Source organism: Argopecten irradians, chromosome 3, assembly GCF_041381155.1.
Source record: "Argopecten irradians isolate NY chromosome 3, Ai_NY, whole genome shotgun sequence".
In the NCBI taxonomy this organism is placed as follows: Eukaryota; Metazoa; Mollusca; class Bivalvia; order Pectinida; family Pectinidae; genus Argopecten; species Argopecten irradians.
Genome location: NC_091136.1, coordinates 40,892,664 through 40,964,752, shown reverse-complemented (window position 1 = coordinate 40,964,752; position 72,089 = coordinate 40,892,664). Strand labels below are relative to the sequence as shown.

Sequence of the window (72,089 nt, the reverse complement as noted above, 5' to 3'; positions counted from 1 at the left end):
TCTCTAAAATAATCAAAACCACACAATTTATAGGATTACATGTACGTATAAAATAAACTAATTAACTAAAAGAAGTTGGTCCATCTTCCGGCCCCATCTCCCAACCTCATCATCCCTACCTGTATATAAAACAATTTCTCCAAAACCATAATATCTGGATCACCCTCAACACTTCAAAATATGGTATGTCTGAGACATAACTACAGTATTATAAGTATATTTTTATCTTTATATAAACTGTTTAACAACTAATAATTACAAATATAAATTAATGATGGTAATGCGATGCAGTGAAAATGACATCCACATAGTGAAGACAACTACAGTAAATATTTCTAGCTGTATAGAGAAATAAGCTTGTTTGCCTCAGTCGTGGTTGAGTTCCTATGTAATATAGGAAAACAAACAATTTATCTCTGTCTCTCAGTTGACAGCTTTGTGGCATTTTGCTTTCATAAGTTTCAGGGTCACATAAGTTTCAGGGTTACTTATCAAAGAATCTTTGAATTGGGACATGTACATGTATTATTTAAAAATTTGGTCAATTATGAAAAATGAATGAAAAAATCGTACAGTATAATTCATTACCACAGCCCTTCTGAATCATATACACATGTACCGTTATATGTTGTAACGTTGTATTAGAACATGACAGTACATGATCAAAATTTGGGTACCTACATGTGTATAGCTAGTTACTAATTTAACATGTTGATATCAGGTTTTTCTTTCCAAGGCCATTGCAATTTCTTTTATTATAAACCTTGGGAAAATCATATACATATGTACATGTATATATCATATTGTCTTGTTTGAAATATGGTAGGGTAAAGATGTATTCTGTGTTACTGTGACCTCATTCTGATTTTTGGAGGAAAAAACCAGCTTTATATTCCAACAAATAACTGTACGAAGAAACAAGTTCTACAATTTTAATGATATGAAGTACATGATGTATGCAATATCTCGATGTGTAATCAATTATTACGTTCATGAATATTACTATACGTAAGATGAAAATAATGTTACACATACACCAAACACTAAAACTACATTATAATCAAACATAGATCAAATCACTCATTCTTACTTACTCTCATGCACACATAATTATCCTAATTAGCAACATATCTTAAAACAACTAATAATATTGGCAAAAGGGGCAGACTCAGCTTACTATAACCTGATATTATTTACCTCTCGACTCGGTGTAGCATGATTGAGTGTATGCTTATGAATACTTGTACGTGTATAAGCCAGCTACAAGAGCCGGACGAGAGGTGAATAATATGACCTGTTCGATTCTATAACCCCCAACTCGGTGTAGGCGAGAACTACAAGAGCCGGAAGAGGGTTAGAACAAGAAGGTACTATATGCTTATGCTAAACCTTCAACTCGGTGTGCAGCAGTACTACAAGAGCCGGAAGAGGGTACCTGTGATAGCTAGGTGATGTACCTCAACTCGGTGTAGTTGTACACAAGAGCCGGAAGAAGGATATTGCAACGATTTGTATCTTCAACTCGGTGTAACTGTGGAGTACAAGAGCCGGAAGAAGATCTTGTATGATTAAAATGATAGAATATAACAATTTTGGGGTACAGGAATTAAGAATTCAAATGACTACACTTGAATAATTAATGAGTGATTGCCATAACTCAGATTATGATTGAAGAGAGTAAGCTGAGTGCCCCAAAATTAACAGAGTAGAGATTACCGTAATATATATGTATGTATTTATATAAGTAAATAGGAAAAAACACATTGTCCAGCTATATAGCTTAGTAGACTGGGGGTCAAGAAAGCCTAGAGCTGGGCTGTAATACATGCCATCTAGAACATCTGCCTGAGTTCACAGAAACAGTTATTGTTTCATATCACCAATGATATTTCCTGATGAAAAAAACAGGCTTTGACACCATTTTTACAACACGTTATACAAGGATGTGTCAACTAATTCTGACAGTCTGTTTAATGTGCTCTTGTGATCTGTGTAAAATCTAGATCATACTGTTCAGTTTTCATTAAGCTGTCATCACAATACGACAGAAAAATCCGATGGTATGAATGTTACAGACAGTCTGAGTCAGGTGTATTCAGTATGTTATTTACAAAATAAGAATGGTGACATGGTAGAACTTAGAGAAAACCCCATGGTTACAAAGAAGAACAACTATGAAAGAAATTGTTAATAAGTTTGTATTAGATGAAAGGAATTAAAACATTTTGAAAATAAAAAAATGTTGATTATCTGTCATAGGAGGTAATTAAAGCTTAGTGGTCATTGTGTGTTACACATTACCATTAACGCTCCACGTCTAAGTTACAAGCTGGAGGCAAATTTAGGGCATTGATCAGTTACTTACCATAGGGTAATTATTTTTCTTTGAGTACTCATACTTTCCTCCACCACCAAAACCTTGGGAATAAAACACTACCATTCCAGACTACCGGGTACCATATTCTAATGAAAATAAGCCCACCAACACTAGATTAAATGATAAAGGGAGAAGTCTCATTACCAAAATGTACTACCAAGTTTTCTTATACGCCTCCGACTGCCATACATCAGTGTTGTTTGAAACAAAGTAACAAGTGAACAGAATCAGAAAATAGAGAGGGGTGACCCTCGTTCTAAAAGACTTTATAACAGGGGAGGGGCGGGAGGGGGGCCTTATTGTCAAGTGGGGATTTAAAGTCAGTACAATATGTTAAACCAAATTAAATGTACAAAACGAAATACAGACTGACACAGACTCAGACTGTAACCTTAATAAAAATTAGTGACTTTGGAACATTGTCCAACTTTAGGTAACAACAACATGAACAAACAGAGAAATGTGTAGTGATTTGACTCTACATTGTGCTGTTATTTCAGTATAATAAATTTAAATGTTTCAGATTCCCTGAATGCAAACATCTGAATAAATGGGAGCAATTTGAGTTTTAATGAAAATAAAGAAACACTTACCGGTAGTTATCAGCTTATAAAAATAGACTTGATTTAAAACCAAAATAGCATATACAATGTACAGTTTATTATCAACTTGATTAATCAAACTGAGCTAGCCTGAATTGAAACACTTATTAAAAGATAATATAATATGATTTTTCTTCAAAATGTAGAAAACTGAAATCATTTACAATGTTAAAAAGGTTCACGCCCTAATATCATTACATATCACACACACATCAATCTGTTACATTCAGCAAGCAGTATCAAGAATTATCCCAACAATTTTAATTACTGTCAGAAGTTCACGTGTTTCCTTTAATATTTTGAAATAAAAGATTGTCTTGCTTTAAAACTGTCACCAGTACATCTTGTTTATAATTTAATTTACCCTTGAATCTATCATACTTATTTTCTAAGCGTTTCTCATGCTTCTACTCCAGTTGTTACAAAACAATATTTATAATGCAATATTTATATCTTATTTACTACATGTTTGATCTTTGCTCTTTTCCATTAATTTTCTTATTGGAAAATACACCCTGTTGCTCCCTACTCATGACAAATAAATGCTAGTTTTGGATGATGTTTATCAAGCAAACAATGTTCTTAAAATATTCATCATGAAGGTATGGTTCTTAGCTATGGAAGTACATTTACTTGAGAAATATGAATACATGTTGGTACTGCTATATTGAGCTGTTAGAAATTAGACAAAGGATAGCTTTACTGTATAGATAAACAGGCATTTAATTGTAATTCTAAACATAGTATATTTATATAATATCAGTTTACTTTTACTGTAATAGTTAGTAAACATACAAATCTCAGTTTAGTTGACTAATAGCATTGTGTGTTTAAATGGACGACATCTTATTTTAAACACCATTTATCTTGTGCCATATTTTACATATTCTCCAGTGAATCTGTATGTGATGTGTATATATAATACAGTTATGATTGATGGGGTATAGTGTCATAATGCAGTTTGTCTGTATGTTGACTGTATTAATGCTATTATACTACACAGACAGAGGAAAATAAGTAACTTTCAGCTCCTCCCAGTAAAATTAAATAGTATTTTAAAATCCTTTGTATTTCTATACTAGGACTAGCCTAAATATAATGTACTGTCTACATTATTATATAAACGTAGTATTTAAAACAATAGCTACATTTTCTCCTTCCATCCCTTTTTTATAATTTTTTTTTTAGCCCACCATCATCAGATGGTGGGCTATTCAAATCGCCTTTCGTCCGTGGTCCGTCGTCCGTCCGTCCTTCCGTACGTCCGTCCGTTAACAATTCTTGTTACCACTATTTCAGTCCGTCCGTCCGATAACAATTCTTGTTACCACTATTTCTCAGAAAGTACTGAAGGGATCTTTCTCAACTTTCATATGCCCCTAGGGCAATCCCTTTCTCAAATTTCATATATAGGTTCCCCTAGGGCTCTAGTTGTGCATATTGCATTTTGGGGCCGATCGGTCAACAAGATGGCCGACAGGCGGCCATCTTTGATTTTGATAGTTAAAGTTTGTTACCGCTATTTCTCAAAAAGTACTTGAGGGATCTTTCTCAAATTTCATATATAGGTTCCCCTAGGGCAATCCCTTTCTCAAATTTCATATATAGGTTCCCCTAGGGCTCTAGTTGTGCATATTGCATTTTGGGACCGATCGGTCAACAAGATGGCCGACAGGCGGCCATCTTGGATTTTGATAGTTAAAGTTTGTTACCGCTATTTCTCAAAAAGTACTGAAGGGATCTTTCTCAAATTTCATATATAGGTTCCCCTAGGGCCCTAGTTGTGCATATTGCATTTTGGGACTGATCGGGCAACAAGATGGCCGACAGGCAGCCATCTTGGATTTTGATAGTTAAAGTTTGTTACCACTATTTCTCAAAAAGTACTGAAGGGATCTTTCTCAAATTTCATATATAGGTTCCCCTAGGGCCCTAGTTGTGCATATTGCATTTTGGGACCGATCGGTCAACAAGATGGCCGACAGGTGGCCATCTTGGATTTTGATAGTTAAAGTTTGTTACTGCTATTTCTCAAAAAGTACTGAAGGGATCTTTCTCAAATTTTGTATATAGGTTCTCCTAGGGCCCTAGTTGTGCATATTGCATTTTGGGACCGATCGGTCAACAAGATGGCCAACAGGCGGCCATCTTGGATTTTGATAGTTAAAGTTTGTTACCGCTATTTCTCAAAAAGTACTGAAGGTATCGTTCACAAATTTCATATGAAGGTTCCCCAAGGACCCTAGTTGTGCATATTGTTATTTGTGACGGATCGGTATACAAGATGGCCGACCGACAGCCATATTGGATTTTGATTGGCTCACCCGGTCCGAAGGACCGAGGTGAGCTTATGGGATACCGCAGCGTCCGGCGTCCGGCTTCCGGCGTCCGTCAACAATCGACTTCTTCTCCATAACCGCTGGTCGGATTTCAACAAAATTTGACTGGTAGCATCCTTATGGGCTACTAACTGAAAATTGTACAAATGATGGGGCTGATCCCCCCGGGGGCCTGAGGGGCGGGGCCAAAAGGGGTCAATTTGGCTATTTCCATATAAACGACTTCTTCTCTGAAACCAAGCATGGGATAGCACTCATAATGCAATGGTAGTATCGTTATAGGGTGGGAATTCAAAATTGTACAACTGATGGGGCTGACCCCCGGGGGGCCTGAGGGGCGGGGTCAAAAGGGGTTAATTTGGCTATTTCCATATAAACGACTTCTTCTCTGAAACTAAGCATTGGGATAGCACCCATAATGCAATGGTAGCATCCTTATAGGGTGGGGATTCAAAATTGTACAAATGATGGGGCTGACCTCCCGGGGGCCTGAGGGGCGGGGTCAAAAGGGGCCAATTTGGCTATTTCCATATAAACGACTTCTTCTCTGAAACTAAGCATGGTATAGCACCCATAATGCAATGGTAGCATCCTTATAGGGTGGGGATTCAAAATTGTGCAAATGATAGGGCTGACCCCCCCGGGGGCTTGAGGGGCGGGGTCAAAAGGGGTCAATTTGGCTTTTTCCATATAAATGACTTCTTCTCTGCAACTAAGCGTGGTATAGCACCCATAATGCAATGGTAGCATCCTTATAGGGTGGGGATTCCAAATTGTGCAAATGATGGGGCTGACCCCCCGGGGGCCTGAGGGGCGGGGTCAAAAGGGGCCAATTTGGCTATTTCCATATAAACGACTTCTTCTCTGAAACTAAGCATGGTATAGCACCCATAATACAATGGTAGCATCCTTATAGTGTGGGGATTCAAAATTGTGCAAATGATAGGGCTGACCCCCCGGGGGCTTGAGGGGCGGGGTCAAAAGGGGTCAATTTGGCTATTTCCATATAAATGACTTCTTCTCTGCAACTAAGCATGGTATAGCACCCATAATGCAATGGTAGCATCCTTATAGGGTGGGGATTCCAAATTGTGCAAATGATAGGGCTGACCCCCGGGGGCCTGAGGGGTGGGGTCAAAAGTGGTCAATTTCCATATAAATGACTTTTTCTCTGCAACTAAGAATGGAAGAGCACTTATAATGCAATGGTAGCATCCTTATAGGGTTGGGATTTGAAATTGTACAAATGATAGGGCTGACCCCCGGGGCCATAGACGGCAATAGATGCGAGGTCAAAAAGGTCAATTAGACTACTACATGTACTTTCATATAAATTACTTTGTCTCTGAACCTATGTATTGGATAGCATATTTGTATGGTATTAATAGCATCATTGTATGGTTGTGATTCAAAATTAAACTTTGGGAGTCAATTTTGCTTATTTTTCTAATTGTCAGAGTCTTGTGGTAATTACTAACAAAAAACCAGGTGAGCGATACAGGCAAGTTTGAAAAGCAGGGAAAAGATCCCTCTTTCCATTGTCAGACATAGATCATTCTTTGGTGGGCGCCAAGATCCCTCTGGGATCTCTTGTTTAATCTAACATGCTTGTCTTTCAGAAAATTACAAAATACATGTTAGAAGGTATAAGGATCTATATTTTATTTTCTCTGTTCCAGATATGGCACGACTTAGAACCTTCATGAAAGAATATGAAAAATCTGCTGAATTTCTAGAAGTCTATGGTGTCAAATTTGGAGTGGTGAGTTCCTACACAATAAATGGTTATACACTTGAATATTCTTTTACCTTTGCAACAAGACCTTTTGATGTTAAGTATCCATTTAATACTACAAGTAATTTCACAAACATTAAAGTTTTGATTTGACTCAAATAATTTTTTAAAAGAAAACAATGAACATGTATGGAATATGACTACATGTCTATCGCTCCAATATTCAGGTATTCATACATTTGGTCCTGTTTTTCTGTTTAATTCCTGAGATCATGTTTTGTTTTCAGTACGACTGTCGTCATTCCCAGCCGTCGGATGATGATGATGTTTGTGGGATGGATATGGTGGAACACAACATCTACACCTACAGACAGGGGGCTACACTGCTACAGCTCGAACTCCAGACCATGTTTGATGTCAATTCTATCATGTCCAACATTCTACAGTAAGTTTACAAGACAATTCTACATTACTTGTAATGTTAGTCACATCCATTGTTACATATTTTTATTTGGAGGCCCTTGTTTGTTGATGTACATTTTTGATCACTTTTCATGATTGTAATATGTATACTTGTGACTTGAAATTTTGTCAAATGTAGTTGTGTTTGAGTCCATTACCCATTAATGATCTTCAGTGCAATGTTAAATGATTGCTTTGGCCTTAACACAAAGGTCAGAGATACAAATTAAGGGATTATTTTAAACCCCAGAGGTGTATTTCAAGGTGATGTAGCCATTCACTTTTAATTGTTACAAGGGGAGACAACTTCATTAAAAATTGTACTGTGATATATACTTATATTTTTTAGAAATTTTTTTAAAATGTCATTAATAGATTAGTGCTCTTGAGGGAAGTACCAATTCTACAGAGACGAGAGGAAAGAGAGGATTTTGAGTACAGAAACCGAGGTGTGAGAGACATCATATTTACATTCCAGAAAGCTATAGGAACATATGGTAAGTTCTATGTAGCTTTACTAAATTATTTTCTTAAATATCTTTATTTTAAAAATTTATAACCACTTTAAGTTCCATCAAATATTATTCAGTTACGCATCGGTATACAATTACACTACCTTTCATGACTGAACCACGCCAAAACAGAATTTCAACAGTCAAAGTTGTAACTCACTTCCTACCGTAATATAACAAGAGTAAGTCAAAAGTTTGAATTAAATATTATGGCTTAAAGACTTAGATAATAAACTGAAACCACCAATACCAGAAATAGTATAGAAAACATAGTTTATAAAAATAATAATAACAAGACATTCAAAATTATTTTGTTTCAGAACATCGGATATTTATGGAGGTAGCTTATGCTTATTCAGACAATTTCCAGTTTGCCCTGTCAACAAGTAAACAGTCCTTACAAAATTTTGAGTAAGTGTTTTCCTGTTTAAGGTTAGAAAAATGGAAGTGGCAGAAGCAGTACTGGTTAAAATGTGTCAAGCTTTTTACTACTAGCTAGTCCTGTACCTATGGCTTATGAGCTTATTGCCTAAATAGATATAGATACATCCTATTTACAGACAGGCTCATTTAAGGAAATGCCAATTTAGTTTAAAGCTACAAAAACCGGAGAGAATCCACTAACCTACAGACAGTACTAGGAAACTGTCCATGTAGGATTTCAAATAAAAACACAGAAGTAGCCTAAACATGTGTACATTGAATCAAGTGGTATTATCTCATGTTAGGAACATTATATTAACTTGAAAGATTAATAGAATCTTACATAGGTCTGTCAAGTTGACAGACCCATGTTTGATTCTTTTTCTCCCATACTTAGTAGATAAAAAGATGAAATTCCAGTTTGTTTCCCGTTTTTTCGTCACTCCATTATGCAGGAACGTCGTTATGTGTCAAAATTGACGACATTATCTACAATGCACATTGCAGTTACGCTGCATGTATTGATGATGTAACGTAACTGTCTAGCTTGTGTGAGCTGTCTTACACCCCCTGTGTAAGACAGAGTTATCTTTTTCCAATCAACCATGTGATATCCCTGAGAAGTATGGGAGAAAAGACAAGTAAGAATCGATCGATTAGAATTTACCATTTGTGTGTAAATCATGCAATATGATGCTGGAGTATTTTGTACAGAACTTGACTGTCTCTATTATAGTGATATGACAACAGACGACTCAGTGATCTGGGTACTACAATGTAAAGACAGTAAGAAAGTGGATCCCTGTCCCAAGATCCGTTATTATGGTTACATGGATCTCGCCTCACTAGCACAGTTTGTCAGGGCGCTCACGTTTCCTAAACAGGTGAGGAGTTATTTAGAATATCTAGTCCCTGTGGGGTTGATAAATAAACAATGACAAATTATAACATTTACTTTATATATTTACCTTTCACAGAGCAGACTTCTTTTTAATTCCTTGATTAGAGATGAGTAGGTATGGGGACATTTGCTTGTGTTTTTCCTCTGGTACTCAGGTTTCCTCCCACATTAAAAAAAATCAATTAAGAAACTGTCTCACTGGGATTCAGACTCATGACTATTAGAAGTGGAGGGTCTGTGGTAATATGTTGGGGCATTTTAATCACTTGGCCACTGCAGCCAAGTAGCTGAGGTAATGTGATCTCATCACTTTATCTAACAGAAGAAATAATTTATCCATCTTTTTATTATAGTTTGACATCCCATCAGAAGGAACAACCTCACCATACATGCAAACTGATAGCTTAAATGTCATCTATATGTACTATAAGGCTGATAGTAGGAGCAAGGTGATGGATATAGCTGGAAAACTGGCAAAGAAATACCGAGGCATATACGGAATAGTTACTGTTGATATGTAAGTATACTGAACGCTGATCCTCTAGACATGTACCCTCGATACATGTATTGTGTGGTGAACACAAATATATATTCTGTTTCTAACAGTTAAGTGCTTACAAATGTGAGATACATGTATGTAAAATTTTGTGTGTTGGATAATCTAAAACTATGAGTCCAATGTCATGGTCCTACTAACGAAGTTTTTATCCTGACTATTTTTAGATTGTGCTTTGTATTACTGCCCTGTATAAACCTGCCATTTTTATGAGATTGTCTATAGCATTCAAAGATGTAGATATGATTATGTTCCAAAGGAAACATTTCATTGACAACTCTCTCACTACATAAATATGTAGCAATAGCTAATGAATAGAAAATATATTATTTCACAGAGAGGCTGCTGAAGCTCCATATTCTTTTAATGGAGAGACACCTGCTGTGGGAATACTCATGGAAGGGGATGTAAGTTATCAGCAAGTTTCTGTTTTTTTAAGGGCTAAAAGACAGCAAAGTATTTTATCAGAAACTAGCTCTGCTATCATAGATTTTGTAGAAGTGGAAATAATTAACTGACAAGTTTGTATTTCATGATAGGGTTTAGCAAAAAGGGAGAAAATTTTATTGACAAATTGGTGCTTGAAAGAGGGGAGATAATCTGTTAACTCATTTTGGAAAAATCAGTATGAATTTTATCATCAATTAAATTTTGAACTGTATCTGTCTTACCACATTGCTTTGCTATTTTATATACATGTAATTAATTTGAGGAGAACATTTGAAATTTTTATTTTGCAGGCATCACCCCTTTTCCTTGAAGAGGAATTGACCGAAGCCAATATATTTAATTTTGTATCAAAAACAGCTGAGGAATTCAATAGTTTGGTAGCAGAAGATGCAGGTGAAGATCCCTCATTAGATGGCACAGAAGTTCAGTCTGCACCTGGGGGAGACTCAGCCAATAGTCCATTCGACGAATCAGAAATTTTGGCAGGTATGGTTAACCAAGAAATGGCACTTTGATTCCTTTAGAATCTTAAATGAGTTCTTTCATATCTTCATTTTATGAATTCTCTTCTCAGCAAAAATATTGTTCATAATTTTATTCTCAATTTTATCAGAATTTTAGTAAGCAAAAATTTAAACTTTAAAAGATGAATGAAGAGAATCCTTGTATTAGTATTAATTCTGCATTCACTTCCAATTCTTTTGTTCCTTTAAATATATAATGATTATATTGTGGATTGCAGTTTTATGGCATAATGCTGATGTGTTGTGTACTGCTCTTAGATCACTGTGACCCTGACCTTAATCATGTTTTTATTAGGTCACTGTGACCTTGACATATTATGTTTTTATTAGGTCACTGTGACTGTGACCTTAATTGCATTTTTATAAGGTCACTGAGACCTTGACATTAATTATATTTTATTAGGTCACTGTAACCTTGACGTTAATTATGTTTCTATTAGGTCACTGAGACTTTGACATTACTTATGTTTTTATTAGGTCACTGTAACCTTGACTTTAATTATTTTTCTATTAGGTCACTGAGACCTTGACATTACTTATTTTTTTATTAGGTCACTGAGACCTTGACATTACTTATGTTTTTATTAGGTCACTGTGGCCTTGACGTTAATTATGTTTGTATTTCCAGTGGAGACACAGGATGACCAAGTGTCAGAAGCCGTGTTTAATGCAAGGAGATCTGAGATGGATTTAACTTTGGTTCAAAAACTGACCGATAAAACTTTCTCTAACACTGTCCAGGATAAAGATCTATTGTTTATACTCTTCTACCTCCCCTGTAAGTACAACAGCATCTTATTGTCCTTCTTGTCCTATCAGAAGGATTAACAACACAAATGAGCTATTCTCAACTCAAACATGTTCAAGTACATTTGTATGCATCTTGCACTGAGAGAAGATTGCCTCTAAATTGTGGATAAAACAAAAGAAAACAATGTTGTCTAAATGTCATTTTATAACTTGCAACACAAGAGGAAATATAATGACATGTTTGAAAAACACATACTGTACTTGACTATACATGTATGTTCATCGATGAGAAACTCAATATAAAACAGAGGGTTCTGCTTCTGTTTCATTACGTCCAGTTTTAATTGCAACCGTACATATTGAGGCAGGGCAATTTATATCTTTAATACAGATTTCTAGCTTATTATACAATATTCCTCTAAAGTTACAGAATAGTAAATGGTACTCTACAGATATTGAGATATTTTAAAGTACTCATCACATTTGATACAGTTGATGATAAGAGTATGGCTTTCCTGCGTTTGTATGGAGCTGCCTCCAGACAGCTGGAATTTGACCCGAGGAATCCCCTGGCCCGAGTCGACTGTCACGATTGGACTGATGTATGCTCCAGAGAGAATGTAACGATTTTCCCCACATTGAGGATTTACAGAAATGGAGAGAAATTGAGGAACTACAAGGGAATGTTGGACACACAGAATGTTGTTAACACAGTCAAGCTGTGAGTTTGTCTATTGCATTGTTTCTTGATTGCAATTTAAATGAAAATGTTCACTGCTATTAATACCTTATAAAATATTAAGAAGATAATGCAGTGCTAATTCTTGGATAAACTGTCCTAAATATTAGGTAGTTCTTCCTTTCTGCGAGTGAGAGGGTATAGTACTATGAAGCATCATTACCAAATCAAGGAAGAATAAAAACCATTTCTACCATCAAAAGACCACAACTCTATACATGGTAATTATATGATGTTTTTTTCCTTTCAGTCTCAATCACACAGACATGACAGACTTACACAGTGTGTCTGATATACAATCATTCCTGCATGGTAAGCTGCCCAGTGGGGCGGACATTGCTAGTGAGTCTGTGGTACTGGGTCTGTTCGAGCCTCATCACAAGAAAGGTCAGTTAGATATATATCAAACTTGTAAACAAACCTACAGAGCATATGAATTAAGGGGAAAAACCATACATGTATCTAAAAAAATCATTTAACTGTTTCCTGTCTTTGTATGTAAAATTGAAAATGGTTTCAAAAATAAAAGATATTTTTCAGAAATGGATGTTTTTACAAAGGTTGGGGAAGAGATGGAGGATAGAATTATGTTTGGAATCAATAAGAATGGCCAAGGAGCTGCATTGTAAGTAAACAATCTATACTAAAAATTAATTCTGAGTAACATGTTGGAAAAGTACATGACAATTAATGATTATGTCCGACTAGACACATTATGTTAAGAAGGCTTGTTACAGCTACAATCAAGTAATTAATAAACCATATAGCTGATATTTTCACGATTTTGCAGTACATAAACATAATCGTGAAAAGATTTGTAAAATAATAAAAGACAAATTATGTGTACTGCTATAACTATATTGCAAAAGTTTGAATTTGTCAAAATTTAATTTCCTCATTCTGAAGTGAAAATTGTGAAATATTTTACCAACAAAATGTACTTGGTATATAGTATTGTCAAACCTTTTATAAATACCACTCAAGGGACCAAGAAATGGTAATTTTAGCCAAGTTGTCTTTGTACACAAGGCAAATTGTATTCAAATTGTTCAAATGTTCTTTATACAGAAGTGGTTGTTAACGCAGGTTTGACTGTATATAAATGCAAAATCAAATGATATTTCAGAGGTAAAGATGAATTTGGTGTGACATTGCCTGCGGTAATAGTGATGAGGAGAAAGGATATGGTGACCCCACATACTGTTTATAAGGGAGACTTTAACTACGCCCAGCTGGAGACATTTGTCATAGAGGCTCGCATCCCTAGAATGGTAAATACACTTATAATCCCAAAATAGTCAGATAATTTATAGATGTTAATGGAACTTGAAAGGTCAAGGTCAAAATATTAAAGGGTGATATTAATTATCTTTACAAATGTAACAAGTCTTACAGCGAGTGAACAGAAAGCGTGTACGCGTCATGTTCTTCAACAGTCTATCATCTACGACTCACCTGTACCGGTGTACTGTGTGTCAAATGTATACACATCCAGCCAGGGAGCTATTTATAGCACAACGCAGACCACCGTTATGGGTAGTCACATTTCTGATAAATTGCCGATATAATAATGAAATCATACAAGACAAAAATAATATTGTCATGATATTTCAATTTTTACATGAAAATGTATCTTAATTCATCGTCTTTCAGTCATTAAAAAAAATAAAGGTGATAGACCTACAGATTTCAGGTTAATCAAAACTAGAGCGCACATTTTCTAATTAACAAAATTTCAATCAGTTAACATAGAAAGTTAAGTCTTTGATTTCACATATCCACATAAGTTGTAATAATGCTGTAGATGGTGCATAGGAATGAAGATTTGTTTTTGACATTCTTAGGTAAACATTATACTTTTTTATCCATAGCCACAGCTGACCGTTAAGATGTTCCCAGACCTGTACAGACAGAAAAAACCTTTCGTCATTTCCTTCCTTGACGAAGAAGATCCATCTAAAAACATCAAGGTCACTATGTCCTCTATTGTAAAGAGTGAACAGTTCACGGAGGTTATCTTCTGCTGGATTAGGTAAAAATTGATTCTTTATACAAATCTTTGTTTTCAGTTGATGTGTTTGTATTTAGTAAATCTGATCATTTACATAGTTTATTGTAGGTGGAAATTTTATCATCTACCTATATCTGATTATTTATCAAAGAACCCAGAAACTGTTTCCGTATATAATCTTTAAAGGGACAATTCAGTCTAAGAGTACATTAAAATTTGTACATATATCGGAAAAAATCCAGTTCCAATGGAAATTAGATCAGTCGGTTCTACTGTGATATGCCAGAACAGCCCATGGTGGTGAAATGCGTGTGAAATGTTCAAACTCGCTCGCTGTCCGCCATTACACATTGTGGTCAAACATCTTGTATGCTGAACCCTGTCCCTTGCTCGTAGAGTAATGCAACTTTCGTCTAGAACTGCTCAAATCGCTCTGACAGTAGTGTATTTACCTTATTAGACGAATTATCTTGCCTCAAAATCATTTTATCACCTCCTCAGTGGTTATGTAGTTCATTTGTTTAACGTGCGTGACTTTGGCTCGGGTATGAGTACATCGTACATTTGTACCTGCTAAATCGTATTGATCAATGATTTGTATTTACGACGGTATCAATTAAAATACTAAACATTGACGTGGAATTTGTCAATATTTTATGTTATATGTTTCATAAGAAATGTAGAACAATACATTTATGCCATAGTTTGCTTCTTGATTATGTAAAAGTATTAACTTGAGCGAATTGTCTCTTTAATTCCAAAATATTTATAAAGTACCGATAATCTTTTTTAGTTGACAATAATTGACAAATTGATTAAATATAAAACTAGATGTGTAAACATGACTTAAGTTTGCTGACATTTGCTTGAATAAAAGCTTGTTAGGATTTTTATTATAACAGTAAATGTGATTTCATTGGAAAATGATTTACCTCTTATTCAGGTATACATACCTACATAAAAAATGGAGAGTGATACCCTGTGCTAAGTAAGGGCCACTTATTTATCTTTGTTGTGCACCCAGACTACTGTAGTTAATCATCCTTGATAAACATGAATGATTAAAAACGTTTATTTGTTGATATATGTATAATCAAATTTTATCTATTATTTGAATGTCTGTTGAAATGTTATAGGACGTCTGGAGATGGCTTTGGGACTAGAATTCTAAAGAAATACAATCCAGAAGCAAACATTCCTGCCATATCATTGGTGAACCTTCACATGGTGGGTTCTTTAGGTTTAATTCAGTTGTATTGGATTCCTTACATATGGTGATGATGGTCACTCTAACAATTTAACATAACTTCATTGCATTTACTTTTAATATTTGATCTTTTCTTTCCCCATTTAATTCTGCAAATGATTGAAATGTTTATTTATTATTATCTGGAGTATTGGGCATGTTAAATGACCTTGTCTGAAGTATTGTAAGTTATACACAAAAACTTAATATCATATGTTTGTTTGACCTTTTAGGGTGAGGTATTTAATTATGACAAAACAACCTTTGACCCTGAAGATGTGGTGAGCTGGCTTCAGGAATCCCTACAGGGAAAGTCTAATCCTAATAGTAAGTCAATCAATGTTCAACATTGAATTTTTAATTGAACTTTTAAAAAGAGTGATATGTCATATATCAAGGTTTATTCCTGAAAAGTCCAAGTTCGAGGGTATTGTTACCAAGCATCAGTTATTGGGAGGAAAGGCTTTTTTTTATGCATAAACTACTGATAGACACTACAAATACATACTTTTCCAGTTATTTTGTGATAAAAACTGGAGAATCAGTTTTAATATGAATAAAGAAATAGTTCTATTAGAGAAATCTCTGTTGAAAATCTTATAATCTAATTTTATCTGCAGATTTAAAATGTCATTACCAGCGTATATACTGAATGATCAGTTTTAATAATATGATTAAAGAAATAAATAGTTTTAAGAGAAATGTCTCTATTACATGGATCTTATCATTCTCTTCATTATGTTGTCACTACCTTTATAGCTGTACTGCCTAAAGGAGAGTGGAAACCATTAAAGGAAGGCTACAACTTCCTGGCCATGATGGACTGGGAAGCCAGGAACAAGAAGAAAGCCTATGGTACTGAGGATACTGTAGCAACCAATGAGGAGTATGGAATTGGTAGGTCAGATACTGTACAGTATTCTTACTATAAATTCATGGTTATAACATAGTACTTCTCATTTTCCATCCAGTTTCCTATAAGATATGTGTATAATATATATAACGAACCATGCTTATAACTATATACCGGTAGTTTTGTTGGTTCCGAGAGGTTCACAACAGTGTTCTATTATATCCAATAATTATTCTGGGGATATTTTTGTAAAAGTATGACATGTCCAAGTACTTTTGTCTGGTCAATGTATGGAGGTACACAATGTATATTTTCAATGTCTCTGTAGAAATGAGGAGAGGGACATAAAGGTGGAGGAGATACATAACCTTGCTATATTAGATGTAAAATGAACTTTGTCTAATTCTGGTCCATAGGATTTGATGAAGAAGGTAATGAGGTGAAGAGGTCAGAGGATGGCCAGGATGACATGTCCTCTGCAAGAATAAAGAGTGCCTACGAAGAGGACCAGGTAAAACATCTTCCTGATGGTCAATGTTATCAATGATATTATCAAAATTGGTAATCCATCCATTGTCAGACACCAACGCTTGATTGCAGTATACATTATAATAAGTGCATCAATATTGGGCCTCTTGACTATGGTATTAAACTAGGTATAAATATTGATGCAGAAGACTTGGCATAACTGTACAAAAGCCTTTCTGTTATCTTTCTTGCATGATCACTAGTAGAGTAGTAGCCATTCAGACTTATTGCAAAGATAAAGCGGAAAAAAGAAGTTTCGAAGGGCCAGTGAGATTATGTCATGGTGCGTCATCCGTCCGTCAACATTTCCTTTCAATAGCTACTAGTCATAGAGTTCTGCATTAACTGTTTCCAAATTTGGTCAAATTCTTTTGTTTTCATGATTCGTCATTAAATGCAGATAAACTTCTTTAGTTGCCTGATGTTTATAATGGTCCCCAGTTCAAAACATCAGACTTATCTATTCCGCTAATCCCCATATTTGTACAACAATGTTCAGTTCTAAAGTGATGCAAAACTTGAAGGATACCAGATAAACAAAGTGTCAATTGATCTCACAGGGTATATGAATTAAGGAATATGCTGGTCAGAAAAAAAATCTTAGACTGAACTTAGTTTGAATTATTCTGCCTTTCTAACATCTTTTCATATACGTAGACCTTTGAGTCAATGCACAAACACATTCAGTTAAACAAATGTACAGTTTTCTCAATGTACTTTATTAGTTATTCAGTGAACAAAAATATTATCTTATCATCTGTTTAGGTGCGTCATGAATTATTGGCCTTAAAGAAATCCAGACTTTATCATCATTCTGGAGGTCGCAGAAAAATGCATGACGAGGAAGGAGCGAGTCAACCGAAGGTCACAGAAGACGAGGTCAAGGTCACAGAGGGACTAGGCAGACATGAAGAATTATGATCTTGTTCAAAACAATTTAAATGTTAGAAAAATAGTTATGTTTTGTTATTCCTTTTAAGTTTTGTTGAATTCAGTTTTTAACTAGCTTACATTCCAATTTCCTTTTTTTTTTTTTTTTTTTTTAGCTCACTTTAGATGAATGCACAGTTGACCTATTGTGATTGCATTCTGTCTGGTGCCGTTCATTGTAAATTCATAATTGATGTACATGTTCAACTTTTCAATAAACCTTGATCTAGTCTACGGAGAGCTAGGATGAAGGCCTACTGATCTGTTTAAATAGGTAGCGTTGATCTTCATTCACTAACTAAAGCCAAAGCAAAGCTCTGTCATGCTGATTTGAGGACTTTTCAATAATTAAAAGAGTCCCGACATTGAAGGTCACAGGGATCAAGGTCTGCTTGATAACCAAGAGGCCCAGAGACCGTACAGTGTGTCAGCTGATGCATTATTATAAGCTCGAAAGTTTCTGAAAAGTTTCCTCCAACTATCTCAATACAACTGTTAAAATTAGATTTGCTTCTAAATAGCTGAGTATATGTGTTGATGGTATGTACAAATACCAGCTTGATCCACCTTCCTTAAAATAACATTGTCAATCAGGAAACAGGAGCCTGCTTTTCTTGCTATGAGACATGGATGAATTGAGGCTAGAAGTTGGCTTTGTCAGTTGGTCACCATCAATTTTATTAACAACCAGTAATTAAACTTGTTAATTAACATTCATTTTAGAAATTTACATAAAGTTATTGTTCTCTAATTTATTTAATAAACCCTTACTTCATTTCACTTTTTATTACTCCACCACGTTTAGATTTTTAATGAATGTTGTAAATGTAATGCAAATATAATAAGTATCAGATTTTATTCTGTCAGTCAGTTAAGTTGCCTGTATGTAACTCAGATAAATGTATAGTGAAACCTACCTGATTTTTACAACTACCAACTATAAATTTTCAACTACCAGGTACATTATATTTATTCCTAAAGTCATTTATCATGTAATATAGTCGTCACAATAATGTATACCTGCATGTTTGTCAAATAATTTCAATCCAGATTTCAATCCAGTATATGTATCTTGTTCAAACGCATTCTTCAGATAAGAATCTAGTCATAATATTTTAATTTTCTCTTTTATTATCCAAACAACAATAAATATCTCACATATAGGTTTACTTATTCCTTAAAGGTTCTTGTCACCATTTATTTTACTAAGCAGTACGGTGAGTATGCCATCTCTTTGTAATTTATTTTACTAAGCAGTACGGTGAGTATACCATCTCTTAGTAATTTATTTTACTAAGCAGTACAGTGAGTATCCCATCTCTTTGTAATTTATTTTACTAAGCAGTACGGTGAGTATGCCATCTCTTTGTAATTTATTTTACTAAGCAGCACGGTGAGTATGCCATCTCTTTGTAATTTATTTTACTAAGCAGCACGGTGAGTATGCCATCTCTTTGTAATTTATTTTACTAAGCAGTACGGTGAGTATGCCATCTCTTTGTAATTTATTTTACTAAGCAGTACGGTGAGTATGCCATCTCTTTGTAATTTATTTTACTAAGCAGCACGGTGAGTATGCCATCTCTTTGTAATTTATTTTACTAAGCAGCACGGTGAGTATGCCATATGCCATCTCTTTGTAATTTATTTTACTAAGCAGTACGGTGAGTATGCCATCTCTTTGTAATTTATTTTACTAAGCAGTACGGTGAGTATGCCGTCTCTTTGTAATTTATTTTACTAAGCAGCACGGTGAGTATGCCATCTCTTTGTAATTTATTTTACTAAGCAGTACGGTGAGTATGCCATCTCTTTGTAATTTATTTTACTAAGCAGTACGGTGAGTATGCCATCTCTTTGTAATTTATTTTACTAAGCAGTACGGTGAGTATGCCATCTCTTTGTAATTTATTTTACTAAGCAGTACGGTGAGTATGCCATCTCTTTGTAATTTATTTTACTAAGCAGCACGGTGAGTATGCCGTCTCTTTGTAATTTATTTTACTAAGCAGCACAGTGAGTATGCCATCTCTTTGTAATTTATTTTACTAAGCAGTGCGGTGAGTATGCCATCTCTTTGTAATTTATTTTACTAAGCAGCACGGTGAGTATGCCATCTCTTTGTAATTTATTTTACTAAGCAGTGCGGTGAGTATACCATCTCTTTGTAATTTATTTTACTAAGCAGTGCGGTGAGTATACCATCTCTTTGTAATTTATTTTACTAAGCAGTACGGTGAGTATGCCATCTCTTTGTAATTTATTTTACTAAGCAGCACGGTGAGTATACCATCTCTTTGTAATTTATTTTACTAAGCAGTGCGGTGAGTATACCATCTCTTAGTAATTTATTTTACTAAGAAGTGCGGTGAGTATACCATCTCTTTGTAATTTATTTTACTAAGCAGTGCAGTGAGTATACCATCTCTTTTTAATTTATTTTACTAAGCAGTGCGGTGAGTATACCATCTCTTAGTAATTTATTTTACTAAGCAGTGCGGTGAGTATACCATCTCTTTGTAATTTATTTTACTAAGCAGTACAGTGAGTATACCATCTCTTTGTAATTTATTTTACTAAGCAGTACGGTGAGTATGCCATCTCTTTGTAATTTATTTTACTAAGCAGTACGGTGAGTATGCCATCTCTTTGTAATTTATTTTACTAAGCAGTACGGTGAGTATGCCATCTCTTTGTAATTTATTTTACTAAGCAGTACGGTGAGTATGCCATCTCTTTGTAATTTATTTTACTAAGCAGTGCGGTGAGTATACCATCTCTTTGTAATTTATTTTACTAAGCAGTACAGTGAGTATGCCATCTCTTTGTCTGCCGATCTTTCTTGTCCTTATGGTTTGGTATAAATTATCGTGTCTTGTAATATAAACTGTGTACATATGTACCTCTAATCTGTGAGGAGAAAAAAAAGTAATTTTCCCTCATAAAGTTCTGAGCAATACAGCTATTTATCATAATACCTGCTCACAGGAGCAAATCCTTCTTCAAATGACCTATATTACGACACTGTGGAAACTTAGATTTGAATTCCTGGGCAGTATACATTGTTCTTCATAATTCAACATATGCCTGCATGTTGTCAAACAGAACTAATAGATGGATTAGATGCATACCTCTTGTGTTATTGTAAAAATTATTGAAATGATTTACATTATCATGTAATGGAAAATTGCAGATATAATGCACCTTTAAATTCCTCACTTTCATTTGTCCAGTCTATATACATTTAATGCCTTACTAAAATATTTTACATATGGTAGCTTTTATTTTGTCATTGAACCCCTGTATGTATAAATAATATATATAAGTAAATTGAATGTACAATGTAAGTCGTGATACAGTGCTATGACATGTAATATAATCATGTTGTTTATTTATGTTTTATAAAGAGTATATTGTGTTTTTAACATTGTAATCTGGATATGTTACAATTTCCAAAAATATTTTAATTAGGAACAATAAATCTGGTATTTATATAATTAACTGTTTGTGTGTTACCATGCATAACATCTACACCGACTTCTTACAGACTACAAATACATGTATACTTTGCTGGCACAAGGCGAAACCACAATCCAGAGTTATGTCCCTTGTCATAGCTGTGCTTGATTCAACTAATGCTGGTGCATATAATCACAACAATGACTAATCATTGATGATAAATAATTTTTATTAAATATAAAACAATTGAACAATTATAAAGTGAGTGTAAAAAATTGCACACCTATAAATATAAATCCAACCAGTAGATATGGCTAACATACACTGTGAGTGAAGCAAACGTAGCAAGACAAAAGCTTTAAACCGAGATTTTATATCTCTGCTATAAAGTAACACAAAGTGTAATCATTAGGCCTACAAACAAGGGAGATAGTATTACTCTCAATAACAAAACAACCCTTTTTCAGCAGTTTTAGGAATATTTGCATCCATCAAGAAATATATATATATGAAAGTGAATAGCATGCAATAGACTTAATTGTTGTTCAGCAAGATAGCCACCAGCTGCAACACAGCTTAATAATTACAATAAACCAAACATCCTAGTGACTAGCAAAATACCTCCAAAATACCAGGTAAGGATTTCAAGTTTTCATTTACAAGTACCTGCCAGATAGCTGTACATGTATCTTGTCATCAATAGTTATTGTTTGTGTAATAAGATCAGCATTTACTTAACATAGGTTTGTCTAATTAATAGCTACAAATACATAATGTTTAATAAAATCAAAATTATTTTGTTTTAGATAGTATGCACAATCAATACCACATTGAATACATGTATAGGGAAAGAGTTCAAAGATTTTTTTCAGAACAATCATTTTAAATAAATAGAGTATATTGGTATATAAAAGTTTGTCTTTCCCATTTATTTTAAAACCAAATCTGCTGTATTTTATAAAATATGCCAAGTATTTATTATATGATAATAATTCCTGCTGAAAACACTAGAACATGGCTTCATGCTGACAGTCAAAGAACTTTTCCATACAAAGTCAATAACAGGAGATTGAAGTAATTGAGATCCTGATCACATTCTGAGAACGTAAAACACAAAACATATGCATATCTATAACAACTCAACATTTCACCAGTCACCTGCCGTGATTGAGAATCGTTTGTACTCTAATTTAACTAGTTCTCTTTCATTTCTGAATTCATATTTTGTTATTTTAGACAAAGGACTGCCTTTATATGCAAGGAAGTTTTTCCTGCAATGAAAGAAAATAAATAATCATATAATGTTCTACAATATTTTAATTTTGGATTAATCATCCTGCAAATGTCATATATGTAAATATACACATGCAGACATATTTTGAAATACATCAAGAAATAACTAATATTATGCCATTTTCACTTTTTTTCATGTTCTTTTATAAATAGAAGTGTTTAATAATAGTAGAATATCAAATCCTATGGGTTATGATTAAACATCTCTGCTGATAAAATTTTCACAACATTATCCAGTTATAAAATTTTGATAACTACTTGGTCACACTGAAATTTGGATTACCAGTATATCATTTCTCCTAAGAAGTTTGCATCATTTGATATCCCTCAATATCCGATGATCTCCCTTGTAACTTTTAATTAAGATGATTTTTGATCAGTTCCCAATATCATTTTCATTTATTTATAGTTTTTTATGTGATTTATCTACTGAAAATCACGACCATATTATTTCCCTTGTTAAATCCTAAAGTAATCTAATAATCTTTCATTGACCTTTGATTTAATTCAATAGACTGGCTTTTTTACAAGAAACCTTTGATTTCTTCCCCACAGATTTGATTATCTCCCCTTACATTTCTTCCACCTGGGTCCTAGTGCCCTGCACTGTGCCTTTAACTGTTCCTTTAGCAGTATTCATCACCCAACCTACTGCTCCAACATTAGAAGCTAGATCATACGTATGCTGAAAAAAGTAACAAACAAAAGGTGTGATAATTACAAAACTGGAAAACAAAACAAGAAAACAAGAATTTGTATGATCTGTTAAAAGGAGGGACAAACATTGACGGAAATAGTTAGTAGGACCACCCTAGGTATCCTAGGACACTGGGAGATGTGTGTCGACCTGAGAGGAAAGTTGGCCTTCCCGGAGATAGTGGAGACATCACTAAGACCTGACAAAGTGATGTTATCTCCAAGCAAAAAGAAACTGGTAATGGTGTAGCTGACTGACCTGGGAGACCGGGCTGCTGAGGATTCCCCAGTCAGTCATGCTGGAGAATGTTTGGTGCCCTCAGAATCACAGGGAAGACAAGGAAGACTGTCGATGGTGTTGGGGAAGGATGCAGAGAGAGCATCCCGCTGGCTGTGGATGCGCAGAGGAGAGAGTAGCTGGAAGCCAACCGTTGGAGAGTAGGGACTGATCACCCCTACTGACCCACCATTCAGAGATGGATGGACCTGGCTGATGATGACGACGGTTAAGCAGCAACACTAATAGCTGTATTCAGGTACTATTTTTTGAACCCCCAGCCTCACCCATGCAAGAGCTCTCAATTTAATAGATTATACTTAATTAAGTCCATATACAGGAACGTTGCTCTCAAACTGATTACTTATTTTTCAACCAATGCAACTACTTCTAACTTGTTATAATGAATGTAGAATTTTTATTCCTGTTATTTATCTTTCAATATCTAGCTTTATATCTCGACATTAAATATTTTATTTATTAAGTTGAAGTTCAAATTTAGTGCATTATCTTAAAGAAATTTTACAAGCTTACAGTATAGTATAAATAATAGCCTATTAATTTTAGTACATGTAGTAGTATTTTATATACATACCTGTCTGAAAAACACACCTGTAAGAAATATATAAGAATTTTCTGTTATATATTTGAAGATAACAGATGAAAAAAACTATGTCTTTCATTTAAACATTGATATCCAACTTTAAAGTTTTAAAAATCCTTGAACACTTTCCCTTATGCCTACTGTGAATTTCTGATATTTTATTAGAATTATAGAATATCATCAATATGGCAAAAACTAATAAAAAAGTTCCCTTACTGTCTTTATTTTCTCTAGACAACATGTGGTCCAGGTCGATGGTATTTTAAAATAATCATGTCAAGTGTTGAAGCATACAATATTATGGCAAGGGAAGTGAGTTGCAGTCGGATTTGTTTGAACAGAAGTGTCAAGTGAGAAAAATGCCGTTAACAGATACTTTTTGTGACATGTCAGTGTCATATCACGTATGAAATGTTAAATAAAAACAAACCTTGAACGTTTCCAAATATTTCATAATCAATCGAAACAAATCTATCAATACTTTCTGCCATCTGTACTGCTGTAGAACTGTATGCTAGGCCTACCTAGTTACAACCACTTACTAGAGTGATCAACCCTACATTTTGTAACGGATCCTTTGATTGGATAAAGGAAAAGAAGAGGCACATGTGGTTTTTTAACTTTTGATAGATAAGAGTTACCTCCCTTATTACAAAGTAAAATTTTAATAAAATTGCTATCTAAATAAAAAGGTATTTTTTGTTTATTTAAAAAAAATGTATCTATATGTTGGAAATATAAATTCACGTGTAGAATTTATGTTGATATAACAATTTTTATTAAATATGAATAGATATGATGATAATAAGAAAAAAAACGTAAATATATTTTATGTAAACATATTATATATACTACAGGGTTGCAAAATTATTTAAAGAATTTGAGGAAAAAAGCCAATATTTGACAGCCCGAAGGGGTTAAGTTTATTGAAATAATAACTGACTGGATTAATATTACTGAACCTAAGAACCTGTGATACAAATACACCAATACTCATTCTACGATTTTATAGATGGATAGAACAACAATCCGTATAAAAGGCTTTTAGGCTTTTGAGCTATGTAATTTGTTGTCTGTAAAACCTGCCTATATTATATATATATTTTTTATGTTTTTTTGCCTTATATATATAATATATAAAACACCTAATATATATATTAGGCAAAACATTTTTTAAAAGACCATAATAATTAACCAGTTTTAGCGTGCCATGTATTTTGAAGCTGCGATATGCTAAGCTATATCTATCTCAACAAACGAAAGACCCCAGGGCCAGGTAAAAATACTTAAATACCACGTATTGAATGTACAAACAGTAAACGTGCTACACTTTTAGTTAATTCTTATATTATTAGATATTATAAAATAGTATCTTTCTTTTTATTATCTATATTTATTATTACTACTATCAATAGTGTCTTTTTTTACATTTCCCTTTATATTTGCATAACCTATATTTTGCAATTTGCTTAAGTAATAAATCGAATACGAAAAAATGTTTTGTTTGTAAAACTTGTATGTAAAAGAAAAATATTAGGGGGAGGTAATCGTTGGACAAGTTTTTTTTGTTCTAACTCGCGGTATACTTTTGTAAATTTAAGTGTAGATTGCAAGGCTACTAGTCTTTCATTGGTGGGGAAATACCAGAAGGAATGGAATGAAAGGCCGAGAAAGAAACTAAATTAACAGGCCGTACAATTTGGGAACAGTGCATCCAGTACCTTAAATAATGATTTCCATAGCATTTCAATCCTTCCTTTGTTTACAGAAGTAAAAATTATGTGAATCAAAAAGTTGAACTCTATCCAAAACTTGTGATTTTATTCCACAGATCTGCATCCTCGATACTCCTGGGGTTCCGATCACTTACGATCTCTACACCCCTAGACTATCTCATAGTAAACTAAGGCAGCTCAAGAGAACAAATCTGAACCAAACACAGGCTAGGCCTGCAAACATTTTCTTCTGAGAGGAACTTTTCAGGAAAACATGATTGTTTGCTGTTGTAACGTACTTTATCTTAGGCCATCGATATAAATTTTCATATATGTTACTAGATCTAGATCTATTGGACATTTTCCTTTTTTTACTGTTGCTTTTAGAAAACTATTTTTGTTTCACTTATGTTATTGGCCTTCAAAGGCCAACTACATTTCCAAAACAAAATTTAATATTTCATTAAAATTAAATCGTCACAGCATCTAACTTCGTGGCCTAAGATGAAGTAGGCTACTATATGTCATTGAAGTTTCGCAGCGTGGCTGGGATTAACATTTAAAATGTAAACTAATGACATATTTGAATCTCTTCAAAATTATCGAACTCATTTTACATTTTAAACTTACTTTACTTAAAACATATTTTATTGTAAAACACAAAAGGATCAGGCACAAGTTATTCCAACTTAAACAGCCGTCTCCTAACATTATAACACAATTAACATATTAGACATGATGACTTAGATAATTAATACAGACTAAACAATTCAAATAATATTAAATAAATAAATATAATAATAATTCTGTAAAAATAAAAGCTTTTGTATGTTTAAAGTTTATCTGTATGCTCATTTTAAACATTAAAGGTCCACTACCTTTCCGGGGCAAAATTTAAAGATTTCTAAAAAAAAATAATAACATAAGAATATATATATATCGCTGGCCTAAGATGAGATTACAACATGAAACATGTGCAAGATTTTCTGTGTAATCTATTTTATCAGTTGTGATTCATTTCGCTGTTTTGCCGTCTGTGGTTAAGCTACTTATTTACTCATTTGTGTACATGTGATTTGTGTAAATGATTTGATTTCTTTTCAATACACAACAGCTAGCAGGCTGAAATCGGTCCTTGAGTGAAGATACATGACAATGCATTACAAAAGTTGAAAATATACAATATCATACAGCAAAATTTAGCATTTGAGTATGCTTGCTGATTTCATCCTTGTCGCACTGTAGTGGAGCGAAATTACAAGTCTAAATTAGATTTAAATTGCAAAATTATCAATCTCGTTTTACATTCCCATTTTCAGTAAAAATTAAAAGCTAGTTTTTCGGGAAAAAAATATAAACATAACATACAGTAGTCTATAAATATATTATCTCTTTTACGTAAAACTTCCTATAATAATAATTTTAAAAAAAATGACCTGCACTGTTAGTCATGACTAAATCATGTAACTATTTAACTACAATAAAACTCTGGGGGTACTTCTTTTTTTACTATAAATATATTATCTCTTTTACGTAAAACTTCCTATAATAATAATTTTAAAAAAAATGACCTGCACTGTTAGTCATGACTAAATCATGTAACTATTTAACTACAATAAAACTCTGGGGGTACTTCTTTTTTTACTATTGTTTAATTTATATCAACTTTGATTACTGTAAGATTATATATGTACATTAACCCGACTCTTGCTTTCGTTGTGCTGTATTGTTTTTGTTGTTGTTATTTTATTTGTTTCTCTTCTCTCTGATTCTCTAACAGTATAAGCAGGAGTAAGTTCCGCATCTTTGTCCATACTATCCTCCCATCATCTGTTCATTAGTTAGTAGTACGGCATCAAATAGCCAATCAAATCCCTCGTTACAAAATCTACATAAAGCAATATGGCCTCCAAGTAGCTAGCAATGTCATGCTCACAGTATTAGAACACTAGACAGATGGACGACAGAGCGGACGTGTTGGGGTTCTCTCCTCAACAGGAGAAAATTTACAACAAATTTCTGCCGTATGCTGACAAGATCGATGCAGAATCCATTGAATCCTTCGTGGAAATCAAAAGCAATTTGGCAAAAGCTGTCGCTTTACGAGATGTCAAAACGGGTGCCAATCATTGGGTTGGGATGCTTACGAGGTATCTTTTTATATGTGATATTTTGATTACGAGTTTGAGAAACTTTTTCGTGTAAACCTTTATCACATTCGATGTAACCTAAAGGCCTATTGAATGTTAAATTTATATTTGTGGTATACTAGCAAATTAACCCCATGGAAAGTTTTGACAGATTTATCAACCAAGTCAGTAAGGAAAGTTTTGACTGATTTATCAACCAAGTCAGTAAAGTTTTGTCGTAATGTTTTGGTAAAAAAACTGCAGCTTGTTTTAGACATCAGAAATGCTTAATTAGACAGTTAATTAATACTATGTACATTTTCTAGTAGATATACAAAGTATGGAATGATGCTGAAACTAACATTGTATAAAATGTTATTGTAAAGAGAATATGAGACATATCATCAGGATTGATAATTAAGTCAATTATATCATTTTATATAGCATCTTTATGAGCCGCTTTTTGTCTTTAGAACTAAATCTCTTTATATGTGGTAACAGCCATATTGGTGTATGATGAAGCAGAATTGATATGGTTGAGTCTATTTTTAGTCTGATGACATCAGGCAGATAACTTAAGATTTACTGATGACTTAAAAAGAAGCTTTAATGCAACATCACTAACAGCATGCATACATCTAGAATGTTCTGGCAAAAGTTCTATTTTTAATTATAAAAGATGTACATGCAATATGATTAATATCAATTATTTTACATCCAGATTATAGATCCGAAATCCAAGATGGCCACCTCAGCCGCCATCTTGAAAACACATTATGAACTTCTTCTCAAGTTATACCGGTGCGATTTGGCTGAAACTTGCATGAAATGATACTGACATGGTCCCGACAAAGTGTTGCTATATTTCGGGTCAATCTGAAATACAAGATGGCCGTCATAGCTGCCATCTTGAAAACACATTTTGAACTTCTTTTCAAGTTTTACCGGTACTATTTGGCTGAAACTTGCATGAAATTATCCTGACATGGTCCCGACAAAGTATTGTTACATCTCTGGTTGATCCTAAACCGAAGATGGCTACCATGACACTATATCTAATTAATTTCCTATATGATTATTGCTAAGGTAGCCAGATGACCGTTAAGGCTCTTGGGCCTCTTGTTTATTGAGCTGACCCATGGGTGATTAGTGCAATCAACTGTGTGTCCCTGATGATATGACGAATCATATATAGTTGATATTTTAGATAACACTTTAAGATTAAAGACTGATGCAGTCAATTTTCTGACCAAAATTCCCTTTCGTCATCAGATATATCCGACTCTATGGGCTGAAGTTTTCAAAGGAAGATCACATAGCATTAATCAAACTCATGTACGAGTTGATTCTCATACCAGACCTGGAACTTTCTCTAATACAGATGTTTGCAAATCAGTTGATCAATCTCTTAAAGTAAGTATCTTCGTGTTGTAAAGTACACCTAAGGATCTTAAAGAGAAAATACAAGATTCTTGTATATGAAGATATATAAGGACCTTGCTCTTCTTTCAATTACAACTTTTATGCTCTTTTGTAAAAAGAAAATTGTACTCTAAATAAAATAAATAAGGAAACTAAGGAAAAGAACCAATTATATTGTCATCATCAATGCATAAAATTGCAACACAAAATTTCATCTGCAGCATATTTATATTATGAAAGAGTTATCAGTTATGTAATAAACATTTACACTTTTTCTTATTCAGGAAGAGGAAATTGCTGTCCAGAGAAGATCTGTGTTTACCTTGGCGACCACTTTACCAGCTTGTAGAAGCTGTTGCATATTCTCCATATGAACCGCATGGTCTGCAGTTGTTTCCCCCGTAAGTATTCTTCAATGGGTTAAAATGACATTATTATTTTTATAAATCATGAAGAAAAAAAATTGTTTTCTCAACAAAGATGTAAATGGTCTTTTGTGTAAATAATCTTTGTCCTTCTATATGTTGATCCATCAGTAACACCTTATGTCTGACTGTCCGTTTATCCATTAACACTTTTGTAATTTCTGCATTAAGGTCAGTTTTGTCCTGAGTATCAACCTAGGGTCTTGTAACTTGCCTTTTGGTTTATATATTTTCTACATTTCTCTAATTTCTGGTATCACTAGAAAAGCAAATCTTTAGACAAAAGATGTGAAAATAAACTTGTTAAATTGTCTTTTCTTTTTCTTTCAGCAATGTAGAAAATGTGTTGAAGAACCTAATCAAATACTGCAGGCAGTAAGGAGTTTGTCCTATATTTGTATAACGCATATGTTTAAAAAAATTTCTCTAAAAATGTAATCTGTAGAATATCATGTGTACACTTGTAAAAAGAGCTGAGGTGATCAAGTATCTGTTTGATTGAGCATATTTAAAATCCTTCATGTACATTGTTTAAAAGGTTTTAACTTCATTTTTTTTCATAAATCACTACCAGGTATAAAACTTTATTTTATTCAATCTTTACTTATTCTGTGAGTGTGTGAAAACATGTGCTTTTCTACATTGTAGTTATTTCCCTTTGGAGGCTACTAAGGAAATGTTAGAAGAATGGCGACCACTCATGTGTCCATTTGATGTCACCAACATTAAGGCCATCCATTACTTTGAGTACTTCCTCCCCACCAACCTCCCACCCCATCAACAGGAACACGGCTGGAAGTAGGTATCTTCTGGTCATCACAACAAGTCTGTCATATCACAGTCTTTACTTTAGGGCAAATTATCATGGAGAGAATAGATTGCAAAGGTGTGTGGGGATGACAAGATTACACAAGTTTTATAGATAGGTTTTAATTTTTTAAGTTTTACGTACTTGGGCAACAAACATTATTCCAAGTAGTATAGATAGGTTAGATTACTTACATCTTAAAAACAGAACAGAATAAACATATAATATAGAGAAAATAGATTACACTGGTTTCATTGAATTTCATTTGGTTTATAGAAATGTAAAATTACACAGGTTTAAAGGTAGGTTTCGCCAACCAAATAAATATTTTTTCGTAAAATCCGATAAACGGAAGAAAAGGTGAAAAAACATATCAAAAATACCTCAATTTAATTTCTTTATACGTTTGAGATTGAACAAATTTGTCTTGAATACAAATTTGAAGGAAATCCTTGATATATTACGGTGTCCGTCAGACAAAATAGTATGCAAATGTAGCTGCGATGGATTGTGTAGTCGAAGTTTCGCGCATGCGCATTGTTACGCACTAAAAGTAAACAGAATGGCTGAACGAAAGTGTGTGAGATAAAAAAAAAATATATCTGAATCGGCAACAAAGTGGAGGAAATTATAATGGAATCGGTAGCACCCTAGGATATTTATAGGGATTTAAATTCAGAGATGGCATGTAGCGATAGAAGAAACAGAAGCCAAATCTCAAGCAAAACTTGCCTGGATCTATTGGGACTCGTGTAACCGCGTTGCACGTGGTGAGTTAAATTTTAACACATATGCCTGTGCACATACAGCCGCAGACTAACTACATGTATGTTTGGTGTACAAAGCTAGCAAGCGTATGTAAGTAACATGTGAAGTGTTTTAGCATATATGATATGTATAAACAGTCCATCGTACTTCGATTTGTTATTGGGTTTTTTTTAACTAAACATGCCGTGGCAAACTGTCACTGCCATCTGACTTTTTGTTGCACGCTTCCGTTTGTTGCTGCGGCCTCGTTTTGGAAAAAAATACGTCATGTTCTATGAAAAACTTGACTTTGCTCTATTTTTAGAGGAGTATTTTCCTGGTCAAGCTAGGCAACTGACCACCCATATTGTTCGCTGTATGCATTGAAAATGATCTGAAGATTGTATCTATGTACAGGATAAATTTCAATTTCGTAGTCTTTATATTTCATTGGGCGAAATCTACCTTTAATAGAGGTCTTATTACATAGTCTCATAAAGAGGACGGATTAGACTGGTTTTATATAGAGATCATGTTACCCTTCTTTCCTTTGCCTTGCCTAACAAATGTGTTGAATTAACAATTTATTTTCATTTTTAGACTTTGGTTCAAAGAGTTTATGGATATATGGCTTTCATTTCAAAACAATCCTAAATGGGAATCTGTGAGTATATCATTAAACTCTTTCCTTTTCAAAATATTGAGTCTTTTGCATTTTCAATCTGTAATTATTTTTTTGAGGCCTCAAATGATTTAATTAATTTGTAAGTATTTTTTTTTTGCTTTTGAAGAATCAACATCTTTATTTACAAGTATTGAAATCATCTTATGATATATAATTGTTTATTTACATTTTGTTTTTTTCCATCTGTAGGGTCTAGTGAACCTGTTTTCCCGTCTTGCTAATGACAACATTGGGTACATTGATTGGAGTCCTTATTCTAGCCAGGTATGTAATTTAAATGGAAAACAATTATTTTAGTAGTTAATAAATGAACAAAAGTATGTAACTCTTTTAAGGAAAGAAAAAAGTTATTTTGTTGTTTACTTTATCAATATCTGGTAATCAACACTGTGTATGGATGAGCATTGGGTGTGAATGTAAGTTTTATTACATGAACATTTATAATGTGTTTTTGTTCTTTTCATCTGTAGAAGAATATTTTATATACAAACTGTTCAAGTGGGAAAGGATGATGATCATGATTTTTACAAAAACATTATTAATTGTAATGAGATTTCACAAAACAGGGTATTGTTTCAATATCTTTTGATCTTTTATTTCAGCTTTTCAATCGTTTTCTGCGAAGTTTCAATTTACCCGTTGGTACTCGTCTACAGAAAGTTGGCCGTTCTAACAATACCTACGATGTGTTTTCCTCTGTCCAGTGGATAATCGCTATGCTGGTAAGTATAGATGTTAGGGTTAGTGTCTTTTTAATGATAGAGCAAAAACCTCCATGCTATCAACATTACTGTGTTATATTATATTTTACCCAGTAAATGTTTAGAGAGCGAAATAATCAAGAATACCATAGAAAAGATGGACTAAGGTTTCATATTAGGTCAATTACAATTGACTTTTTTTTCATATTAGGTCAATTACAATTGACTTTTTTTTTGTTCAATTTTACAGGGAGGTAAATCTGATGTACAGGATTATCTGGACAAGATCTTCAAAACCTTACAGACATTTTACCATCCCTCCAATCTAGGGAAATGGAATGTAAGTAGTTACTGTGGCCACAAATCTGTGTGGCTGTTATTTCAAGATTGAAGCAATTCAGATTTTTTTTCTCAATCAAATAAATAAATAAAAAATCACAAATCATGTTTTAAATTCAATATTTATACATCTAGTTTAAGGATACTATAAAATTGGTGATCGTTATGAATCATTGTATAATTCCAGGTATTGTTTATTTGAACTTTTTGCTTTATGTAAGATATGACAATGCTTGCAGATGATATGCAAACAATAAACTGTAATCAGATAATTTGATGGCTTCAAACAAACAAGATTACACAATATGATATAATGTGATCCTTCAATGTATTGAAGGGGAGATTATGTTTTCATTTACAACACTGAATTTTCATGTTTGTGTATTTTATTTTCCTAGGTAAAACTTAGTGGATTATTGATGACATTTCCTCGACTCTTTGTGAAAAGGATTCACAGGTGGGTGGGAGAAGTTTGATAATTGCAAGGGACAGTTGGGTGAGGGAGGGGGGGGGGGCATAGTGGGTTAGGAAGGAGTGGGGGTTCGGTGGAATGTGAGGGGACAATTGGGTGAGGGAGGGGGGTATAAATTGTGGGAAAGGAATGTGTGAGTGGGGGAGATGATGGTATATTCAGGGGACTGGACAAAGTCTTGTAATGGTCTTTCAACATAATGATAGAATGCCTCTTTACAGAAAATGTAATACCATGTAATATATTTGTAGATTTATAGAGATGAAATACCATACCTTCATAATTGAATGTTCTTTTGTGGTAGATTGATTATGATAAGCCCAGAAATATTGTTTGAATTTAAATAGCTGCACTGAGCAAAAATATGAAGTTTTCAATACAATTTGACAGGGAGCGATACCAGAAGCCAACCTGGGAAAATCAGGTGCCTGACTCCCACAAGCTATCAGAGGAAGACATCACCAGATTTGTGGAGAGTATGAAACCTGTTGTCTTTGTCTCCATGTTCAGCAAATACGGCAGCCATGATTCGGCAATAGCCCTTCGTCATTTGTCCAACATGCGACCAGAGATAATTATTCCAACTCTGCTTGAGAAGTAAGTGCTTTTTCTGGAGTGAATTAGAACTGATGGCATTATAAATAATCTCAAAATCATTTTGTAGAATACCAGTTCAGGTTTGTTAATTGTTGAGATGGCCCTTTAAATTTTTCAGCTGTCAGAGAATGATTTAATACTATGAATTTTGTTGTAATATGCCTCTTTACTGTATACATACCTACATACATTAGAAGGAAGTTCTAGACTACATGGAAGTTTGTGTGTACATACTATCAACTAGCATGGTAATAACATGCAATGTTGTATTATGATGTTCTTACTTAACTGTTGTAAAACCTTATACACTGATTAAAAGAAAAAGAACTCAAAGATTAATCTGAAACAAAAATTAGGATAGACATTTTAGATAGGAAAATACTAAAAAAAAATTATAAAAGAGCGAAAACTGAATTTAATACTGTGATCACCCATTAAACAAATATCATGTAAAGGAATTTGAAATCTTAAAGCCACACCCTTACAGAAAATGAATCAGTATTTTGATGAGGTCAAACCTTTATTAAAATGTCTTGAAGAAAGGTTAGGTTTTGCAATAAGATGATGTAATGGAAGCCATCAGTGCTTTATGTTAATTGCGGTATAGTCAATTGCGGGGAAGATATTTTTGCAACTTGGCAAGATATTGTTGTGGTAAAGGAAATTAGATCTTTGAAATGACAAGTGATCTTAATCATTTATACATTGTAACCTTTATAGGCAGATTTAAATATTTTCTCATTTTAAATCAAAATTGAGAAAAATTTGACCTACAAAAATAACGAGCTATGCAGTATGTGACGTGATTGTATGTGTTACAGGATGTATCCCGCTATGGAGAACCTGATCGAGCCACATCGCCTCATTGCCTGTATGACCTGTATAGTAGCTGTGGCGCGGCCTATGTTACACAATCGGAAATGGTACCCAGAGGGTCGCTCACACCTCCTACCACTTCTTAACCTCTCCCTTCCCGGAATCGACCCCAATGACTTCAAAAAATGTCTAGTAAGTTGATAATTTGAGTCATTAATGAAGTATTTGCTGGAGTTGGAGACTGCCAGACCATGGCAAACCTTTAAAATTATAAAAATAACCATGTAGACAGAGGTATCCATAAATTGATACCACTTGAATAAATAAAATTATGTTCTTGATCAGTTAAGTGATGTCTTTATTTTGTCAGAATTTTTAAGTATAAATAAAGCTTTACTGAATTGATAAAATAATCAAGTTGAATAATAAGTACAGTGGAACCTCCCGAAACCGATCATGGTCGGTGCAAATAATTTTGGTCGGTTTAGAGAGGGTTCGGTTTGGAGAAGTGAACCGAATACCGATCATTACGATCCGGATTTAATCGATCGGAAGTCGTTTTTTACACTAGTGTACCGCATGTATGCCTAGTGTTCGTTAAAACCGACCAATATTGATTGTTAATGTGAATGTTATCACAAGAGAGAGAATCATATGTTTAAAAGGAATGATTTACAACAATCTTGACTTTATTACCGCTTATAAACGTAGTTTAGTTAGTTAGTTGCGTGAATGTTCTTGGGGATGTTCTCGTCTGCACTAACCTACATACGGTTGATCGCTTCCGGTTACGTCAAACATCAAATTATATGGTCTAATTACATGATGATCGGTCGATGCCGGTCATTATATGACATAGTCATTTTCTAAAACAATACATGGCTTCGGCTTCTTCATACAGATAATTTACGTTATCCGACAACTACATGTATATAAATAAAAACCTTTGTGATTTGAATGCGAAACTTTCTCTTTATTACTAGCTCTGCTTGTTTTCCTACAGTAAACAAACCGCGTGCACATGGTAGACCTTCGTTAAATATCTAAACAATAGACACAATTAAATAATTACACCACCATCTCAGGTATAATTACTGTGTACCTATAGCCTTCACATCTGTATACATGCCCCAGGACATGGCATGCGACAACTATGGACAGGTACGTGTGTATTTCACGGTCGGTTGATCAGACCTCAATGCAATCTATCGGTGTCGCTCAGGTAAGGCCGGTTTTCAGAAGTGTATTTTAGTTACATTTGACTATTCCGATCTCAAAATCGGTCCGGTATTCGGAATTGGGAGGGATCGGTTTTGGGAAGTTTAATATACTATTAATAAAGAGGAATTCATTCCGTACATGACATCCATGTTCAGTTTCTGGAGGTGATCGGTTTTGGCAAGGTTCGGTTTTGGGAAGTTGCACTGTATTAGATTTGCAGTTGCTAACTAATTAAATAACAAGTTATTTCAGAAAACAGATATGCATACTTAAAACGATTTAATTGATTTTTTAATATTATAAAGAAGTGTGATGTCACCTAATGTAAACTTCAATGCTTATTGGTACACTGTTTTGTTTGTTCTTAGATCACATTTCAAATGATTTCCACATTTGTGACACTAGTACCAATTGTTGACTGCTCTGAAGCTGTGTTTGTCAAGGAAGATCTCACAGAGGTAGGTTTAGGCTGATACTTTCAGTAACTGATCCTTTTGTATTTTAAAGTTATCTTTTCAGTGTAAGACTGAATCCACTGCTAAGTTAAACAAAGTTGCATATGGTAGCTTTGAGATTTGACCTTAACTGATGTTGATAGAATTGTTCACTAACATGAGGTCTCAGTGTATTTTTACGTTTATACTGTACAAAAATAATACTACTATCTGTCTGCAGTAAATTTTATTTTAGAAATTATTTTACAAGAACCAGAAAGCTTCAAATTGTGTTTCTGATTATCTATATGAGTTATCTCCCATGCCATGAAATAAATTTTTGACCAATATATTCAATCCATCCAAAGAACTTACAAAGACGGATTTTATTTTTTTTTAAACTTATTTTTGTGACAATAATATTATTAAAATAACACAGAAAAGTTTTTAAAATATATGTGTTTCATATTAATTATGACAAATTTTGCAAGATCTTAATATTATTGCCCTAGTCGAGGGCGAAACTTGCAAAGACTCATATAGGCTTTCCAGATTAGATGTCGGTATTGCCCATCAGAAGTTTCTCAATAGCGACGTCTAATATTATTGGATTAGTTCATAATATAGATGGGTAACTAGTGAAATAACATTGATAAAGATTTTATGACCGACCTATATCAGGTTCAAATAGAAGCACTTCAAACTGGTGATAAAGGGACTATTTAGTTTAAGTGTGCATTAAAATTTGCTAATGTGCTACATTGAATGTGTCTATATCCAGTTGTGTTCATAGAAATTCATACCACTTGTAATGCAATCAAAAATACGTTTCAATCCCTGTATCCTATGAATTGTAAAAGGCTCTGTGTTATTGTATTACATCAATATTTCTGTGTGCTTTCTGTTGTGGTTTGTAGTCAGAAATAAAATGGAATTGTTTTTTCCAGGAAGAAAAAGAGCTTTGCTCAGCCACTGCCCAGTTTGAAGATTTTGTCATCCAATTTTTTGATAGGTAAGTAAAAAAGGAAGAAAATGTAAAATCAGACATATCTCTAAAGAAAACATTGTTGAAAGAAAGAGCAATTTTTTCAGCATTTCATGTGTATTACTTCAAATACTGTACTTGATTTAAATTATTTTCTCTCAATTTTTCCATACTTTGGATCAAAATACAGTATTTGAGATAGCCTTATATTCATAGATATTTAGTCACCTGAAGTGAATTTTTGATTTAAGTTTAAAAGATATTTTTAAGCTACCAGAGATTGGTAAAAGTGTTCAACTTGTTACTGTCAATATTTTTTTCTAAAGGGTATTCACACTGATAGAAAACAGTGCCCAGGAGCATGTCCACAGTGATGTAACTCGTCTTAATCTAGAACAAAGCATGCTGGAGGTGGGCCTCGCCTCAACGGCTGTGTCTGTTCTACAGCAGTGTTCTACTCCAATATTCAAGGTTAGCTTTACTTGTAAAGTACCTGGATATCACTAGTCTATAGCTAGACAGAGTGCACAAGTACATAAAGCAGTAGAATATTGATCAATTTATATATATCAGAAATATATTTATGAATTTAATTCTGCGATGTACAGGGACAACCTCTGTATAGAGACATCTTGCTTCATAAGGAAGATTTCCCAAATCCTCAATATAAACTCAACTTGACCTGTTTTTAAAGATCACTTTATCATATGATTGTTTCTTTGTCCCCATGGCAATCTTAATATATTAGTTGGAGTGTATTTGATCAAGTATAACTGAATACTGTGCTGATACTTAGTATATCTGAATATCATATGGACCAGTAATGATGGTTTTGTATTCTTGATCATATTAATATGCTACAATTTGTATGGATAATGTTTGTTGCAGTCTGCCTTGGACAGAATCCATCGATTTGTGACAGGCAGTGTGTATGAGAGTCGGGTTGGAGGCAGATTCGCTGGCAATCTATGTCGAGCTGTAGCCAAGGTAACCTACATAGGCATTATTCTATCCATTCAAGAATGGGAAAACACAGTGTTCTTCATCTACTTAGTAATCAACCTAATTCATCATAATAGATTATGTAGATATTGGAAAAGGTGCAGCTATGTTCAAGGATATAAAAGATACTTGAGAGAGATGAAAGATGAGATTTCAGCAGTGTAGAGTTTTTGGGGTTACAGGATTAGTTTGTTAGATTTAACATCCTATTAACAGCAAGGGTATTTGTACAATTATAAGATGTGGAGGAAATGTTCAGGGTAAAAACAAATGTTTACAGGAGTGTTGTATCATAAATGTATATCTTGTAATAAAGTATTGTTTAAAAAAAATTTTGTGAAGGTAATTGTGATCTAAGTATTGATCTTACTAATTGTGATCTTAGTATTGATCTTACTAATTGTGATCTAAGTATTGATCTTGCTAATTGTGATCTAAGTATTGATCTTGCTAATTGTGATCTAAGTATTGATCTTATTATCTAGGTAAACCCGGAGCTGACACTGAAGAAGTTCCTTTCACATTTGTGCTCAAATATAAAGAATCTGCTGGAAAATCGTGAGTAATGATATTTTTCTCTACACAACTAGCTGTGTATAACAGCTTCATAACTGTGGTAATATTTGCAAAGATAAGTTTGAGGGGAAAAAAATACATTTCAATTAGGTGGGTTGAGTATGAATTTTGCTCCATCCTACAAATGTATCATAGTCAAGAAGACAAATATTCACTTAATGAATCTGTCGATGATTCAAAACAAAAATTGTTATTATATAATTATGTGCTACAGAATTTGACCATTGCTGGCAGATTCAGAGACAACAAATCACGACAACTTTTAAACTTACTTCTACGGAATTCTGGCAATCCATCTCGTGTCTAGGATAATAAGAATAGATTAATGCCAAAACCATTATGGATGAGACAGATAATTACTATCAATTTTTGTTTTTAAGATGAGGATCTCAAAAATGAGGAGCAGTTGGATGATAGCTTTCTTTGGAATCTAATCATGCTACCCCAGGTAGGGTTCAATTTTTTTTTTTGCAAATATTTAATATTTTTAGACTTTTTTTTCCTGTTTGCAAGATTTTGGTAACACAACCATTTCCTTGACTAGACCACAAGTGTTCGTTTCTAATATAATTATAAGTATAATACTGGGACAAGGTCTATAATTCGGCCGGCCATATAACACTACCCAATTTCAGAAAAAGTATGATTATTAACCAACCGTATAGAATATGACAATAGGAATACTCTCATTCGACAGCCAGATAATTTATCTTTAATTTGGTATATGATACAATATATATCATGCCGTATTAATGTCACTAGGTATCCAGAAACATCGGAAAACAGCCAGATTCCAACTGGTCGGACAATGTGGTGCCCTCCTATAAACACGCCAGGGCTCTAATGGGTAGCTCAAAAATCACTGCATGTCAACATTTCAGCTTCGTAGGAATTAATCATGAATATGCGGTCGGTTAATAATCATACTTTTTCTGAAATTGGGTAGTGTTATATGGCTGGCCGAGTTATTGACCTTGACCCAGTATTATACTTATATTTATATTAGAAACGAACACCTGTGACTAGACAGTATGTACAATAAGATGTCAAATGTTTACAAGTAGTTCTCTAGACTCAAAAGGTCACGGTCTTAAATTGTGTTCAGAGTGTGTTTTCCCACTTGGTATGCTGTGACAGTTTATAGATAAAATTCATGTATTTCTCCAGCTTGTGCGTTGTGACGGTGCAGCCCTGTTACCCTACAAGGCAGAGTTACTAGAGATCATCCAGATGACCCTACACCTGAAGTGTATCCAGGGCTACGAGTTAGCTGGCCAGTTACTACGCTATCTACTGAGGGCTCTCACCCTTATCTATCCACTCGATTACAAAAGTGTGGCAGGCTCCATGGACAAACCTTTCTCTGAATGGCTCGCTATTAATGTATGTATTAGAAAACAATCACAGTTATGTAGAGAGGAATTTGAAGACATTTGTTTAAAGGCTTCTTGAAAAGCTTTTTATAATCTTTCTTCAACAAGTTTCACATGGGTTCTACTTTTCTTGTACCTGACATAATTGTGTTTACTTTCAATGAGTCCTCATTTCCTTTGTATGTTTACATATATGATCTTTAGTAATTATTTCTGCAAAATTATAAACATTTGTATGTGTCAATACACATGTAGTAGTTAGTTTTAATCTCAAGAAGCTCAGGATTGGTTGTTAATCTTTATCATATGGTTTTTGCAAAATAATGAGGGCTTCCTCTAGACAACATTTGCCCTGCATAATTAAATGTATCCAATTTATGCATTATTGTATATGTGTTTCATGTGTTGTGTTAAGTATTATACCCATAATCATGATCTATAAACACCATCCTTCTCACTGCCTCTGCTAGGGAACCTCTGACTTACTAGTCTTATAATAATATTCACCAGGATCACATTACATACGTTTATACATGTGTTATGTGCATGTGCTATAAACATAATGTTATTTATATTATATATGTGTAGGAGTGGGCCATGCCGGGAAACCTCCATGACTTACAGATGAAGTGGCATGTCCCTAATGAAGAGGAAATGGAGTTTGCCTCAGAGATACTACAGGTCATTCTCAAACCAGAGCTGGAGACAATCAAGACCGTGTCATCAGACAATCAAATGAATAGGTACATACCATCTCACATAATTGTACAAGTGTAAGAATGTCGCTCGCATCCATATCCAATTCACATCATCCTATTCTGATTTCATATGAACTCATGGCTGTTAATGACTTACAGACTTTTTTAATTGTGAAACAAAGTACAAAATCAATTAGATACTTTAATGTTATTATACCCCCCGCAACAAAGTTAAAGGAGGGTTGGGTATACTGGAATGGGGTTTTCTGTTTCTCTTTCTGCAGACACAACTTTGTCCAGCGAACTCCTCCTGAACTACTGGACAGAATTTGATAAAATTTGATACACAGAACCCTGACATAAAGGGGAGTTGAGTAAACTATATAGGTTTCTGCAATGTCCCCTATTAATGAAGTTATTGCTAAATTTGTGCAGTGGGGGGTATAAGTCCTCCACTCTGGCGACAGTTCTAAATATACAATAAATATATCTACAGATGGGTAGATGTGTGATGTCCATATATAGGTCAGACATGTGAGAGCTATTTTCATGATTGTGAATAACAAATGTCACATATATCAAATGATATAAAAGGCTTTTTCTGGCTTATTGATTTGATAAGTCTAATGATTTTGTCATATTATATCCACTTATATATGATATCATGTCCAGTGTCCTTTTCTATTTGTAGAGAGGAGTTATTACGACGCCTCAATGCCATACTGGAATGTTTACTTGGAGCTGGCTGTGTTCTACCCATGTGGCAAGATGCTGTCGTAAATATGTAAGAAACACATTTAAATGAGGAAAAACAAATTGTCTGTTAAGTAGATAGGAAGAAGTTAGATCCACAGTTGAAAGATTTTTTATGTCAAAGATGTTGAAATGTATTGTTAAATGTTAAATAAGATAATATTTGTAGTTAATATCTAGTAAGGTGTGATTTAATGACATTTTGTAGCAATATATGTTTATATGATACATTTGTGAAATTGAAATGTATATACTATTGTGATAACATATTTTATAGAGTAGAGAGTTGTGTCCCATTGCGGCGGCAGCACTGTCAGTCTACTGGCCAACATTCCTGTAAGTATACAATATAGTGGGTGTCGTCCTGTTTTTACTAACTGGCACTGCTATTGTAATCAGAAAAGTCCACAGTTGTACTAGGTTGTTCTGGAGGATCCATTTGTTTGGAAATTTTTAAAGTTTTAATTAGTGTAAAATATTTTTCTCAATATTTAGTAAAATTGTATTGTTACAATTAATATCCAAATGATACTTACAGAACAACAACTACTCTTTGGTCTTTGTATTCTACCAGTAGTTAACTATATAAAATATTTATTTTGTTGGTTTTTGATGCAGAAAGAGTTTAATGAGACTAAATTTTTACTTCACAGGTATAACACTTGATGGCCAAAATGTTCGTGAGGTAGTTGTGGATGCAGTGCGCCCTCTATTGTGTAAGTGAATGAGTAACCTTGTGGTTAATAGGGAGATAGAGTAGTGAGCAGTTTTCTAGTCTGAATTCAGTGGACTTAATCCATGACTTATGATTAATTTAGTGATAATTTGATGGATTAGTTCTGATTTTTTTTGTCTGATTGATAAGTCCGTTCTGATATACAGAGGACTCCACTTAATCAAATAAAGGTTATTCGAATATTTCGGTTATTTGTATAAAATTCTGCGGTCCCGATTTTTTCCTTTTTTATCTTTGTTTTTCAACTCCGTGTATTTGAATAAACTTTTTACATGACCTTCGGTTATTCGAATAAAACATCTTGGAAATTCTGAAAATAGAATCAAATATTTTTCTATTCTGCAATGTATTTTCAGAGAAATTCACCGATATATGTTTCAAGATACTTGGTTTTTACTAGAAATAAGTATGGTGACAGATGAACGCTATTGTATGGCCTGTTATTTTATGCATGAATCTGCAAAGGTATTTGACGCTGATACCATTTGCATCAGCAGCGTTAGATTATTACTTTAGTATCATCATCAGACTCAAACATCTCATGAAAGCATTTGCACTTTCGAATATGTTTATTTATTAACGTAACATACCTTAGTTCGCGATCAGTTGGAGAAACCATGCTTCCTTACATCAACCGTCATTCAGGGGTAGTCTCGTTCAACCAGACTCTTTTGACTACACCAGACATGTGCATATCAAGCGTCTCGTTGAACGAGATATTGAAGCATGCAAAGTCGGCGTGCAATGACTACCGCAAGTTTCGTATGTAATATGGATACAAAAAAATACTTGTTACGTTGTTTCATAGCAGCTTGAATATGCATTATTTTATGAAATATTGTCAAGCTAGTTTTCTGCATCGATCAACAATACCGGAAGAATTCTCAAAACATATTTATGCCCAGTTAACGCATGGCTTCATCACCAGCCGCCATTTTTGAATTCATACACGTGTCAAAACAACACTGCTAGTTGATCGGTCTAATGAAGTTAAATCACAATCGTATGATCAGTTTGCCAGGGCAAATGTACTTAAATTTCTTCTTTATTTAGGTTCAGAATTAATATGTAAATATTTTCAAACACAATCATGTTTAGTTATTGCATTTGGTATCGATTGTCAGCCTTTTTTTCAAACAGATTCACATGTCAATCTAACGTAAGCAAGAATCTAACATTGGAACATCGTTTTGTCACTAAACAATTAAAATCGATTTATAACTTCGAAAATAATTACTTGTTGTTGGCTTAAGTGTTAATAATTTATGTTTTAATCAAAAGAAGGAAATGATATTGCCTGTTCACATGTGGGGGGTCAAAGGGAGGTGCAAAACGCCATCTCCGCCTATTCGAATACTCCGGTTATTCGAATATTTTCTTCTGGAAAATGCCTTATTCAAATAACCGGAATCCTCTGTAAAAGGGTCCAGTTTCAAAATTCTTTAGCATATAGGGATTCCTTAACTTAAAATTCCCCATAGGAAAGCATTAGAGATGTTAAGGAAAACATCTTAAGTTAAGGAATGCTTTTCTATGTGGAATTTTACATGAAGGAATTCAAGGTGTAGTTAGAAACTGTGACTATGTATGTATCCTTGTGTTATATTGCCTTTTCTTTGTTTTCTACAGCTCATATGCTTGCCACATGTGAAGATGACACCAAGGGCCTGTTCAAACTAGTACAGGTTTGTACATTCACAGTAACTTATATTTAGGTTTCCACATACAGCATGTAACTGGTTTCTAAATAGACATGGTCACTTAACATCAGGGAGTTTCTTATCACTTTCAAGTACTGGATTAATGTTTCTTGAACTCAGCTGTCATGTATGCTAATTGTCTTTAAATCATCTTTATGCCCTTGTCATAATGATAAAGGGTTGGGGCATGTAGTGTTACTCATGTCCATGCATCCTATCTAGTTCCATCGGACCGTATCCTGTCGCACCGTGTCCCATCATGTCTCATTCATTTTCCATATGAAGGCGGGAAATTGATGTCTAACGGGCATTTATAATTTGATAAAAAGCAATAGAAAAGTATAAAAAGCTGTGGCTAAATAGTCCACGTGTTTATGTGGAGATCATGATCATGTTTTAGCATTACTTGTTAAGGTTAAGTTCATATATATGGTATATATATATATATAAGCTGATCATTTGATGTCATGACCAGATGAATATATATACTAAATGTATTATTTTCTTTCAGATATATGAAACTGTGATGTTCTTCAATGGAACCCAGAAAAATGATTTTGATAAAAGGTGGAAGAGTTTCCACTCTGTGAAACAAGCCTTAGAAGATCAGGTAATATTCAGTTTACTTAAGTTGTATCTCAAAACAACTTTTGTTTATTGAGACATTGAAATAGGTTTTTAGGAGAAATGGCAGAGTGTGAGGCTATTTTCTATTGTAAAGGTTAAGAATTAGATATGGCAATATGACCATATAATATAACTTCAGTTATTTTACACAAATTTTGTTACTTTTATTTAATGCGTTCTCTTTGTTGTAATTTATGATTAAAAATTTAAGTTTTAATGACTTGTACAATGCTTGTACTAGTGCTTGCATTTATTTTTCTGTCAATTTGATTTAGATGAGGACAAAAAAGCGCCATGTACGAGCCATACTTGTAGACAGGGTACAATTACAACAGGAGGTAGGTTTTACATTTTACAGGGGTCTTATTGAGCAGGTGGTCATTATATAGAAGTGAAAGTTATACCATACAAATGTTAGTCCCTAGCCAGAAAGTTGTATTATATAAATGTTAGTCCCTAACCAGAAAGTTATGTTATATAAATGTTAGTCCCTAACCAGAAAGTTATACTATATAAATGTTAGTCCCTAACCAGAAAGTTATATTATATAAATGTTAGTCCCTAACCAGAAAGTTATGTTATATAAATGTTAGTCCCTAACCAGAAAGTTATATTATATAAATGTTAGTCCCTAACCAGAAAGTTATATTATATAAATGTTAGTCCCTAACTAGAAAGTTATACTATCTTAAAGTTATATGTGCCGTATTTTTCATACTCACGAATCAAGATGAGCTTTTAATATGTTATTCAGCACCAAAAATTACCAACTTTTTGAAAATTTACAGTGCTTTCAATGCATATAGGTTTTTAATTTTACATGTACAAATATAAGAGCTGAAAATTTATTTACATCAATAGTGTGAAGTGAAATGAGCACATACAGTCAGACCATGAAGCCAAATTATGGTCTACAACTTCATTACACATTTTTACAATGCTATTAGTAATTGTAAAGTGATTTCTGCAGGTATGTTTCCATGTAAACATATTTAAGGCATAAAAAACAACAATTTTACAGTACAAAATTTCTGTGTTATAACTAACGTTTATAAGTCATCTGAAGCCATTTGAATGATTTTTACAGATTTATTCATCAAACCTTATGGTTTTTAATAGATTAACGATGAAAAAAATAGAATGTCAAAATTTTCGCCAAGTTACGGCACATATAACTTTAGTGTTAGTCTCTAACCAGAAAGTTATATAAATGTTAGTCCCTAACAAGAAAGTTAAACTATAAAGATGTTAGTCCCTAACCAGAAAGTTATACTATATAAATGTTAGTCCCTAACCAGAAAGTTATACTATATGAATGTTAGTCCCTAACCAGAAAGTTATATTATATAAATGTTAGTCCCTAACCAGAAAGGTATACTATATAAATGTTAGTCCCTAACCAGAAAGTTATATTATATAAATGTTAGTCCCTAACCAGAAAGTTATACTTTATAAATGTTAGTCCCTTACCAGGAAGTTATACTATCTAAATGTTAGTCCCTAACGAGAAAGTTATATTATATAAATGTTAGTCCCTAACGAGAAAGTTATATTATATAAATGTTAGTCCCTAACCAGAAAATTATTCTATATAAATGTTAGTCCCTAACCAGAAAGTTATTCTATATAAATGTTTGTCCCTAACCAGAAAGTTATACTATATGAATGTTAGTCCCTAACCAGAAAGTTATATTATATAAATGTTTGTCCCTAACCAGAAAGTTATATTATATAAATGTTAGTCCCTAACGAGAAAGTTAAACTATAAAGATGTTAGTCCCTATCCAGAAAGTTATACTATATAAATGTTAGTCCCTAACCAGAAAGTCATACTATATGAATGTTAGTCCCTAACCAGAAAGTTATATTATATAAATGTTAGTCCCTGACCAGAAAGTTATACTATATAAATGTTAGTCCCTAACCAGAAAGTTATACTATATAAATGTTAGTCCCTAACCAGAAAGTTATATTATATAAATGTTAGTCCCTAACCAGAAAGTTATATTATATAAATGTTAGTCCCTAACCAGGAAGTTATATTATATAAATGTTAGTCCCTAACCAGAAAGGTATACTATCTAAATGTTAGTCCCTAACCAGAAAGTTATACTATATAAATGTTAGTCCCTAACCAGAAAGTTATACTATATAAATGTTAGTCCCTAACCAGAAAGTTATACTATATGAATGTTAGTCCCTAACCAGAAAGTTATACTATATAAATGTTAGTCCCTAACCAGAAAGTTATACTATCGGTATATAAATGTTAGTCCCTGACCAGGAAGTTATACTTTATAAATGTTGGTCCCTAACCAGTGAACACAAGCAGGACTTGGCTCAAAAAAAGCTAATCAGCATTTAAGAAACTGAATTCTTATTTTGATTAAACTTATGCAATATTAATTGTCATACCTGTAAATAAGTAACTTTTAGAAAATTCATAGGCAGAGGTTTGGTTAAAAAGAAAGAAATCCGTATAAAACAAAATACTTGTTTAATGATTTCTGATGTTTAATAGTGAAACCCTGGTATTTTTATATCAACAGTATTTACTGTTAAGTAGCATCATGCTTAAAATGTTGTATTAAAATAAAGAATATGAATATATATTTGATGTGTTAAAAACTATTAAAGGCCCAATATAGGTAAGTTTTCTTCTTTTTTAGCTCACCTGGCCCGAAGGGCTGGTGAGCTTATGTCATGGCGCGTCGTCCGTCCGTCCGTCCGTTCATCCGTCAACATTTCCTTTAAATTGCTACTAGTCCTAGAGTTCTGCATGGATTCTAACCAAATTTTGCCAGAAACATCCTTTGGGGAAGGGGAAACAGAATTTGTATACATTTTGGCTCTGACCCCCAGGGGGCAGGAGGGGCGGGGCCCAATAGGGATAATAGAGGTAAATCCTATAAATCGCTACTAGTCCTAGAGTTCTGAATGGATTGAAACCAAATTTGGCAAGAAACATCCTTTTGGGAAGGGGAACAGAGTTTGTATAAATTTTGGCTCTGACCCCCAGGAGCAGGAGGGGCGGGGCCCAATAGGGGAAATAGAGGTAAATCCTATAAATCGCTACTAGTCCTAGAGTTCTGAATGGATTGAAACCAAATTTGGCCAGAAACATCCTATTGGGAAGGGGAACAGAGTTTGTATAAATTTTGGCTCTGACCCCCAGGGGGCAGGAGGGGTGGGGTGCAATAGGGGAAATAGAGGTAAATCCTATAAATTGCCACTAGTTCTAGAGTTCTGCATGGATTGAAACCAAATTTGGCCAGAAACATCCTTAAGGGAAGAGGAATAGACTTTGTATAGATATTGGCTCTGACCCTTCGGGGGCAGAAAGGGTGGTGCCCAATAGGGGAAGTAGACGTAAATATTCAATTTTCCTTCAGGTAATTACAAACCAGGTGAGCAATACAGGCCCTCTGGGCCTCTTGTTTTGTAATCACAATCATATACAATGAACGAACATTGTACCAATGACCTAGAATAAAGATGAAAGGCGTGTATTATATCATTAAAATGTGCAGATAAACCTATGATATTGAATGGTCAAAAATTGTCTGGTAAACATACCTGCCATCTTGAAACAGTGGGAATGGCAAAACCACCAATAACCGAGGCATTTCGTATATACATAGGTCCACAGGGACAAATTTCTAACCATCAGTATATGTGTGTATTATAGTATCATGGGTATGAACTCGACGGTAGAGAAAAACAAACATATTTTTTAAACCTAGGTTTTTTTGTTTTTTTTTAATAAGCAGGTTCTACATATAAGTAACGCTATCTTAACTTAAAGAGAAATAATTGAAACTATAATACATATATATACTGTTGGTTAGATATTCGTGCCAGGTCCCTGTGTATAAGCCTACACATTTTCTACAGCCGCTAACATGTATGTTTCTGTTTTTCCCGTGCGAAGTTGATTGGGTCACAACAATTAGCGAAGCATTTCGTAGCCTATATCGATCGGGTCACATGATATTGACTAGAAATCAAGAGGTTTCCATGAATTTCTTTGTATCGTTTTGGTTTGTATTTATTGTGGGCCACATTTTTTTTTTTTTTTTTTTTAAACTTTGCACTTGGTCTCAGTAACAATTTGCCTGGCTTTAGTCAAGATTTTCTAGTTAATGTTTGTGATTACAAAAAAAAAATGAAAAATTACGTATATTGTACCTTTAATATACAATTAATATTAAAAAATCAAATCTTAATTGAATACTTTCTATTACTCTGGATTTTAGGAGTATGATTTGTTTTCTGTTACAGCTTCGTATGTTGAATGGCTGTAGACGACTTTTTACAGAGCGCCACAAAACTATGTTACTAGATCTTCTGTCTTTGTCTGTGAGCCGCTACAGTGACGTATGTATAATAAAACTATATTTAATACTAGAGTCGATATACGTATAACTGATGTTCATGTCACAGAAATCTTGTCTTATTCCATAAAATCTACAAAAGTGATTATTTCTGTATTTTTGTGAAATTCGTTTATGAACTCAATTTATCAAATTTCACAAAAGCCTTTTTTAATCATCAACATCATGAATTATAACCAACCTGATGACCACTTTTGAATATTGTTACAATTTGTTTTAGGTGAGGAAGACAGCCCAGGGTGTTTTATTCCTTGGATTCCACAATCTCCATTATTCCTACCGCAGTGTCGTTCCACTCATAGTCCAGAACCTTAGAGATAAGAATGTTCCAGAACATGTGTTTCAAGTGAGTAAGCTCTATATCTTAGGTATCACATTAAAAAGATGGGATGTAAAAAAACTGCTTTACATATTTTTCCTCCATCTGTAAACATAAACTTTGAAGTGTCTAAGTGTTGGAAGCATGTCATTAGATTACTATAGAAAACAGATAATTAATGTAGGTCAACATTTTATTAGGGGGGACTCTGACTTTCCTCTATCAACAGAACAGAAACAAACCAATCATCAAAGTGACCACAAAATCTGAATCATTAAGAGTCTGCAATGTGATGTAGACTTTATTATCCTGCTTTTGTTCTAGGGGACTCTGTACACTCTCCTAGGCTCAGGAAAGAAGAACATTGCAACCAAGTGTAACTGGACCGTACTAGGGGAGATATGGCCAGCCATCACCCAGGCTCAGCACTCAGAGAAACCTTCCATCCTCAAGGTCGTTGATGAAATCATCAACAAGGTCGTCAAAAACATGGAAAGTGTCTCCATAGTAGTAAATGTGAGTATGTAGGGAGAAAACAAAAAATTGTTTGCGTATGCAAGTCTTTTCTGATGATTAATAGCACTATACAGGGTTTCTGTCAAATAGATACAGATATCTCAACCAAAGTGAAAGATTTTGACTTGTCAGTATGTGGCCTGCCGACTGCTGATCAGTCAAAATCCTTCTGGAGTGTTGAGGTATATCTAAATACTTGTCAAAGCTATGTATGGTTATTTTTCTCACATACTGTTAAGAATACTTTCCATTGTGCTAAGAACACAAGCAAGGTCAAATTGATTACCTATATTGTAGACGAGGCCATCAGTAATCGCAGCAGCACAGGCCCTACTGGATACTGGTAAACAGGACAGCTCCTTCCCTGTATTGTCAAAGGAGGATTTAGAGGCTGCCAGGATCAGAGAAGAGGAAACAAGTAACAAAGACAAAGCGTGTGTATTTACTGTTTTAGTATAACATGTCAGATCTATTGAGTGCCAAGCACACATTGAAATAAAGAGATACTTGAAGTAGAGATTGGTAGTTTTGGCACTTTAATAGTGAGTCATATACAGATTGTCCTTTATATATGTTTACCATGTAGTAAATGTGAAGGAGATAATTCTTTTAACAAGAATTAAAAGTAACATCAAATATTTATTTGATTAGAAATGTGAGAATAGTGATTGATATGATAATTTGAGTAACCTTAAAACACAGAAAGTTATTGTCTTCACAGGTTGTACTTTAAGTTGGTGGCTGACCTTGTTGACCTTATAGAGAATGGAAACCTGTAAGTAGATACTAGATACTGTTTTGAAACTAAAACAGCTAAATTTAGTGGCCATGAAAGAAAGTTAGTTTACAGTGCTAGTAATTGTCATTTTAAACTGTATGCTAAAAGTGAAATTGAAATGAAATATTTATTTTTTCAGCATTAAAAATACAGTGATCTATTTTCTGAAACACTTTTTATTTATGTTTTATTTGATGTTGAACATCAACTTAAAAAAAGAACAAAGAGGACACAGGCTTCTAGAGAATGTATTTTCACACTAATTTATTTATTGTTCATTTGGGTGCTTGTTTTCCCCTGAAGGATGTGGAAATTCTCTCAGATCGGCATGGAGCTAATGTGTCTTTTACTACGACATGACATCCTAACACCAGCGTGTGCCGTACGACTTTACACCAAAGGCATGATTCATGATTCTCTATACGTCAGGAAGGTAATCTTATTCAAATCTTATATACATCCTTCACTGAAACAAAAATAGACATCTTTTACCTTTGGTAATTTTCATGCAGATTTAAGTATGAAGAAACAGTTTAATTTTCATAGATTACCCTATTAGTTTTAGCAAATGATCAAGTGAAATCTCATTTTTAGATTGAAACAAAAAAGTGAAGGTAAGAAGAATTTGTTTTTACAAACTGCAAGAAGCTTCAATAAATCCACAATCTAGAAAGATAAACCAAAATATTTCAGAAAACATATTTTCTTGGTTTTTGACAAGTATATTGATGATCTTTATTGATGATTATGTAATGCTATTTCTATAATACACAGCTATCGCTAAGCTCCATCTCTTCAGTCCTGAAACAGCAGAAAAGAAGGCACAAGACTCGGGTATTTGATCCGTTCAAAGTATCTGGGACATCACCTCAACCTGAAGGGGACTTTCAGCCAGGAGACAGAAAGGACAACCTATGGATTTGTTATGATAAAGACAAGCTACCTCTGACAAAGGAACAGTGGGAAAACTGCACGTTTGTGGAGAAAACTCACTGGGGATATTACAACTGGCCAAAGTAATTAATGAAGCATTTTTGTGGTCATTGGTCACAAAGCCTGATACATAAATATAGTGATAAATTATTTTTTTTAAGAACCCAGGTCATCTTAATCACAAAACCTGTTATTTCTGTATGCTGTCTTTTTGGTTTTTAAAAAAAGATTTACAGACATTTGCCAGTTTGGAAACAATGAGTCAAATGGTATTATAATTTCATTCTCAAGTTCCTTTTCATGTGTCTCTGTGCATAAATGCATACATATCGTATCATATTTTTTTGAAATCAATGGAACATAAAATTTGAAGTTATTTAATAAAACAATTGTTCACGTTTTTATTTTTACCATTCTAGGAAGTACCTGATGGAGGGGTCTTTATTAAAGATAAAATACTTGAAATTTCAGAGAGATGAAGATGTACGCACCTACATCAGAACAGCCAAAGTTAGAGAGAACTCTAGCAGAACTGAGGGAGGAAGAAATACCACTTTATGAAAACCTGATGAATAAAGAATTTGTTGATAAATTTATAGAATTCTTAGCACTAGAAGAACATAAAAGGAAAGATAAATTCCGTACGAAGACAATGACCCTGTTTAAGGTAAATACATTATATTTCCATCAAACTATAAAAAGAGATATAAAATGGTTCTGTTGCTTTGTCTAGAAGTATTGAAAAATACTTGATAAATTGATAATGTAGATATGCATACAATTTCATTGGTGGTAATAGTAATTTTATGTCTGCAAAAATAATTGTTTAAGCTTTTCTTTTAAAAATCAAGTAAATTACTTTAATTCAGTTGAACAATGAAATATTTATCTTTATTTTCGATTCAATTTAAAACATTCATGGACTCTTTTAGGCCTTATATATTAAATATATGAAATTCTTTGTAGATAAATTATCAATCGGAATTTATCATTTAATAATACAAAATATATGTTTGATGTTGAATTTTATACATGATGTTTCAAACACATTTGATGTTTGGTTGGCGTATTTGGTGTTGATGTTTGGGTGTACTATTTCAGGGTCTACATCGGAACTTTGGTGATACATTCCTGGAACTGTTCAAGCCTCATATTGAACGCCTGGTCAATGACACAAGTCATGATACACATGATAGTAGTCAGAGGTGTGCAATGGAAATGTTGTCTGGAATTCTCCGCGGGTCAAAACACTGGCCATATGAAAAGGTAGAGTTCAGTGGAATAATGGTATTCTCAAAATTTCAATTCTGTCCGTTCGTCCAACAATTCTTGTTACGGCTATTTCTCAGAAAGTACTCAAGGGATCTTTCTCAATTTTTATATGTAGCTTTCCCAAGAGCCGTAGTTGTGCGTATTGCATTTTGGGACTGATTGGTCTACAAGATGGTCACCAGGCAGCCAGCTTGGATTTTGATAGTTTAAGTTTGGTACCGCTATTTCTCAGAAAGTACTGAAATGATCTGTCCTAAATTTCATATGTAGATTCATCAAGATGGCCAACCAGCTGCCATCTTTGATTTGGTAGTTGAAGTTTGTTACCGCTATTTCTTAGAAAGTAATGAAGGGATCTTTCTCAAATTTCATATGTAGGTTCCCCTAGGGCTATAGTTGTGCATAATGCATTTTGGGACCGAATGGTCAATAAGATGGCTGACAGGCTGCCATCGTGGATTTTGATAGTTGAAGTTTGTTACAGCTATTTCTCAGTACTGAAGGATCGTGTCTCATCTGTAGGTTCCCCTAGGGCCCAAGTGGTGTATATTGCATTTTGGAACCTATCGGTCAACAAGATCTTGGATATTGAAAGTTAAAGCTTGAAAAGCAGAGAAAAGATCCCTCTGTCATTTGTCAGACAGATCATTCTTTAGTGGGCGCCAAGATCCCTCTGGGATCTCTTGTATATAAAGATCAATCACCAGCTGACAATCAAGTTGTGTGATTTCTAACATTACACTTATGATGTCACACATTGACCTGAAAAGGAGACCAATATTGTTACACAGAAGTAACATTCATTGGTGTAGATTGAACTAGGCACTGTGCTGTGGTAATGTAAATATTAAACATTTTAGTATTATGCGGACGTAACTGTAAAAATTTATTAATCTTTCATATAGGTGGAATCCTTGTGGAAATGGACGACTCCTCTTCTGAAAACGGCACTCAACAACATGACGGTGGAGACACTGGACGACTGGGGAACATTCTTCACCATTATATCTGTAGGTTTACTGTCTAACTATCACTAGAGTAGGGAACCGTAGCTTTATCAACAATCTGCTTCTTTTGCTTGCTAGGTTACTCTAAAATATGATGACTTTGCTGGAGGGATAAACTGAAACAAGTTTTACTACTTGTATTGTAACACTACTGTTTATTCTGAGTTTTAACCTTGCCAACAAAGCTCTATTTCCTTCTGTCTTACAGACTTCCTTTCTACAAGAATTGCAAATGAGTTTGTTTTCATTTAGAAATTATTTAACTGATAGAAAAATTTTAATTTGAGAATGTTTTACAATCAAAGGAAAGCAGAGATCCTCGGAAACTGCATTGGTACTTTGAACTAGTCATGGAAAATCCTCTGAGTGGAGAAGGGGGTTCCTTTGGAGATTCCAGGTATGAACAAATTTAACACTTGAATAATCATACATAAAGGAAAAGGAAATTTGAATATAAATAAAACATAATTCTGTAGTTGTTTGAAATTATAGAAAAACAGATTTATACAGATATTGTTAATCATGGCCTTTTAATTAGAAACTTTGTATATATACTTATTTTGGCAAAATCAATGCTTAGTATGAAGGAATGACAAAGTCAAGCTTTTGCAGTAATTTCTATATCAATCACATTGCACAATTACCGCAATGAAAGTTTAAGATCACAATTCATCCAGTTGATGAGATTTTTAAATACCACTTACAGTATTTTATTTAATGATTGAAAGACACCACTAATCCTATATGCTGAATAATGCATTTAAAGAAATTGAAATTGACCACCATTCTTTTCTTTTAGTCGACTGTACGGGATACAAAGCGCCTTGAGCCAACAGGAGTGGAGAGTATCTAAACTGTTACACAGACTTCTTGACTACCTCATGCCTTACCTCTCTCACCCGTACAAAAATGTACGAGACAGATCGGGAAAATCGAAAATACAAGACAGATAACGCGAGGTAAATATAATATATAAGGTCCACAAATTGCTATACACCTTACTGCACAACCTAACAATACCTGATTCTTCAAATAACAAATGCATAATAACACCCTTATGTCTACTTGTAACATACAAAGACATATAGTATAACAGTAGCAAATACATTTTCCATTTGACGAAAGACAGCATTAAAATTTCTTTCTAGCAATTACAGTTGTAAGAGATTAATTCTAATGTTTTAGAAAGAAACAAGAGCTTTTAGGTGAGATTTTGTTTGGGTGCGGGACATGCATTTGTATGTTTATGTACTTTCAGTATCCTGTCCAGTATATTCCTGTACGACTACTGCATGAGTCCGAACAGTGTCACATTATCACCGAAGCGTGCAGATTTCATGAAGGTCGTCCTGCCACAGATAGAGGGTTTGAAGCACATTGTGTTGGATGAGGGTGAAGGCAATGGCAGTAAGTCCTTGATATGTTGACATTTTTGTCCACTAAAAGTTTTGCACTACATGAGGCTTTCCAATTTTAAAGCTGCTAGCTATGTTTTTGTGTCACCTGCAACGCAAGGGCGACACTTACCATATTTTCCGGAGTATAAGCCGCTAATTTTTTCCCTGAAAATGGGGAGTGCGGCTTATCTGTGGACAAAAACCAAAATCTGAAGATGTTTTTGCATTATTACGTCGTGATTCACATGTGAAAATCGTAAGTTTTGTAAAGTTATACATCGAACAGATCACTGTAAAAGTGTTTAAAAGATCAGATATGCAATGAAAATATATTAAAGATAAAAATATTTACGTACCAGATACATGTTCAATGGTAAAATTGTTTAATTCACGGAAAATCGGCCGACTGAAGCGTGGTCGTTTACAAATCACAACACAATTGCGGACTGATTTCGCTATCGATTTGTTGCACGATTGTTACCATGAAAATAGTAACTAAAATGTCAAAAATCATCAAATATCCAACAATAAGTTAAATATATTATTTGTATATTATGTGCAAGAAATGTCCGCAGACAGCAAGAAAACGATCTTCTGAATGACTGCTAACTTGCACACGTGTTACACACGGTCAACATGTGTATTTCTCGGAATCCTGTCGCTGTGATTTCAATGAAATAATCAGCAATCAAGTTTATACGCGTGAATTACATATAATATAGAACATAATAGTGATGTTATAAGCATCAAACAGTCGTATAAATCATCATTTAATCGATCTCTGCAGCGGCAAACTCCACGTGGTTATAATCCGGAGGTTTATAAAAATAGGCTTCGATGAATTGCATCATGGGATACCTAGTTAACAAACAGTAGAAGAACACTCTAAACGAAGTAGATTGATACAGTAACTCTTTACACAAGGAGAGATTTAATACACAAAATATATCAAAAAAGAAATATAATCCATTCCTATGCATACTGAAGAAAGTATTTTACCTGCGACTGAAATATGAGCAAGAGTAAGCATGAACTCGAACTTGCACACGTGTTACACATATGTCGGTCAACAGGGGAATTTCCCGGAATCCTGTAGCCGTGATTTCAATCATGTAAGTCACATGTAATTTAAAACATTATACCGAGTTTAAACATCGCACAGTCATATTATAATCATTTAATTGATCTCTGTAGCAGCAAACACCACAAAATTATATCCGGAAGTTTACAAAAATAAGGCTTCGGTGAATTGCATCATGGGATGGCAAGTTGACAGAGAACACTCTAAACGAAGTCCATTTTAGGTTAATGATGCAAGCCTTGATAATACAGTAATCCTTTACACATCAATATAATTAATATGAGAAATATAAGAATAGAGATGAAATAAACTCATATGCTTACTGAAGAAAGTATTTTAACTGGCATGCTGAAATATGAGAGAGAGTAAGCGTGAATTCGTACGGCCGCCATGTTTGTTTACACACAAATAGGCTTACCTAATGGCATAAACAGTGAACAGAAACATGACCAAATCTATTTTGCTAAAGATATTTACATCATAGTGAGTTTTATTTGTTATATATTTACAGTACACGTTTACAGACAGTTTTCGTGATTCTAATTGGTTGATAAGCATTACCTTACTTCATTAGAGATTGATTGCATACACAGATGGTTACGTGGGTGCATGGGCCTAACTTTTGGGTGCGGCTTATATAACGGTGCGTCTTATACTTGTACAAAACCTTAAAAAATTGTTAAAAAAGGCCTCTGCGGATTATACACAGGTGCGACTTATTGTCCGTAAAATACGGTAGGTATCTCTATGTCGGCGTCTGCATCAGTGTCGTCAGTGTGTCGACGTCCAGGAAACGGTTTCCATGCGATAACTTAAGTATTTATCGTCCGATTTCAACCAAATTTGGTATATTCCTTTATATCAATAAGATCTCGGTTGAGTTTAATAATGGTCAAAATCCGTCAATATTTGCAAGAGTTACTGGACTTAAAAATTGTCAAAACAGATAAATCTATGGTTTCGGCTCGATAACTTAAAGTGAACAGTCGGGCAAGGATGGCTGAAGTCGGTAAAAATGGTGTGAATGTATCCAGTATAATTTCTTATGAAATAGAATAATATAATCTCTCACTAAAATCTGTCTGCGTACGAAGAAATTAATTTAAAGTATAGGAATCCTAAAACGTCCTCCCGGCTGACAATGTCCGTGGTTACATTTACACGCAGCCTCGCTTTCAATGCTTTCAACTTTCCTTTACTTTAATGGTCAGAACTGGGAAACGTAAGCAGAACTTGGCCGTTGTATTAATATATGAGAACTTTTGGAAGGCCAATGAACGCATTTAGACTGGTTTTCTTTGCCCGACTATTCATTTTAAGTATTTATTGTCCAGGCTCAATAACTTTATTATTTTTTGTCCATTTTCAATCAAATGGAATATTGCTTTATATTAATGAGATCTCAGAGTGGTTTGATACTGGTCAAAATCCATCAATATTTGCAAGAGTTACGGGACTTGATAACTTCACCTAACTATTAACAATATTTTCAACAGTAAATAACTATTTTTTGTGATGCTGTTCAGGCTACACATCCACTTTCATGGAACTCTTGTTTAATCATTTACTTCATATATCCTTGAAGAATTAATTGAAAAATCACAATTCTCAGATGTACTGTAATAAAAGTTAGGGATGAGAAATTACAACAAATAAAGTTGTACTGTTCTAATTTCAGGGGCATTTGTATGTTATAGACATTTTTGTTGATTTTCACTGTTTATGTACCCCATAGGACCATTCAGTGTGTTCAGTTCTGACTATTGTACATTGTAGAGAATGGAGCTGGAACTAACCATGTGTTAGGGAATGGAGAGGAGATGATGGATGTGGAGGAGAGCGAGGAAGATGAAGAAAGGAAAGCTTCAGTGAGGCTTTGTAAATCTGGTGAGTTGATTTACTAGCCAACACAGACAATGTCACAAAAAGTTTTTACTTAGCCAATCAAAATAAATCCACTTACTCATTGATAAAAAAAAAATCAAGATATCTTTTCATGATTGGTTACATATTACTTACACGTTGCATTTTCATCTGTTTAAAATCTGATCAGTTTAGGACAAATTGTATACAACAGCCATGTAATTGTCCGAAATAGATACTATGCTATTCATTGAACACTTGGAGTCAATTAAACCTGCTGAAAGAGTGCTATCTGTGGCACACTATATACCTGTAGTTACAATTAAACCTGCTGATAGAGTGCTATCTGTGGCACACTATATACCTGTAGTTACAATTAAACCTGCTGATAGAGTGCTATCGGTGGCACACTATATACATGTAGTTACAATTAAACCTGCTGATAGAGTGCTATCTGTGGCACACTATATACCTGTAGTTACAATTAAACCTGCTGATAGAGTGCTATCTGTGGCACACTATATACCTGTAGTTACAATTAAACCTGCTGATAGAGTGCTATCTGTGGCACACTATATACATGTAGTTACAATTAAACCTGCTGATAGAGTGCTATCTGTGGCACACTATATACATGTAGTTACAATTAAACCTGCTGATAGAGTGCTATCTGTGGCACACTATATACCTGTAGTTACAATTAAACCTGCTGATAGAGTGCTATCTGTGGCACACTATATATACATGTAGTTACAATTAAACCTGCTGATAGAGTGCTATCTGTGGCACACTATATACCTGTAGTTACAATTAAACCTGCTGATAGAGTGCTATCTGTGGCACACTATATACATGTAGTTACAATTAAACCTGCTGATAGAGTGCTATCTGTGGCACACTATATACCTGTAGTTACAATTAAACCTGCTGATAGAGTGCTATCTGTGGCACACTATATACATGTAGTTACAATTAAACCTGCTGATAGAGTGCTATCTGTGGCACACTATATACATGTAGTTACAATTAAACCTGCTGATAGAGTGCTATCTGTGGCACACTATATACATGTAGTTACAATGGATTGTTAGCACAATAATGAAATGTTGATGAATTTCTTTACAGTGATGAAATGGGTTCTAAATAGCTTAGTTTTACTGATGAACTTTACATCAGCACCACCAGAGTTCTTTCAACTACTGCCAATTGTAAGTATCTTTTTATGTTCTTATGACTTGTTCATTAACTGGCTTTGAGAGAGAAATCTTGAAGCACTGGAACTTCATACTTGGTGTATGGTTCTATCTTTGTTGGATAGTGTGTGACACACCAAAACCAGGTCATTGTAACCTATAGATCCATCTAAGTAGGACAAATTGTCCCTTTTAAAAAACTATGTCACTGGGACTTATTATTTTTTTACCTTTGACCTTCAAAAACTGGTCCTGACTGGAATTTTATACTTTGTCCATCTAGGTGTACATCAGAATCAAATTATGAAGTGTGACCTAATTTTGCATTTAATTTAAGTAAAAGTTTGTCTTGGCTCTCAATTACTATGTAAGGTAGTGAAATATCATACTTGGTATGCAAGGTAAATACAAACTGATAGCACATATGGTGCTGGACTTTAATTAGTCAAATTGTCTTGATAATTCAGATTTCAACTGTACTTAATATTCCATATACATGTATGTTTTTGATTTATTTTGGAAAGGTTATTAACTATCATGGATTATGTAAGGTAACTATTAATGATGAATTCTGTATGGTAACTTTATCAGATGTGTACACTTGAGAGTGAGACACGGGATGAGGAACTGAAGAGTGACTGTACATTGGCTCTATCATACTTTGCCCAGTCCCTCGTCCAGCCAGATATGGTTCCTCTAGCCCTGACAACTATCAGAGAAGTAAGTGTTGCTGTTGCACAAGAAAATGTGAAAAGACAGAAGAATGGTATTTTTTCTCTATAAAAAATAGGAGCAGATGAATTAGTGTTTTGCTTCAGTTACAAAATTTACTTAATTTACACCATTATAACTATGGAAAAGTTTGAGCTTCTTATTTTGTTCAAGATAAACATATTAAAAGATAGTTAATTGCATCTTGAAAAAAATTCCATGGCACTATGCCCTATGTGGAATTAAGTACTAAATGTGCATGCACCAAAAGCTAAATAAATTATTTTAAAGGTAGGTTTCGCCCAATGAAATATAAAGACTACGAAATTGAAATTTATCCTATACATAGATATAATCTTCAGATCATTTTCAATGCATACAGAGAACAATATGGGTGGTCAGTTGCCTAGCTTGACCAGGAAAATACTTCTCTAAAAATAGAGTGAAGTCAAGCACTACATAGAACATGACGTATTTTTTCCAAAACGAGGCCGCAGCAACAAACGGAAGCGTGCAACAAAATGTCGAGATGTCAGATAGAAGTGACAGTCTTGCCACGGCATGTTTAGTGTTAAAATACAACAACAACAAATCGAAGTGCGAGGGACTGTTTATACATATCATATAATCTAAAACACTTCATGTTACTTACATACGCTCGCTAACTTTGTACACCAAATATACATGTAGTTAGTCTGCGGCTATCTGTGCGCTGGCATATGCATATGTGTTGAAATTTAACGTTAACTCACCACGTGCAATGCCGTTACACGAGTCCCAACAGATCCCGGCAAGTTCTGCTTGAGATGTGGCTTCTGTTTCTTCTATTGCTACATGCCATCTCTGAATTTAAATCCCTATAGATCTATCCTAGGGTGCTACCGAATCCATTATAATTTCCTCCACTTTGTTGCCGATTCAGATATATTTTTTTTCATCTCACACACTTTTGTTCAGCCATTTTGTTTACTTTTAGTGCGTGACAATGCGCATGCGCCAAACTTCGACAACGCAATCCATCGCAGCTTCATTTGCATATTATTTTGTCTGACGGACACCGTAATATTCCCGAAGGATTTCCTTCAATTTTGTATTCAAGACACATTTGTTCAATCTCAAACACATAAAGAAATTAAATTGAGATATTTTAATATGTTTTTTCATCTTTTCTTCCGCTTATCGCATTTCACAAAAAAATATTTATTTGGTTGGGCGAAACCTACCTTTAAATGCATTTTTGTGTTAGTTAGACACATATAAACATGATTAAACATCATTTATTGTTCATATGATGGGTATCATTTATGCTCTGTTGGTGGTGGAGCATCTTTAAATGCCGGTGAAAATTCTGATTATGGTAATTTGCTATGTTGATTTTCTGTCTAATATTCTTACTTTATTGTTAGGTTACCCTGCTGCAGTCTTGGCACGCCCGAGTGGCTATCCTCAGTTACATACAGGTGATGGTGTTCTGTAACTATTTCACCTTCCACACACCGGAGCACATCAATGAGATAGAGGACATTGTACTGGGGCTGATCTGTGATGACCAGCTTGAGGTAGTGCATTTTCGTTATGTTAGTTGATTTTATTAGGTCACCTGAGATGAAGTCTCAAGTGACCCATTCTTATCGTCTATAGTCCGTCGTATGTCTGTAAACAATTGCTAACGACCTTCTAAGGCATTAGACCAATTAAAATTGTGAATTAAATGTCCCCTATCCCCTAGGGGGCTGTGGGAGGGGCCAAAAGGGGTAGAATTAACAAAAAATCTTCTTTTCCACTCACAGATATGGTGGAATCAAATACTATTCACAGATAGAAAGGTCTTAAGGTCCTTTACAAAAAGGTGAATTATATGACCCTGGGTTCTCGCGTTTCCCCCTGGGGAGGGGTTAAAGTTTACTATAGTTTGTATATGGAAAACACATTTATGAGCATAATTTGGTCATTTGTAATAGGAAATGAGTCAAATGTTGTCAGAATTATCAGTATGAGATGACCATTGAATCATATCAACAAATTTTCCATGACTGACACCCAGGGGCCTTAGGGGCAGGGCAAAAAAAGAATTATGTGACCCTGGGGTCTCATGTTTCCTCTTGGGGATTGGGTAAAGTTTACTATAGTTTATATAGGAAAAACACATTTATGAGCATTATTTGCTCAATTTTCAAAGGAAATACACTGTAAATAAAACTCAGTTAGAATTATTAGCCTGAGATATAGCATTTTAACATATCCTTATCGGTCTTCACTGACCTTCAGGGATCAGAGGGGTGGGGCCAAACTGGGTCAAAATGACTATTCACAGATATGATGGAACCAAATACTCTTCATAGATTAGAAAGTCAAATTTATAAAATTACTGACTTTGACTTCAATGGCCTGATTGGCCAATATATAGTGTTTAAAAGTCTTTGTTTGATTCTGAATCTGAACTCAAGTGACTGTTAAGGCCCATGGGCCTCTTGTTTCATAATTATTTTTCGGAAGAATCTTGCATAGTTACGAGGATGCACTCGAAATCAAATGTCATATCATCTAACATCTTGGAATAGGTAAAGCTGGTATAGACCTGGAAGTTATTGTTACTTACCAATATCTAGGTTTACTGGTTTGAAGTAAATGTGGCCTACAGTTATAAACTACACAATATCTTAATATGGCTTTTGTTTTACTGTTTAGTGAACCACAATTAAAATTTTATATGACAGGTGAGAGAGATGGCCGCCATAACCTTGAGTGGACTGTTGCATTGTGGTTTCCTTCAGATGAACCAACATATGCTGGTGAGTGATAAATATAAATGTGACATTATAAATAGAACTACATAGTCTTAAATTTATGAATATTTGTATTTGTTCAAGTCATTTATGTTTCTGAGGATAGAAAGGTTTTTTGTTGTCACAACCACCATCATTTGATAATCATGAAGACTTTTTGTTTTCGCTGATGTCTTTTCCTTCAATCTATCCTTTGATTCTTTTACCAATTACTTTAGTACCGGGGTATTCCATCCATCATCAATTTATCAATTAATTTTATTTGTCCTTCACTCTATTTTTCAATTCGTCATTTCCATGTAGTCATTCATGCTAGATAATTCAGGTTATAACCATTTAATTTTTAAACATCTTTTCCCTCTTAATCAAAGTTCAAAACTTGTTTGTTTTGGAAGCAACATGACTTTGACTTGATTTTAACAGGATCACTTTGAGCATTTGAGTCGTACGAAGGTGAAGAAGAGGAAGAAGTTACAAGACAGTCTTCCCTTGGAGGCCCTAGTAAAGCGCCATGCTGGAGTACTGGGTCTAGGGGCCTTTGTTCAGGCTTACCCATACGATGTGCCAAACTTCATGCCACAAATTCTCATGGATCTCAGTAACCATGTCAACGACCCACAACCTATACAGGTACGTTAAATATAGAAATATAACATTAACAAACATTTCTTGTTGGAAAATGTTTGAAAAGTGATCATAGAATCTTACATAGGTCACAATATTCACTGAAGTATCAAAATCACTACTAATATACTGTAAGCATACTTATTTTGGAGCAATCACATTTTGGTGAAAAATTGCTTTTGAGTCGATTTATTGCCATGTAATGAATTTGAGCAGGTTTATAGCCAAGTGATGAATATGAGCTAGTTAATTGCCCAGTGATGAATTTGGGAAGGTTTATTGCCCAGTGATGAATTTGAGCAGGTTTATTGCCCAGTGATGAATTTGAGCAGGTTTATTGCCCAGTGATGAATTTGAGCAGGTTTATAGCCCAGTGATAGCCAGTGATGAATTTGAGCAGGTTTATTGCCCAGTGATGAATTTGAGCAGGTTTATAGCCCAGTGATGAATTTGAGCAGGTTTATTGCCCAGTGATGAATTTGAGCAGGTTTATAGCCCATTGATGAATTTGAGCAGGTTTATAGCCCAGTGATGAATTTGAGCAGGTTTATTGCCCACTGATGAATTCGAGCAGGTTTATTGCCCAGTGATGAATTTGAGCAGGTTTATAGCCCAGTGATGAATTAGAGCAAGTTTATTGCCCAGTGATGAATTTGAGCAGGTTTATAGCCCAGTGATGAATTTGAGCAGGTTTATTGCCCAGTGATGAATTTGAGCAGGTTTATAGCCCAGTGATGAATTTGAGCAGGTTTATTGCCCAGTGATGAATTTGAGCAGGTTTATAGCCCAGTGATGAATTTGAGCAGGTTTATAGCCCAGTGATGAATTTGAGCAGGTCTATTGCCCAGTGAAGAATTTGAGCAATTGCCCAGTGATGAATTTGAGCAGGTTTATACCCAAGTGATGAATTTGAGCAAGTTTATTGCCTAGTATGAATTTGAGCAGGGTTATTGCCCAGTGATGAATTTGAGCAGATTTATTGCCCATTGATGAATTTGAGCAGGTTTATAGCCCAGTGATGAATTCGCACATTTTTAGCTCACCTGGTCCGAAGGACCGAGGTGAGCTTATGGGATACCGCAGCGTCCGGCGTCCGGCAACAATTGACTTCTTCTCCATAACCGCTGGTCGGATTTCAACAAAATTTGACTGGTAGCATCCTTATGCGCTCCTAACTGAAAATTGTACAAATGAAAGGGCTGATCCCCCAGGGGGCTTAGGGGCGGGGCCAAAAGGGGTCAATTTGGCTATTTCCATATAAACGACTTCTTCTCTGAAACCAAGCATGGGATAGCACCCATAATGCAATGGTAGCATCCTTATAGGGTGTGGATTTCCAAATTGTGCAAATGATAGGGGTGACCCCCGGGGGCCTGAGGGGCGGGGTCAAAAGTTGTCAATTTCCATATAAATGACTTTTTCTCTGCAACTTAACATGGGATTACGCTCATAATGCAATGGTTATACATCCTTATAGGGTTTGGATTCAAAATTTTGCAAATGATCGGGCTGACCCCCCGGGGGCCTGAAGGGTGGGGTCAAAAGGGGTTAATTTAGCTATTTCTATATAAACGACTTCTTCTCTGCAACTAAGAATGGAAGAGCACTTATAATGCAATGGTAGCATCCTTATAGGGTTGGGATTTGAAATTGTACAAATGATAGGGCTAACCCCCGGGCCTTAGACGGCAATAGATGCGAGGTCAAAAAGGTCAATTAGGCTACTACTTTCATATAAATTACTTTGTCTCTGAACCTATGTATTGGATAGCATATTTGTATGGTATCAATAGCATCATTGTATGGTTGTGATTCAAAATTAAACTTTGGGAGTCAATTTTGCTTAATTTTCTTATTGTCAGAGTCTTGTGATAATAACTAACAAAAAAACCAGGTGAGCGATACAGGCCCTCTGGGCCTCTTGTTATTGATTGCTATACATTTACTAATATTATGTATAAAATACAATTAGTTCAATCATTTTAGTGCAAAATTTTCAATTGTGTGAAAAGCATTAAAAAATATGATTGTCGATAAAATATGTATGGTTAGTGTATATAAGTGTATTAGTTAATGACATAATAGTATGTGACAGTCATCTGTCCCAACTCATAGGCAGAAAACCCTTCTAAGGCTGTAAATGTTATACCCCATCATGAATTGAGAGGTAACTGTCTGCTCCTTTTCGTCTGATTTGATTTTGGGGACATGAATGTTTAAAAAATGTTTTTTCAGTACAAAGTATAACTTGATGTACGTATCCCTTGTGTATTTACAGATGACTGTGAAGAAGACCTTGTCAGATTTCAGACGAACACATCATGATAACTGGCATGATCATAAACAGATGTTTACAGATGATCAGCTAGTTATACTGACGGATCTCTTAGTTTCTCCTACTTATTACGCATGAGGTTTGTAGCTAGTTTATTTTGGTTATACCAATACAATTTCATGTGATGATGTCTTTAATGATTGAAAACTGCATCAATTTAACTTGGTTTATAAGTCCTCTGGTAAATTCTTTTAGTTTTTCAAACCTTGCCTTTTTTTCATGTTAAATTTGGGCCTAATCTTGAAAATTAGTATTCTTACCTGCATGATTTATAGTTTCAATAATCTTCTTACAGCATAACCTGTCACCATAGAGAAGAACTGGACATTGATATTACAATGAGACTTGTAGCCACATTCTCGATTGATCTGACAGTCTGTCAATGTCATTACGAGATGGATCACATCAATCGTAACAATAAATCAGTGTGAGCAAGGAATCAAAGTTGTATCTCTGGTGCTGTGGAGGATTGTTAACCGTCAACTGGTGCAAGGATTAATATTGACCTGTGTTTGACCCAATAAATGACCATGTCTAAACACCCATCATTTTTTATACTAATTATTATACATATTATTTAAACAATGCCATGGCTATATTAACATAAGAAAAAATTATGACATGTAAAACAAAACAACAACAAAATTGTATTTACTAATTGTATTGGTTCATAGTTTAAAAGGGTTAGTGTCTTAGTCTCAAATAACACCATATATATACGATTTTTTTATTTCATTGTGTCCTGAACATGTATTGGGTCTAATGCAGAAAGAGAGTAAATTTACATAGAAGGATTTTGTCTTGTTACATACAAGAAATAAAGAGGACAGGATTGTGGCAAATCTGGTGAAATGAGTGATAAAGGAAACCACTATCCATCCTAATATGTGTATAGTGATTACGAGCTCATGCACAGTGCTTACTCTGTACTGGCATAATTAGAGTTATGTGCTCTTGTCAATACATTGGTTGTGATGTCATGTCTTTGGAAGTATATAATGTCTCATACTGGTATTACAGGAAATTACATTATATCTGCAAACAAAGTAATGTCACATTAAACAGTTCAATACTTACACACAAGAACAGATAATCTGTAATATGCAAAGACAGAATAAATGATGAACAACTCTCTCATATGAGAGTTTGAACCTTATTGTGATGTTTCTTCCCATTCCTTAATATCAAAGGTTTGGCTGCATATGAACCAGTGCAAGCTGAAACCTCATGATGTCAAGTCTTAGAAATATGCTACCATTTGTCAAAAATTTTATGAATTTGGAAAAGATAGTTGATGCATTCATGTTGAAATCTGTGACGAGAATGTGTGTGTATGTCTATTATAAGAATCCCCAATACCACTGTACTGTGAAAAATACATGTAGTTGTCTATAATGCAGGAAAGTCTTTCTTTGAAGTCAGAAAGATTAATTTCTTCTTTAGACCAAAAAAAAGGAAAGTTAACTTAAATTAGTACACATATATATATTATAAATTCTCTGATATTTTGAAAACTAATTTTAAGAATTCTGATTTTTCTTCTTTTTCCCTTGATTTTAATTTGCTTGTACAAATAAACAGCAGCTGTATAGTTCTTATATGTACAGTGAAGGATTTTTTGGGGTTAGTTTCTTGTGCAGTTTGAAATATTAAAACAGTATGAAAAAGGGTAAAATTTGATTTGTTGTGAAAGCTTCAAGGACTATGGGATGTGTGCGTTTGAGGCACTACATAAATTTTAATTATATTGTACACCCAACAATACCATCTTGCTCATATAATATTATGACAATGTATATGATACCAGTTTTTGACAAAAAAGTTTGTATGTACACAACAAACAAAATGATGTTATGACCCTTATTTGCCTCTTTACATAAACATTGTTTGCAGAAGCAGTTGGGTTCGGTATGAATATCACATTGTTTTGAGTAGAATGTTAAATCTGGCATTGAGTAATGTGTTCATATTTTGTAAATATGACTGGTGCTTTTTGTATTGAATGAAGACTGTTATGACCAGCTAATAATGATGTTCATTCTCTGATGGTAAAATTGGGAGGACATCAGTCACCAAATTTTATTATTATGTTTCAGCCTTGTCCTTTATTTTAAATTCTCTAAAGCCTATAAGTAGTATTACAGCAATTTGTATCCAGCGACTACAATATTTGTATCCAGCGACTACAATTATACATGTATCATCGTTTTTGTTTAATTTTATTTATTTTCTTTTTTTGTTTTTTCTTTATCCGTTAATTCTTTTTTTAACTTTCTTAATTCATCTTTTAATTAAACAGACTGTTGTTGAGATTTTTTATCTTGACACTTTAATCTTCCTTGATCTAAAGTGATTACTATTACTACCATGGATATAGCGACAGTGTTAGTATAAACCAGTAAGGATCACTTAATGTATAGCAAGTTACATTTATACTGGGAAGGATTTTTTCACGATTTTGCGGGACATGATTGCGAAAATTTGATCAATGAAATCATAGATCATTTGAACTAGGGGTGTATATTAAAGTTTTTAAGTGTTACTATATAACATGAAATGTTCGTCGTGTGAAAAATTACATTGGTGGTTGCTGTGAAATAAAGGAATATAAAAAAGCAACCAATTTTTAGGTCAGACGAAGTCTCAAGTGACCTATTCTAAGGAATATCCCCACCCCCCAAAAGCATATAGGAAAACACAATTTTGAGTATTATTTGATCATTTGTAATAGGAAATGAGTCAAATATTGTCAGAATATATCAGTATTGCCATTGAATCCTAATTTTCCCCCAAGGGGCGGGGTCAAAAGGGGTCAAATTATATCTTCAAAAATCTTCTTCTGAAATTCTGGAAATGGTAGAATCACATACTCTTCATAGATTAAAAGGTCTTGAGGTCCTTTACCAAAATTGTGAATTATATGACCCTGGGGTCTCACGTTTCCCCTGGGGAAGGGGTCAAGTTTACTATAGTTTATATAGTGAAAACACATTTATGAGCATTTTTTGCTCAATTTTAATACGAAATGAGTCAAACTTGTTTAGAATTATAAGCATGAGATAACATTTTAATATCCTGGTCAACCCCCTCGGGGCAGAGGGGCGGGGCCGAAAGGGGCAAATAGGCTAAAACTTTAAAAATCTTCTTCTTAAATACTGGAAATGGTAGAATCAAATACTCTTCATAGATGGACAGGTCTTAAGGTGTTTTATGAAAATTGTGAATTATATGACCCTTGGGTCTCAGGTTTCCCCCTAGGGAGGGGGTTAAGTTTTACTACATATAAGTTTTTATATGGAAAACACATTTTTGAGCATTATTTAGTCATTATAATAGGAAATTCGTCAATTGTAGTCAGAATTATCTCTATGTGATGGCCATTGAATCTTATTACCAAATTTTCCATGACTGATCCCCAGGGGCCTTAGGGGCGGTCCCAAAACCGGTCAAATAGGCTAAAACTTCAAAAATCTTCTTCTGAAATTCTGGAACTGGTAGAACCTGAGATAGCATTTAACATCATATCCATATTGGTCCTGGCCGACCCCCAGGGGCGAGAGGGGTGGGGCCAAAAGGGGTCAAAATGGATAACATTTCAAAAATCTTTCTCCTGAATTCACTGATTTGATGGAACCAAATAATCTTCATAGATTAAAAATTCATAAAATCACTGACTGACTTCAAGGGCCTGATGGGCCAATATATATTTATAGTGTTTATATGCATGTCTTTGTTTCATTCTGTGTCTGAATTCAGGTGACCGCTAAGGCCCATGGGCCTCTTGTGTTTATATATTGTCACTATTGCTCTATAATCAAACCATGAATATTTCTATCCACAAATTATATCAAACCTCCAAACTATAAAAGAAAGTAAACACAAATATTTCATGTCATACAGTATCCATAGCGTTATGTTTTGGTATATTGACTTCATATGATTTATTTAAGATATTGAACTGGTTGTGTTCCTGCATTATGACTGTGTAATGTATACACGATTTTTTTAATCCGAGGCACATTCCTTTGTTGAATATTTGATAAACATTGAAATTCAAACATAAAGTAAATGCTAGAAATGCCTTTCATGAATAAAATCATTACTGAAGGATGGAAAAATGGAGATAGCACACAAAAATGGTGTAGGTTCTCATAGTTTTACAGTAGTTTATACTTTTAAACATACAAATAACTTTAAATTTTAATAATAACTTAAAAGAAATCTTTAATATAAAATCAATGTATCATGTAGAGATTCTACTTTTCACTGTTCAGAAAAAATGTCTCATTTTGTTTCATTTTGGCACCCTGAAGCCGTTTTAACCAAAAGAATGCTCCTTTATGAACGAGAAGAAATTCCTATCTTAGATAAAGATGGGAAAATGATGATAGTGACCAATTCAATAGAATAAGATCGTGTCTGATGTTTTTGAAGAAATTGCAATCATGAAGTATTTATTTACTTTGATGATCTACATAACTTATATACAAGAAGTTTTCAACTATTATAGTAGTTTCAAACAAAGATTAGAAAATGAACAAAATGTCTCCATTTTCTTATAGAAAAAAATGTGATTAAATTTTTAGCCCATCATCATCAGATGGTGGGCTATTCAAAGCGTTTTTCGTCCCTGGTCCGTCCTTCCGTCCGTTAACATTTCTTGTTACCGATATTTCTCAGAAAGAATTGATGGGATCTCTCTCAAATTTCACATGTAGGTACCCATAGGGCCCTAAATATTGCATTTTGGGACCGATCGGTCAACAAGATGGCCGACAGGACGCCATCTTGGATTTTGATAATTGAAGTTTGTTACCGCTATTTCTCATAAGTACTGAAGGGATCTGTCTCAAATTTTATATGTAGGTTCCCCTAGGACCTTAGTTGTGCATATTGCATTTTCTTGGATTTTTATAATTAAAGTTCTCAAATTTCATATGTAGTAATATGTAGTAAAAGTTTGAAAAGCAGAGAAAAGATCCCTCTTTCCATTGTCAGACGTAGATCAATCTTTGGTGGGCGCCAAGATCCTATGGGATCTTTTGTTGCAGTTGAATTCATAAAAAAAATCACTCTATAATAATAATTAAGTATCTTTTTCTCAAATTTCCATTTTGATTTCACAAGGACTTCACGAGAATACCTCATCTATGAATGTGGGTCCTTTTTTACGTCAAGTCCCAGTGTTGACTTTCACATGTATATGATTATAGTCAAGTGGACAAAACTTCGAAGATTTTTTCTGAATAAAGAACCCAGATGAAAGTGTGTGTGAATGTTTATACTGATACAGGAGATAGCTCCTTGGGTTTAAATCTTGAAATTCATTATGTATATATCTATCTATCTAAAATATGATGTAAATAAATTCAATTCAAATTGCATTGGGTGTTTGTATCAGTTTATATTTAAAGTATCTAGCTTGTTAGTCACCTGCCGGTGAAACCGGAAGGGACTCTAGTGTTTGTTCCCGTCTGTCTGTTCGGATTTCATTTCCAGACGATAACTTGAGAAATCATGAACGTACATGTATTTTGAGCAAACTTCACACAATGGTAGCATATGGGATACAGCTTGGGCTCGAATTTGTGGTCAAAAGGTCAACTATAAAGGTCACTGTTACTAAAAAATATTGTTTTAAAAAATAGTTTC

At 34.2% G+C, this 72,089-nt stretch overlaps 3 protein-coding genes across 5 annotated transcripts in view; 2 read left to right on the top strand and 1 right to left on the bottom strand.

Annotated features, from left to right (window-relative positions):
- The window catches only part of LOC138318609 (thioredoxin domain-containing protein 16-like), a 20,618-nt gene extending 1,632 nt beyond the window's left edge, over positions 1 to 18,986 (top strand). The window contains exons 2-20 of the mRNA XM_069261114.1: positions 6,998 to 7,080; positions 7,341 to 7,498; positions 7,891 to 8,012; positions 8,348 to 8,438; positions 9,187 to 9,334; positions 9,705 to 9,868; positions 10,245 to 10,314; positions 10,648 to 10,843; positions 11,510 to 11,659; positions 12,124 to 12,352; positions 12,621 to 12,757; positions 12,911 to 12,995; positions 13,497 to 13,641; positions 14,242 to 14,402; positions 15,518 to 15,608; positions 15,861 to 15,954; positions 16,387 to 16,524; positions 16,897 to 16,991; positions 17,774 to 18,986. Of these exons, the coding sequence (XP_069117215.1) occupies positions 6,998 to 7,080; positions 7,341 to 7,498; positions 7,891 to 8,012; positions 8,348 to 8,438; positions 9,187 to 9,334; positions 9,705 to 9,868; positions 10,245 to 10,314; positions 10,648 to 10,843; positions 11,510 to 11,659; positions 12,124 to 12,352; positions 12,621 to 12,757; positions 12,911 to 12,995; positions 13,497 to 13,641; positions 14,242 to 14,402; positions 15,518 to 15,608; positions 15,861 to 15,954; positions 16,387 to 16,524; positions 16,897 to 16,991; positions 17,774 to 17,929 (2,513 nt within the window). The 3' untranslated portion in view covers positions 17,930 to 18,986. The remainder of the gene's footprint in view (positions 1 to 6,997; positions 7,081 to 7,340; positions 7,499 to 7,890; positions 8,013 to 8,347; positions 8,439 to 9,186; positions 9,335 to 9,704; positions 9,869 to 10,244; positions 10,315 to 10,647; positions 10,844 to 11,509; positions 11,660 to 12,123; positions 12,353 to 12,620; positions 12,758 to 12,910; positions 12,996 to 13,496; positions 13,642 to 14,241; positions 14,403 to 15,517; positions 15,609 to 15,860; positions 15,955 to 16,386; positions 16,525 to 16,896; positions 16,992 to 17,773) is intronic.
- Positions 18,987 to 21,608: 2,622 nt separating this feature from the next.
- Positions 21,609 to 24,840, bottom strand: LOC138318610 (acylphosphatase-2-like). 3 transcript variants are annotated; one of them, XM_069261117.1, is made up of 5 exons: positions 24,698 to 24,814; positions 24,259 to 24,275; positions 23,646 to 23,777; positions 23,266 to 23,375; positions 21,609 to 22,668 (listed from the first exon to the last, which is right to left on the bottom strand). In XM_069261117.1, exons 3-5 carry the CDS (start codon positions 23,682 to 23,684, stop codon positions 22,545 to 22,547), a joined length of 273 nt encoding a protein of 90 aa, XP_069117218.1. In that variant the 5' UTR covers positions 23,685 to 23,777; positions 24,259 to 24,275; positions 24,698 to 24,814; the 3' UTR covers positions 21,609 to 22,544. The 3 variants fall into 3 exon arrangements, with proteins under 3 accessions (XP_069117218.1, XP_069117217.1, XP_069117216.1); XM_069261116.1 differs by having other exon boundaries at positions 23,646 to 23,876; positions 24,698 to 24,812; XM_069261115.1 differs by lacking the exon at positions 23,646 to 23,777 and having other exon boundaries at positions 24,698 to 24,840.
- A 3,044-nt stretch (positions 24,841 to 27,884) lies between these two features.
- On the top strand, positions 27,885 to 69,058 carry LOC138318608 (proteasome activator complex subunit 4-like). Its single transcript, XM_069261113.1, has 47 exons — positions 27,885 to 28,132; positions 29,384 to 29,524; positions 29,818 to 29,934; positions 30,289 to 30,333; positions 30,607 to 30,756; positions 32,114 to 32,177; positions 32,388 to 32,462; positions 32,801 to 32,920; positions 33,150 to 33,239; positions 33,637 to 33,695; positions 34,101 to 34,307; positions 35,129 to 35,315; positions 36,713 to 36,802; positions 37,726 to 37,790; positions 38,090 to 38,234; positions 38,652 to 38,750; positions 39,251 to 39,323; positions 39,722 to 39,789; positions 40,509 to 40,724; positions 41,303 to 41,457; positions 42,104 to 42,196; positions 42,443 to 42,501; positions 42,819 to 42,881; positions 44,531 to 44,586; positions 45,113 to 45,211; positions 45,504 to 45,566; positions 49,510 to 49,605; positions 49,843 to 49,968; positions 50,266 to 50,457; positions 50,755 to 50,891; positions 51,179 to 51,232; positions 51,539 to 51,668; positions 52,010 to 52,251; positions 52,640 to 52,835; positions 53,270 to 53,434; positions 54,346 to 54,450; positions 54,753 to 54,844; positions 55,247 to 55,375; positions 55,703 to 55,854; positions 58,702 to 58,812; positions 59,914 to 59,996; positions 60,573 to 60,701; positions 62,099 to 62,251; positions 63,410 to 63,484; positions 63,902 to 64,108; positions 66,381 to 66,516; positions 66,733 to 69,058. Exons 1-46 carry the CDS (start codon positions 27,939 to 27,941, stop codon positions 66,513 to 66,515), a joined length of 5,502 nt encoding a protein of 1,833 aa, XP_069117214.1. The 5' UTR covers positions 27,885 to 27,938; the 3' UTR covers position 66,516; positions 66,733 to 69,058.
- Positions 69,059 to 72,089: the final 3,031 nt, after the last annotated feature.

Excerpts from the sequence above, each read along its gene's own strand:
- LOC138318608 (XM_069261113.1), top strand. The coding sequence starts at position 27,939 with ATGGACGACAGAGCGGACGTGTTGGGGTTCTCTCCTCAACAGGAGAAA. Across the intron at positions 32,178-32,387 it reads ACAATCCTAAATGGGAATCT|GGTCTAGTGAACCTGTTTTC; the intron begins GTGAGTATATCA and ends TTCCATCTGTAG. Across the intron at positions 44,587-45,112 it reads GCCTGTTCAAACTAGTACAG|ATATATGAAACTGTGATGTT; the intron begins GTTTGTACATTC and ends ATTTTCTTTCAG.
- LOC138318610 (XM_069261115.1), bottom strand. The coding sequence starts at position 24,758 with ATGGCAGAAAGTATTGATAGATTTGTTTCGATTGATTATGAAATATTT. Across the intron at positions 22,669-23,265 it reads AGGACCCAGGTGGAAGAAAT|GAAAAACTTCCTTGCATATA; the intron begins GTAAGGGGAGAT and ends CTTTCATTGCAG.